Source organism: Notolepis coatsorum (assembly GCF_963971535.1).
Source record: "Notolepis coatsorum genome assembly, chromosome: 19".
In the NCBI taxonomy this organism is placed as follows: Eukaryota; Metazoa; Chordata; class Actinopteri; order Aulopiformes; family Paralepididae; genus Notolepis; species Notolepis coatsorum.
In genome coordinates this window covers 47,073,319-47,125,591 of record NC_140183.1, presented here as the reverse complement: position 1 = coordinate 47,125,591, position 52,273 = coordinate 47,073,319, and the positions used below count along the sequence as shown (strand labels likewise).

The 52,273-nt window shown below is 41.8% G+C and overlaps 1 protein-coding gene across 2 annotated transcripts; it reads right to left on the bottom strand.

Annotated features, from left to right (window-relative positions):
* Window positions 1-14,802: 14,802 nt before the first annotated feature.
* lsr (lipolysis stimulated lipoprotein receptor) lies at window positions 14,803-51,016 on the bottom strand. 2 transcript variants are annotated; one of them, XM_084335717.1, is made up of 11 exons: window positions 50,799-51,016; window positions 46,716-47,045; window positions 41,740-41,859; window positions 39,338-39,394; window positions 21,938-22,084; window positions 19,106-19,321; window positions 18,857-18,916; window positions 18,187-18,315; window positions 16,865-17,174; window positions 15,957-16,404; window positions 14,803-15,756 (listed from the first exon to the last, which is right to left on the bottom strand). In XM_084335717.1, exons 1-11 carry the CDS (start codon window positions 50,836-50,838, stop codon window positions 15,721-15,723), a joined length of 1,893 nt encoding a protein of 630 aa, XP_084191843.1. In that variant the 5' UTR covers window positions 50,839-51,016; the 3' UTR covers window positions 14,803-15,720. The 2 variants fall into 2 exon arrangements, with proteins under 2 accessions (XP_084191843.1, XP_084191844.1); XM_084335718.1 differs by lacking the exon at window positions 39,338-39,394.
* Between the last annotated feature and the right edge of the window lie 1,257 nt (window positions 51,017-52,273).

Sequence of the window (52,273 nt, the reverse complement as noted above, 5' to 3'; positions counted from 1 at the left end):
ACCTCTAGTGGCTCGGGTGTGCATTTCTTTTAATACAATATATAGATAGAATTAAAGCCCTATTTGTTGCCCCTCGATTGCCCTTTCAGGTGACAAAATCCGTTCAGTGGTTCTCGAGTTACATGCCGATATGTGAGGCGTGCCCCAAAGTACGCAAAAGTACACATTACCACCCCCGACTCCCGGGCCTCTAGCTCCGTCAATCATTTGGCGATCTCGAAAATCTTTGCACAGGGTTGTAGCCAATGAGTGTGGCTTTCCAATGATACCCCATGATATGATCTGATATCTAATACGGTCTCTATTGATCGATTTATGATAAAGAAAAGCACGGTCCCCCTATAGGGGGACCTTAAGGCTTATTAACACTTTCACTGCCACACACGAGATATCTCGGGTTTCCGATAGTTATGTTGAAAGCCACTCACAAGATTTCTCTGCATTTTTATTTTTTTTTTGCGATCTGAAATCATATTGCATCACGCGAGCCTACCCGAGTATACCCGAGCGCCGCCGGCAATCATATGTGGAAAAAAGCGCCCCCTATCGTCTCCCAGATGACATAAGGGATTTTGGAATGGACTCAATGAAAATGGATGGGGGAAAAAATCCGGTACTCCACATTTTCCAGTCCACTGATCCAGCCGGGGTTACCACAGTTCATTCTGGAGCCTCTCAGCCCCGCGGAATCATGTGTACTACTGTATCACGTTGGATCCATACACTTATCGATTTTTTCTAATGGTGATCAGGAATTGGAATATACCAATTGGATACCATCTGATGTCAGGTAAGGAATCTATGTTATCAGTGTTAGGATAATCAGACTAATTTTGATGAAGATATAGGCTGTTTTGTGAAATGGGCTCTTTCGGTTTCACTGTAAAAGTCCAAGAGGAAATGAACACGGCGATTATCCGTGCGCGGCGCGAATGTGCTTGCGTGCACGTATAATATTGATCATCTAGCGTTTATTTGAAAACGATTCATAAATAGGCCGACGAATATCAACGTTCTGGAATATTCCAGTAAAAGACGATTATCACAGAATGGTCTATGAACAGTTTTTTACCTCAAAACGGGTGCTTTTCAAAATGCTCTGAAACGGAAATGAAGCGATAAAAAACCAATCTGCCTTGACAGCACTGACTGGAAAAGTATTCTTTGATAAGCGACGGGCAGATTAGACACATAGCCATAATTTAAAACATAGATTAGGCGATATTAACATTAACATTGAAGTGGACCGTGGCATCAAGGGGGTAAAAAGGAAAACCCGGCGTGGCACTCAAAGTCTTAAGGGGATTACAAATAATAAATAAATAAATAAATAAATAAATAAATAAATAAATAAATAAATAAATAAATAAATAAATAAATAAATAAATAAATAAATAAATAAATAAATAAATAAATAAATAAATAAATAAATAAATAAGAGGGGTGGGTGGGGGATTCTAACCCAATGGCTCCATCATGATTCATGTCCGATTACAAGGCACAGGACTAGATGTAGGATTTATTAGGCTTCAAAACTGGAGAGTTGATTACAGTAAGAAACAAAGGGGTCCCATCTTTTATTAAACTATTTAGTTGTGCCTCTCATATTACATTGAACTTGTTTATTTATTTATTGAAAGGACATTCAATCTTGAATCCAAACTGTGGGTTTAAGTGGAGTTTTGGAATTCCAGAGTAAAAGCCGCCTGCAGGCAACTGAGGAGAAACCAGCTTTGTCTTTATCCATGTTGTCTATGTGCATGTTGTCAGAAAGGCCAAATATAATTGCAATTCTGTGCCTTGCACGGAATGTTTAGAATGACCATTTTTCCTCTGTGTTGAAAGAAACAATGGTTGCTATGTGCAAAACTATGTGTTGATAATATATGAGAAATGTATCAACAACATTTTTTAAATGTTATGTCTTATAACATTTAATATATAATGGGATCTATATAGGATCTCGTAAACAGGTCACAGTGGAACTAAAATGTCATGTTTTTTGAGTGTTTTACCTGCTCTACCACTACACAGAAATTAGGTGTTTTCTTTTGAAAGTGGTTACCAATCGTTACAGGCAGCCATGCTGGAAGAAAGAGAATGACACAAACATCAACCAAATGACAGAGGCTGGTTGGCGAACATATACTTGGGCCCTGAGCAATAAACTACTTTTAAAACTATGAATACACTGCAGGACACTAACATCAGGCAACGCATTCTGCCACATCTTCCACCATAAAAATGAATACAGTATATTTTAAACCAATTTCCAACACCTGGAATGCCCTCCAACTATACAAGGTTCTTCCTTCTCTTGCTGCATTTAAAATGATCTCTGACCATTGTGTATCGACTTGTAACTGTCTTAACATATTTTTATTGTTCATTCTAATTTGTTGTGCATATCAGGGGTGTAAAGTACTTGAGTAATTGTACTTTGTTACAATACTTAAGTACTGTTTTTGGGGATTTGTACTTTACTCAAGTATTATTAAGTTTGTATACTTGTGCTTTTACTCAATTACATTTCAGAGAAAAAGAACATACTTTTTACTCCTTACATTTAAAATACAGACCTACAAAGTACAAAGTACTCGCAGGTCCAACTATTTTAATTCGTATATTTGTTTATCTGGCCGAACTAACGTTAATGTTATTAATCCTGCGTCCGAACTTTATTTAAAAACAGCCAATCAAATCCCCATCAATGGAAAATGAACCCGCCCATACCCATGCTGATTGGTCCTTGTGCAAGACTAGAAGTTCAAGAAGTTCAAGCACCTTGAGAGCTCACTGACTTTTATTATTTATTATTAGAAAGCGGGGATTAAACACCTGCTATCAGACGAATAGACAGTCAGAAAAAAGGTTTTTACTTTTACTTTTTAATACTTAAGTACATTTAGAAGTAGAAACTTTTGGACTTTTACTTAAGTGTGTTTTTAGCCAGATACTCTTGACCTGACTATGATTTTGAGACGGTACCCATACTTTCACTTAAGTATAATTTCTGGGTACTTTTTACACCCCTGGTGCCTATATGTATGAATCTACTGATAGCTTGTCATCACTGTAAATGAGTAGCCTCAGTGTCTCACAAGTTGAATTAAAGGTTTGAAATGAAAAAATTAAAGGAGTAAAGGACACAGTGGTATAGCGATCTGCCCCTGTTCTGAAGCGCCAAGACTCCTCCACCACCCCACCCTCCACCACCCGCCACCCTCCCCACACAGCAGCCATTGTCTCCTAAGGCCTGCTGGGAGAGGAGCACAGCACAGCTCGAGGAGCCTGACACCGCACAACACTGGGAAGTCCATGTGCACAGATAATTGTCTTTTAATCACAACAATCCCCTTTTCTCTGCCCTCGCTCATTTCTCTCAGTCCCTTTCTCTCCCGCTTGTCGGACCTTTCTCTCTCGCTCTCGCCTCTTGCGTGTATTAGCTAATGCGTCCCACTGCTGGCTTGGTGGTGGTGGTCTCTCTCTCTCTCTCTCTCTCTCTCTCTCTCTCTCTCTCTCTCTCTCTCTCTCTCTCTCTATTGTTTGGTAATGATAGGCACCCAGAGAAATTAAACAGGTATCTGCTTCTCTATCCAAGCTATCATGACAACTCGTCATTGCTACTGTAGACATACTTATACACCTTACGTTGTAAGGGGGAGAGTGTGGGTGGGGTGAGGGGTTGTAGTGGGGAGAGTGCTGGACAGAGATGACCAGGGCTGACGGAACAACACACTGAGAATGGATCCATTGTCCGGCAGTTACTTTACTGGACAGTCCTGAAGGAAGGATGGCTCCTGTTTCTGAATTGACCATATTCACACGGTGGCCATTTTGCTCTTGGGGAACAGGGTGGAAAGGACCCAAACCTGAGCATGACATAAGAGCAAAATGGCCGCCGTGTGAATGCGGTCAATGCACACAAGACACAGAGCCACAGGTGTGCTCTATGTTAAAAGCTCATGGAAAACAATGGAATGCTGCTTTCTTATTGGCAAGGTCCCATGATGTAGTAGCCACATGGCATTTGAGCAACCAAAAGTTTGTATTTATTTATAAATACAATTCTATTGGGTGTCACATTTCATTGTTAATTATCTTATTTTACACCACAAATGGAAAATGGTCGCATCCAGCTCTCCATCTAGTATTGGGATGAAAAATGTAAACACTGAATCTTGGACTTTATTGGTCCTGTTTAGGACATTATACCCTGTCGTCTCTGTGCCACATGGGATTTGAGCTCCAGTGGCCTTGCTATCTGTCTCCCTGTCTGTCTCCCTGTCTGTCACCCTGTCTGTCTCCCTGTCCTACTTGGCCCACTCTCCCATAATGCACCCCTGTTGTGTTTAAAGGAAGGGCTCCCTTTTATTAAAATAATTCAGATTAATTTCAATATGTCCAAAAAGACATATTGGAGATCGGAGATATAGGAAGTATTATTATCACTTTGCTTTTTTCTCCCTCTCTCTCTCTCTCTCTCTCTCCCACTTGTTGGACCTCTCTCTCTCTCTCTCTCTCTCTCTCTGACCCAGCTTAAAATCTTTTTGAGAAAAAAATAAGTAAAAAACATAAATCTGTGGTGCCCTTTAACTATAAAGGAAGGAATCTCTGTCTGTCCTTCGCATATCTCGACAACCGTTCATCTGAGGACCCAGGGGAGTGCAGTGTCGAACTTGATGCCATTTTGCCAAACGGTGGCGCTATATAAGAATACATTTTACTCAGGATTCTGTGGCTCCAGACGACTCCACCCATGTAAGCCACTTCCTTTTGCATCTTGATAGATTTTCCACCATTTCGAATGTTGTTGTTTTTTCGCTACTCCTTCTCTTACACATTTTGAGCAACCATCTGGTGCAGAGCATCTCTGGACCCAAACGAAAAAAGGTAGGTTTTTGGATGTTTGATATTCCATACAGTCCTGAAGGCTTTATGCTGTGGACATGTGTAGATATGATATCTGACTGGCAAATTTGGTGCCATTTGGCCAATAGTGCAATCATAAGTTTGAATAGCCATAATGCTCCTGTCTGTTCTTTGCATATCTTGAGAACCGTTCATCCAATCTACTTCACACTTGGTGGGTGTATTGCTGGCGGCCCAAGTAAGTCCAGTGTCTAATGTGATTGGATGCACGGTCATGATGAAGTCAGCAGGAAGGGTACAACTCTTTCAGCTGAGTAACAATGATCAAACAGTGCTGAAACTTCGGTGCTGCAGTATTGAGTGCATAGACATAAGACATATTAGTATAGTAGGAGGAGTGCATGGTAGTTTAGGACAGTGAGAAGGTTAGTTTTCTTTTTCATTTCAGATATTGATTGGAGAAGTGTGTTTTTAGTTGACAGCGAAAGAACACGCTGGGCACATTTTGAATGCAACGCTGCAAGCAGCACTTCAATTGCCCAGTTCCTTCTGGGGGCCAAGCAATCGCCCAGTTCTGAACGGGCACACACTCCAAACAGGCACTGCACTAGGCAGGTATAAAGTGGAGCTGCTACACTAATGATGCACTAGAGACTGATTTTGCAGACCTGCAGAATGTTTGACTCTTTATATCCAAATTTATATCCATCTATTAATCTACACAGTGTTCTTAGGTCTGAAACTGAAAACGTACCCATGTACTCCTCTGGGTCAGGGCTCTAAGCTAACGTTTGTATATGTATATGTACTTTTTTTTAACAAAAAATGTATTACATAGATATTTATACTACACTACATATACTGTATCTTTGTAATTGTTATGATGAATACATGTTAGATTGTGACTGTATTCTCAATGTGTTTCTATAATGAATATCTGTTAGATTATGACTGTATTCTCAAGGTGTTTCTATAATAAATATGTTAGATTGTGACTGTATTCTCAATGTGTTTCTATGATGAATATCTGTTCAATTGTGACTGTATTCTCAAGGTATTTCTGTAATGAATATCTGTTAGATTGTGACTGTATTCTCAATGTGTTTCTATGATGAATATCTGTTAGATTGTGACTGTATTCTCAATGTGTTTATCTGGTTTCTATGATGAATATCTGTTAGATTGTGACTGTATTCTCAAGGTGTTTCTGTTAGATTGTGACTGTATTCTCTTTTTGTATCTACTTTTTCTCCTCCTTTTCTGTGATTTTCTCCCATCCCAATTTACCTCTCGTGCCAATTCTCCCTCCCCTGTCCTGATCGTTGCTCGCATGTGCCCCCCACTGGTCGGTCATAGGGAGGATAGAAGCCCATCACATGTCCCCTCCGATACATGTGGAGGCAGCCAGTCACATCTTTTCACCTGCCAGCGCGGACTCTCATTGGCGAGGTGTAACGTGTGGGAGGCTCACACTGCCCCCGCCATTTCCTGCTGTGCAGGCGCCCTGACCGACCTGTAGGAGTCGCTGTTTACAACGATCAGACTACCACCCATCGACTTACCTCCCGCTGGCTCTGCCAATTGAGTCATTATGACGGCCGGCCCAAGCCGGAGGCAATGCTGACAGCCGGATTCGATACCGGTGTATCTTGCGTTGGTGACGAGCGCAATGTCCGCTGCGCCACCCAGTCGCCTAGATTGTGACTGTATTCTCAAGGTGTTTCTCTGCTTCCATAGGTTATGATGAATACATGTTAGATTGTGACTGTATTCTCAAGGTGTTTCTGTCAGATTGTGACTGTATTCTCATGGTGTTTCTGTTAGATTGTGACTGTATTCTCAAGGAGTTTCTCTGCTTCCATAGGTTATGATGAATACATGTTCTCCCCTCTGCCCCCAAGTGACACTGGCACAATGACACTGACTGCACTGCACTAGTCTTTACTGGAACTCTGCACTTTACACTTTATATATATATATATGTATTTAAATGATTAATCCTCCACTGCACTGTTTTTTGTCCTGTGTCTGTGTTGGTGTTGTTGTTGTGAAAAAAGAAATTATAAATGCATACACTGTAATGCTGCAACAATTATCAATGTGTTTTTTACACAAATGGCTTAATAAATGAATCTGAATCTGAATCTGTTAGATTGTGACTGTATTGTCAAGGTATTTCTGTCAGATTTTGACTGTATTCTCAAGGTGTTTCTGTCAGATTTTGACTGTATTCTCAAGGTGTTTCTGTCAGATTGTGACTGTATTCTCAAGGTGTTTCTCTGCTTCCATAGGTTATGGTATTGGCCTACTTTGGTTGTTGCATCCTAAATTAATTGGAAAATGTCTACCTTTAAAAATGCTTGCTATCAGAAATGCTGAGGCCAGGGGCGGCTGAGTGGCGCAGTGGGCAAGGCGCTCGAGCCCAGCTTGGCCGGCCGTCATACTAACACAATTGGCAGTGTTAGAGGGTGGGGATTGGACGTTGTGGACAGCGACTCCTACAGGTCGGTTGGGTGACGCCGGTGCGGCGGAAACAGGAAGTATCGGGGGCAGCGTGAGCCTCCCACACGCTACTCCTCGCCACTGAGAGTTCGAGCTGCTGCGGTGAAAAGATGCGACAGGCTGCCTCCTCGTGTACCGGAGGGGACACGTGATGAAAGGCTTCTATCCTTCACTACAGCCGACCAGTGGGAGTCATAGTCTAGCAACGTTCAAGACAGGGGAGGGGAGAATTGGAAATACGAAATTGGGATGGGAGAAAAATAGAAAAATGGGGAGAAAAAGTGGATACAAAAAAAATAAATGCTGAGGCCACAATGACACATGAAAAAGGTCTCAATCAAGAATTCCAGTGTCTCAATAACTTAACTGTACTAAAATACAAAGGACAGTTTTCTCTGATCAGATCTTTGTGATCACGGTTAAATTAACAGAATCATGTTCCCTGCATACTCTTTTGCCATATATTGGTCCTTGCATTGAACATGAACATACAACAGACCACACAATGCAATGGCAACTGATTGGAGATGACTGGACTCCAATGGTACTACCAATGTGAATTTGCTCTGAAATATGTTGTGAAACATTGACGGAAGACATGACAATGGAGCACAGTGGGAGAGAGGATTAAAAGAGGGGCAAAACACTGAAATGAGGGATTTTTTTTTTTGCCTGTCTACATTTGAAGAACTGTTCTGACAGCACAATATTGATGTAATTTATCTACGACAATAGGTTCACTATGGCATTTCCATGTTGTAAACCGGAGAGCTGATTACCGGAGGCTCTAAGCAGTGAAACTCTGTAGTATCGCCCTCTTGCGTTCAAAAGGTGTAACTTCATACTGAATATTTATTTCAATGGACAATGGTGGAAATTTATTCATGATGTGACAGAATTCACCATAGAATTATAGAATAGTGAGCCATATTTTATTGATTAGGGGTACGATTCTCTTATTATCTTAACACATTTGTTGAGTTGTGGGTGAGGGAGAAATGTGTGACCTGGAATAAGGGGGATGTGTGACCTGTGTTTATCAAGGTGTATGGTGAGAATGGCAATAAAATAATTGGGTCTGAGAGAGAATAATTTTTTATGTTTTTTTAACCAGGTCATTAATATTAAGAACACATTCTTATTTACAATGGCGACCTAGCAAAAGGCACAGCCTTTTGAGGGATAGGGGGCAGGGGGTAAAACAGCTGTGGTCAGAGACTAAAGAGGTAGACAGAGACATTTGATTTAGATCAGGCACACCCTACACTAGGAGAAGGGAATGTCAATCAATCACATCTTGGTATTGTGATTTATCTAGGTCTCACCTCGACCATCTCTATGAGGGCAATGAATCTCATATAAGATGAACATGTTGAATACTGGGAGGTCACAGAACAAATGTTCTTAAACTTTAATTTTGGACGTAAGACAGGCCACACTAGGGGATCAACAGCTGGAGGGGGTTGGGAGACATTGGGGTATCTGGCCACGACCCTCTATGGTCAGTTTTAGGGACGTGCAGTAGGAGGGTCAAGACGAACTCATACAAAAACCTAAAAGCTGAGACAGAATTTAGAAGATTGGAGGACGACCAGACCAGAGGGTATGGGCCAGGACATATCGGGTGAAACTAACCTCTCTTGTGTTGCTTGTTCTGTTTGTCAAGTAGCTTAGGCCGCTTAACACTTTGGATGCCAGCGACGGGTTTTGTCGTTAGTTCATGCCGCCAGTTGAGTGCCGGCAATGCTATATAGCGTTTGTTTGTCGTATTTTTTTTTATTGGCGATTTGAATTCATATTTCATCAATCGAGCCTTACGCTAGTGTTGCAGAGTCTCTCTGAGCTCAATTGGGAAGATACCGCCCCCTATCGTCTCTCCCTGTGTAACTGCACCCCATTAGTTTAGACTGATAAAGGGGGGGGGGGGCAGTTTCCTCATTTTACTTTTCCGTCAAGCCAACTGAAGAGACCAAGTGATCGCCGGCCGTCAGAACAGCGTGGATTATGTATTTCCAGCACCCAATGCTGAATCAATAAACGCGATCGATATTTGGAATGGCGATCAGGAATTGGAATAATCTTTTTGGATAACATCTGATCTGAGGTAAGGAATCTATTTTACCAGTCTTGGGGTAATCAGAGCTTTTTTCACAGATATATCAACGTGTCCCATATGTGTGTGTGTGTGTGTGTGTGTGTGTGTGTGTGTGTGTGTGTGTGTGTGTGTGTGTATGTGTGTGTGTGTGTGTGTGTGTGTGTGTGTGTGTGTGTGTGTGTATGTGTGTGTGTGTGTGTGTGCTCGTTGATCAGGAAATGAGAGAATATACTTTTCAGATCGCTTCTATAGCGTGCATAAGTACACATATACTATCGATAATCTAGCGTTTATTTGAAAACTATTCATAAATAGGCCGAAAAATGACAACGTTTTTGTGTATGCCAGAATATTCCAGTAAATGCCGTTTATCACGGAATCTAAATATTATTTTCCTGAAAAACGAGGGCTTTTCAAAATGCTATAAAACGGAAATAAACCGATTAAAAAACAATCCGTTTCGACAATGTTGACTGCAAACAAGTCATTGATAAGCGACGGGCAGATTAGACACATAGCCATAATTTTTAAGACAGAGATTATGCGTTCACAACGCTATCATTGAAGTGGGTGCTGGCATTTAACCACGTTTTACTATGTTCACCAGTGGCAATCAGTGAATTAGGTATCAATTCAATCAGTCTCTCCAATACAATAATTCCTGTGCTATTCCCGGCATATTTATGTCCTTATCATGCTGTGATGTTATGCATACACATGTAAATGATGTTCATTCATTTGCATTGTCCTTAATAAACAAATCTTATAAATCTTGTCATCACTAATTATTTACCACTGTGTCAATCATGAATCATTCATTTGTTGGCGTTATATGACAACGTCATAGCATTATTATAGTAAAATATGAAATGATTCAAATAGATATGATCATTGAAAGAAGTAGTAATAAATTGTATACACAACAATTCAATAAAAATACTTGTCATCGACCGATTTGAAAAATATTAAAAAAAATCTGATCCTTGGCCTGCTCTCAGGCCATGGTTACACTGGGCTATGAACAGCAACGTTCTATTTTCGAATGATTACGTTTGCATGTCCAAGTTAAAAATAAACGCAGTTTTGGCAGGAAAACGCGTTTTCCTAGTAGCAACGCTCAAACGGTGTTTTCGTTTTGGAAACTCGTCGACAATGGTGCCATGTAATTTGTGCGAGCCGGATACGGAGCCGTTCTGTCCAATGTCCATGCGCAGTAGAGACCCGCACGGTTATTTCCAGTGTTTACAGCAGAGCTGTACCAAGTAGCTGCGGCTACCAACGTGTTGTCAAGTTATAAGGAGCCCAGTCCAAAACTACAATAGTCTGCATACCCTTAACAATTGTGTGTATTGAGCCGTATTGTATTGTACCCATTCTGCAATCTGTTCAATAAAGTTTTCATCCATTTCTACAAGCGTTAACGTTACTACGTTAATAGCCTCGATGCTAACTATATACATGGAGAATGCCATTCAGTTTAGCATGTAGCTAACAACATCGGAGATCTTTTTGTGAGACTAAACTATCCGCTCTTGGTGGTAAATTGTGTTGATGTTGGTTTTGTTTCATCAACAAATGAGAGGCAGAACACTTTTATTGCACTTTGTTTTCTTGCTGAAAAATAAATGCTACGTTGCTACGTTGCTAAATGGCTAACGCAAGGTATTTAAAGATGTTGACTTTGTTGTTTTTAAGCAGGAAGTGTAGTGAGCGTTCAACCTTTTCTGATTGGTTGAAAATGGCCTTCATGTTTGAACTACATCGCCACCTACTGCTTTGGCATTGTACTACATGTATATAATAGACGAAACAAAACGACGTCTAACTTAACTCTTAGTTGCCTGCCAATACGCAGCGTTCTGAAAAGCAAAATGAAACTAAATGAAATGGCCCTAGTGTAACCGCAGCCTCAGCCGTGTGTTTCATTCAAACCGGCCCTGTTGTTTGCGAAAATTGCTGCGGACACACACACACACACACACACACACACACAATTACATGCTCTCCTCCAGACTTAGACCTAAGGAGCTAATAGGCTGACCCTTCACCCTGCGTACATACATTAGTCATGTTCTGCCAATATTATAACCACACTATCCTGTTCATTCTCAGTCTGGTATTACAGTATGAGTGGGCGTGAAAGTAATCCAACAGAGGTGACAACCTACAGCTATGACCTAAATATAGAACCCCATATATTCATAAATTTGCCAAAAAGGTGGTCCAAGAATGACAAATGGGTCATTTCCTGGAAACCTCTCATTTTGTTATTTTTGAAAGGTTGACTCTCAACCTGACACACTATTCCTGCCATTAGTAGACATAGCAAGAGCAGAGAGCAGCCAAGACCTTCACAAAGTAACACGTCAGTTTATTTTCCACTGCATGACTATAATCAATCTCAGGTTTGTTTACATAATCAAGAGTCCTTATGCTTAACTAAACAAAACAAATAAATACATGATAGACCAGTACACCCCAGTCAAATCCAGAATATAAATGATAACTGAAGTGGAACAAAGTCAGCTATCATAATAATAATTAGAATAAAAATAATAATAACGACAAGTATAAGTGATAATAATAATAATAATAATAATAATAATAATAATAATAATAATAATAATAATAATAATAATAATAATAATAATAATAATAATAATAACAATCAAATAATCATTATCATTAGTGAATCATGCATGGTTCATTCTCCTAATTTCCAAGCATATTTACAATGAATAGGCAGTGAGTGAGATGAGCAGAAGCCCTGAAGCAGAGCTCTTACCTTGTCAGCTGATCTGCACCCAGTGAGGAGCTTAGCTGCAATGCCCACCAGAGGAGCCAGAAAGTCCTCCTTTCCACTGGCATATGTCTTCTCTCCCGCCCTACCTCCCTCCCTCCTTCTCTCCCTACATCTCTGCGAGGCAATCTAGGAAACTGATGACATGCACAAAGCAATATCGGTTGGGTTTAGTTCGATCCGTTGTGAAATAGTTAGCACCGGGGAAGAGACCAGGGACCCGTCTGAGATTTATGTTGTAAATTGTGATGTGATTTCCATAACGGTCTTCTATTTATACTGTAGGTAGGGAGAGTGAAAACAATGATCAGAAAAGGTCATTCGAATACATTCTCTCAGCTCTTAAGGAAAACAAATGCAGGAATAAGAAAAGTTGTAGTATCAGATTGTTTTTATAGTTGTTTTGTTGTATTTTCAAACTTTATACTTTTTGAACCAATAACTTTAATAACCAATTTACATGTAAATCCTTTTATATTGATATTTAATTAGTACCTCATAGTAAACTATATACATTTGTTTGGGAGTCCAAGTAACTCTTCCAAAGCAGGCCACTTTAGAGTTTAGAATCGACTTTGACCTCAAACTACAATTTCTTCTAATTACATAAATATTAAAAAAATAATATATTGAACAACTGAATAAGATATGCCAGACCCAATAAAAACTGCTTTGATAACTTTATGTTTATGCCAGTGGTTCTCAAAGTGGGGTCCTTGAGGGGGTTCCAGGGGGTCCCCAGCAAAATGGGCAATAGTTCTACAACTCAGCTAAATGTATAAGAATGACTATTCTGATCATAGGTTTCACTCTCCATGGTAATCTCTCCACCTACAATATAGACAGTGATAGAATTCTGTACTAAATCATATCAACAACCATCTTCTCAGACAGAGGTCCCCGACACAACCATCTCATCAAACAGGTCCAGAGCAATTTGGGGGTCCTTGACATGAAAACATTCGAGAACCACTAGTGGTTTATGCTACTAAAAGTAATAAAGTATTACATTTGATATAGTTTAGAATGTTTAAGTGAATAAATACATGGAATTTGTGGACAACCCTAAAGTGGTAAAGAACAATGAAGTTAATGCTGAAAAAAAGCTGACTTCAGATAATATCTTTAGACTGTTGAACCGTTTTAGTGCACCCTCTCTGAGCACAGCCAACTCTATGTGTTGAGGGGTGTGGCCCTCTGCTCATTGAGATGTCAAGTTAGTATCATAATTAAGGCTGTCAAAGTTAACGCGATATTAACGCACAATTCCTTTAACGCTACTATTTATTTTAACTCACGATTAAAAAAGATTTTTTTTTTTTTTTTTAACTAGACTTCACTCTGGTGTATTATTGATACTCTCATTGATACTATGTTTGTTTCTGACTGTGTGTGTGTGTGTGTGTGTGTGAGATCAGGAAGGGGCAAGAGAGAAAGGAGTGTGTGTGTGTGTGTGTGTGTGAGAGAGAGAGAGGGGGGGCGGGGTGTGAGTCCTTTATTCATTGTTTTAAATTATTTTCTTAAGTTATTTTGTGCATCACTGTTTTGAATTTGATGCAAATTTGCAATGCATGAGGGTCATCCTTTTGTGTTAAATGGCTGCATAAAGCAAGCATTTGTTGACTCATGTTGATAAGAGTATTAAAACTTAAAATATCAGTTTAAGGTAGATTTAGTCTTGCACAGTCTCTGGAGCGCAACAGTAAGAAGCATTTTGTATAAAAGTATTCTGTACTTCTGTATGACAACTATTAAAGAAACTTGAAACTTGAAACTTGATTTAGAACAGATAAAAACTATGCGATTAATCGCGAGTTAACTATGGACAATCTTGCGATTAATCATAATGCATAAAGCTTTAAAATGTAAACAAATTCATGGGGCCTGTGTGACCGGTTGCTATGGGAATAACAGTTGCTGTGGATGTTTTTGAACACATTTGCAGCAAACTAGTTTAATTACTTGTTTGTGGACTAGCTAGCCGATATCCTTTACAAATACTGACAACTGACAGACCGACTGATGGGCCAATCAGGGTAGCTGAATAGATGATGCAATCTTCTCAAGGAAGTCTGAAATTAAATCTGAAATGGTTTGATGACAACCAGGAGGATCAATAAAGGGGATTTAGTCATATCTCCACAATACTCAGATTTCCACAATACTGCTCAAATATTTGGTAATTTGACATCGACATGCCTTCTGTTAGAACAATGCAATGTGATTTAAAAACATCTTTACTCATTATTTAATACTAGTTACTTTACAATATGAAATACTGAAATGTGAGAACTGACCCACCTATGACTGGAATTCTTGTGAGAATTACTAGAAGAGCATGGCCCCAAAACAGATTGATACTTACTCAAATACTATAGAAGACATATAGCCTACACATAATGCTAATGACGGGTGTCTATGACATTGGTTGATGATACATGGGACAACCAGCTGATACCAGCCCAGATACATTCATCATAGTGGCATCTAGTGGTACAACCCTGCAAATCAAAGACGTGACCAGACACATGTGGACCTTTTTATACAAGCTTTATTTAAAAATAGACAGCATACTGTAGTAAACATTAGCATGGTAGAGAGAATATCACATATGGTACTAAACAGCTTCAAATTGAAAATTGGTTGAATAGAGCAGAAAAATACTCTTTAAAACTGAATAAATGAATTTGCACTGTAAGATCATTCCCACATATTTCAATACAATGTGCACAATGTAACAAATTAGATAAAGCAAATCTAAAATAAAGTTCATCCAAATATACAGAATTACTGTATCTTATTAAAACAATTAATTCTTCACAGCAGGTAAAAAAAAGAATCCCATATCCATTATTGCTTGAATGCCATCAGCATTCTAAAGTCCAGTAATTCATCTGAATTAGAAGCGTACAATGACAACGGCAAACTCAAACTAAACAAAATATTAAAGAATTAAGATAGTCAAAAACAATCTGTTCATATTTAGTTATCATAAAGAAAATGAAATAAAATGTTCAGTGTCATTACTCAAGTAAACCTGACTTGTAAAGCTAGAAGTAAAATCCTGTACATCATAAGGCACTTGTGGCTGCCACAATGTTATGTAAATGATTAGGCACATAAACACTACATTTCTGCTACTCAACACCAATTTCATATTTGTACAGACACATCCAGCATCAATTTGTGATAGTTATTTTATGTCATATAAAAACAATTCTGCAAGTTAGCAACATGAATAGTATTTACAATCTTAAAAATCCCTTGGTCCCTTTATAAATAATGGGACTATCTCAAACCCCCACCCTCTTTTCTTGATCCTCCAATCACAACTGTTGCTTCTCTCGGACAAACAAAGTGTTAGCAACAGTCGTGATTGGAGGATCAATAAAAGAGGGCAGGTTTGAGATAGATCAATTGCATTATTAGTGGACAGGTTGCTCACATCACGTCACACCACCAGGCTCTCCCGACTCACAGCTCCGTTCTGTAAGACAAGAGAAGAAACATGAAACATACTGATCAACAGAAACAACCTATATTATTAACCTATATCAAACCCTCTTTTCTTTATCCTCCAATCACAACTGTCGCTTCTCTCGGACAAACAAAGTGTTAGCAACAGTCGTGATTGGAGGATCAATAAAAGAGGGCGGGGCTTGAGATAGATCCACTGAGCTGTCTCACCTTTCGCAGATTGCTTTTCTTGGCGGAGGACATGCTCTCGTCATCGCTGTAGGGAGGTGGAACTGGGGAAAAATCGTTTCGTCGGTCGGGGTAGGCAGAGGGTGGGGACATGGGGAGGGGCGGGGGTCCACGCGGTCCCCCCCTGCCGCGGTCTGAATGCTCGCTCTCATTATCCAGATACTCGCGGCTCCTGGACCTCTGCTGCTCCCCCAACTTCTTCCTCTCCATGGCCTCCCGCAGGAAGCTATCATCGTAGGCATCCCGCCCGCTTTTGGTGCCGGCGGCGTGCCTGCGCTCCAGGTCCATCAGGTCGTCGCGGCTCCGACTGCGTTTCCCCTGGAGGCCGCCTCCTTGCCGACGGTCCTCTGGGGAGTAGTCACGGCGTCTGCGCTCGTCACCGCTGCGGTCGTAGCCGCTGCGGGCGCTGCTGCTCCACTCGTCGTCTGAGCTGAGGGGACAGAGAGCAGCCAGACAGGTCAGCAAACAGCTTCAGGCCCCGGATTATCAACCAAGCATTCCAACTTCAAGTAACGGAACAGAACCTGTGTTGTTTGAGGGAAATTTCATTCAATAGTAGCAAGAGTGGTTGATAGTAAAGAGCAAGTTAAACAAACAACAGCAGAGGGCACCCAAGTCAAGGAAATGTTCAGTGTTGTGAGGACACTTTAGATTTTTACATCAATAGATGTATTCTTTTACCCGTTACCATGTTTGAGTGAATATGTCATTTGGGGGAAAGTCTACTTCAAACCACACAAGTCTTGACATACAATTAAAGCAGTCCCTCTTGGTTGGTGAATGTCAAACAGGTAAGGTAGTTAACTTTCAGAGTTTCGCTATGGAGCAGTATGGACTCAATGCATTGCTCAGGAGTATAGCTGAAGCTAGTGTTAACATGAACAACCCACCCTCTCCTCTCTCTGTGCCCATCATTGCGGCGGGGCGGCGGGTAGTCGTCTCGAGGGTAGCGGCGGCCGATGTTGTCCAGGTTGTCCATGGAGCGGGCGCGGCCACGGGCTCCCATGTAGCCCCCAGAGCCCCCTTCGCCGCGGCGCGGGTAGTCATCCCGACGTTGGCCCTGCTGGGACACGCTGCTGATGGTGCTCATGGCTTCATCCTGGTCGTAGACTGTGGCCAGCGGAGGGGGCTGGGAACGACCCCCGCGACCTCTGGGGTCATGGTTGTCGTGCAGGGAGCTCACCTCACTCATTCCATCCACTGATGGGGAAAACAGATGGATGGAAGAAGGAGAATCATCAACACACATCAGGGCAAGTAATGGGGCAATTTCATCAAAATACATAAATAATAGTGATATACGGTAGATGTCGCAGGGTTTAAGGAGGAAGCTGCAGTCGGTGTTGTCATGATTAGCTGTGGTCAAAATAGGTCCAACTCAGTTCCCAAAGTGGTGGTCCCGGGACCCCCAGGGGTCCTTGAGGACGGTTCCAGGGGGTCCCCAGCTAAACAGGACATCATTTAATAACACTATCTAATTCATGAGGAGTTAGCATGATAACAGAATATATAAGTGTCCAGATCTTTCATTTCCCTCTCTCCACTGTTACCTCCCTTCCTTGAAGGGGAACTACGCCCAATTTCACAACTCATATGTGCTATTCCTCTGACAGTAGAAAGAAATTAGTGAAAATCAAACTCTCTCCCAAATCCAAAAAATAGAGTGCTAAAACTAAAACTTGTGATGTCATCAAGTATAAACTCTGAAGCTGCTCCATAGACAATGAATCGGGAAATGTTTTATAAATGACACTGAGAACACCCAGGAATGTTCCGAGTTCATAGGTAAGTTTTCTGTTTCAGAAGTGAGAGCACTACTATAGAATAAAGTTAATTTGTATATAAAATAGAAAACAAACATTCTGTGGTTCCATAAAATCAGTCTCCCATTCATTGTCAATGGAGCAGCTACAGACTTTATAGTTGATGACAAGTTTGATTCTTACTTCTCTGGTTTCTGGCTTTGGGAGAAAGTAGCTCATGTTCACAGATATTGATTGAACCGTCTTAGGCCATGGAAATAACATATTATAATTCTTTATTTGAGTGAGCTTTACGTATAGACACTTGTGGAATTATGCACTAAATCATATTTAATAAACATTTCTCAGATGGGATCCCCGAAACAAGATGGGGATCCATTGCCTAATCGCTCTCTATTGGGAGGTCCTTGGCATGAAAAGGTTCCGATTCTAACCAAGAGATCACTCACAGCGGTTGTACTTTCCGGCCGAGTCTCCAGGCCTGCTTGGGTCCAGGTTGGCCAGCTCTCTCTCCATGTAGTAGATGGCCCGCGTGGCGTTCCCATCCGGGTCCACCTGGATACGGTAACCACTGCGAGCTGATGCGACAGAGGAGAGGAGAACAGAGGAGAGGAGAGGAGAACAGAGGAGAGGAGAGCAGAGGAGAGGATAATAAGACTCAGGTTGGAGCTCTGTGACTGCAGGAATCAGGTGATGGTAGTCACTCAAATTGTGAAAACAAAATCTCTCGCCATGTCAGAATGGTTAAGCCAAGATTAGCATTGTAGTAAATTGGTGACTTTCTTGGGTTTATGTGATGTTTAAGATACATTTTATATACACTAGAAGCCTATGCTAATATATATATATATATATATATATATATATATATATATATATATATATATAAAAATATTATGAAAGAATTTTTGAGGCATCAATTTTGTATCAAGGCAAGAATGACTTGGGACCCACATGTGAAAACCACTGGTATTGACCTTGAAGTGGATGCAAAGCCTCGACAGGTCAAAAAAGTACTTTTGAGTTTACTTCCACAACGAGACCACAGAATGTTTTCACACAGTCATTTGCCACACATCAAACATACCCAGATGCATATCAATCATCTCAGCTACTCACTGTGTTCCCCTCCACCGGCGTCCTGGTCATGCAACAGAGGTACCTGAGAGCCCTGTCCCACTGCAGAGAAAACAGCTAGTCAAACACTGAGGAAACACTACAACACGTTATGAGGATTCTCGGAATAGGACTGGAGAATCAAGCACGCAGATCCTCTTCGTTTTCTTTACTATGGGTACAAGAATGACTGACACAGCAGCGTCTTCTTCGGAGACTACAGTAAAAAGTGCTCCCTCATGTTTTGCTCACCTGAGCTGGACCCGTCATACTCCCGGCCGTAACTGTTGGGGTGAGAGGGGGGCCCCGCACCGTTGGGCATGGGGAGCATCGGCATGGGAGGCTGGTTCATTCCCCCGACGTACGCCGGCTGGGGGTACCCTGGCTGGGCATACATACTGGGCGCGTAGAGGGTCGGAGCGTAGTGGCTGGGCAGACCTTTCTTCACAGCTTTGCCCGCTTCGTATACTGGTGAACAGGAAGAGATGCAGCGTTACCCATCGATGCCAATACTGTAGGGATGTTAGAGAGGGCTCAATTGATCTGTCCCAAGCTCCGCCCTTTTCTTGACTCTCCAATCACAACTGCTATTTTCCTCTGTCAAACAGAGATTCTCCTATCACAAGCATTGCTTTTCTTTGTCAAGCTAAGAGTGGGTGGAGCTTGGGATAGGTCAATCGGTTGAGCCTGTGGGTCACTTGTATCACTCTTTATCTAAGGGCGCGTTCACACAAGCCTTGTTTAGTCGGGTTGAATCAAATCCTGGAGTGTTTACCCCCGTGGTGCTTTTGGTGTGAATGTGAACACAGTAATAGAACACAGTCCGTACTAAACAACAGCACCGTGGTCCACCTGTTTGAGGTGATCTCAGACCGCTTCCCTGGAGCGATTTGTTTGAGGTGTGAAAGCAAACCAGACCAAAAGCAGGAAAAGACCCAAAGAATTTGGCATAAGGGGCCTGATTCAGAGTTGAGGAGTTAAGCACAGTGAGTAAGGGCCCGCGTCCACCTAGCGCATATTTCTCCGTGAAACATGCTGGGAGTGCGCCGGCAGAGCTGGCTTGACGCGCATCTTGTAGATGACAGAAAGAAATCTACAGCCATGCCGCGGTTTTGCACATATTATAGCATATTTGAATAACTTTATTGTATATTAATTATATATATAGTTATTGCCTGACACCACAGTTCGCCCTTTGCTTTTTATTAGCTTTTTAGTAGTGTATTCGTGTAGTTATTATTATTAGTTTTGTCGCGAATCTCAATGGTCTGTGGGAGACAGCCAGACAGGCAGGCAGCTCCGGTGTCAGGTTACAAACAGAGTGGTAGATGAATGGCTGTGATTGGTTGTCTGAAAATGAGCTCCAGCGCATCGCTCTGAAAGTTCAGAAAGTTTCAACTTTCGGCCGCACAAAAAAGCTGAGAAAAGAAGCCGACGGCAGCGCACTTCCTAGAGGCGGCCGCATGCGCTCCCTCCCCATTGGAATACATTGAAAACAGATGCGTGCGGTCAGAAATATGCGCCAAGTGGAAGCGGGCCCTAAGTCCTCACACTTAAAGGGGAACTCCACTATTTTGGGAAATTAGCTTATTTAACATCTTCCCTGGAGTTAGACAAGAAGATACATACCTTTTTTGTCTCTGTGCGTGCATTTTAGCTTTGGGAATAGACGCTCCGTTAGCATAGCTTAGCTTCATCACTGGAAGTGAGGCAGGACAGTAGCCTTACAGTGCCTTACAGTGTATTGCAAGGTCTGACATTGACCGAATTTGATATGCATGACCTTGGTGGGCTCTAGGTCAACTCCTGAAAAGGGGGTCAATGTCAGACCTTGCAATCAAAAGTTAGGGGGCGCACTGAAATTATGGCAAGGGTTATTAGCCCCCTAACTTTTGATTGCAAAGTCTGACATTGACCCCCTTTGCAGGAGTTGACCTAGAGCCCACCAAGGTCATGCATATCAAGTTTGGTCAATGTCAGACCTTGCAATACACTGTAAGGCACTGTAAGGCTACTGTCCTGCCTCACTTCCAGTGATGAAGCTAAGCTATGCTAACGGAGCGTCTATTCCCAAAGCTAAAATGCACGCACAGAGACAAAAAAGGTATGTATCTTCTTGTCTAACTCCAGGGAAGATGTTAAATAAGCTAATTTCCCAAAATAGTGGAGTTATCCTTTAATACAAAAGATAAGTGGGAGAAGATATACGTATTCAGACCTTTCGCTACACGGCTGCTTATCTCAGAAATTGGGCAGCGCACCAGAAATACATACAGTATATTACTCATCTTCTAGCACCCGCCTACTGGTTGCCAGGTTTGTTTCTTGGGGACGTTTTGTTATAACTTATAAATGATATCTTACAAGCATTTTCCCTACCCGTTACTGAATATGTATTTTAAGTTTTACATTTCTGTCATTTTGTGCTCTGTCTATTTCCTGGTTGAGCTGCCTGGTGAGTTTCCAATGATGATGCTCTCCCCACAGCCTCATTGCTTTTACCAAACGGTTCGTGTTTCCGCGTTCCCGTTTTGCGCTCCGATTGGCCACTGACATTTCTGGTCATGTGACATGTGCGCCCAATCGTGTGACGGCAAGTTCTTTGGACGGTTAAGCTTAGGCGCTCTTTCAAAGTTGGTTAAGGTTAGAGTTAGTCTTAGAGCATGGCGATAGAACGCCTGCCCTGATTCCAAACTCTAACCTTAACCAACTGCGAAAGAGTCGCCTAAGCTTAACCAGTGATAAACTAGGCGTTAGGCCGTTTGCAGGCTGTTCGACGCGGAAATGGGCTAAGACACTGCTAGTCATGCAATTGGGCGCACATGTCACATGACCAGAAACGTGCGTGGCCAATCAGAGCGCAAAACGGGAACGCGGAAACACAAACCGTTTGGTAAAAGCATAGACGCCTCCCCACAAGGCTTTGAAGTGCGTTCTTGATGATGAATGCGCAGACATGAGTACAGTGTGAGCTTTTTTCCTAACATGTGGTAGTGCCCCCTAAATAATATACCTTCTAACAAAATGGCTGTCGTTACCCTTTAGGAAAATGACCGTCAGTGAAAGTGTAGGTGTGGTACTTACGTGCTCGCGGGCAGCAGCAGCGTTCGGGGCAGCAGGGGCAACTGATGTAGCAGCAGCAGGTGTGGGGGCAACACTGACACCAGCAGATCCCAATCAACATCAGCAGCAGCAGGAAGCCAATCACCACCAACACCACCAGGAGCCAGTCTGGAATCAGAGATCATTATGTCTTTACATCCACTTCACAAGTTTCTAAAATTAAGACAAAATTACGGGTGTAAGGATACACGCATGATTCGATAAAAAAATCTATTTTGAGGTCTCAATTCATCTTTATTCATCATTTTATTTCATAGTCGTAAACAATGAAAAATATAGCCGCAAGCGGTGATTACCGGGTTTCAAGCTAATATTGATCATTGGACTTGAAAATGTCAAAAATGTGTTTTACATAAAATCCAAGATGGTGGAAAATCCAATATGGCGGACTTTATGGGTTCTTGAGGCAAATTTGTAGAGGATGGATGTCTGCATCAAATTCATCACAGCATAGGAGTTCTGACCTTTCCAAAATCCAAAGTTTGACCTTTAATTATAGCCCCCCCCCCCCCCCCCCCCCCTTTGACCAATTGGGGTCATATTTGAGTCATACCATTCAGTACTAAGATTGTTACACCCCTAAATACTGGCATCGGATATTGGGCCCAGTAGGCTCAAATAGGGCATGAGTATTTGGCTGGAAAATAGTACAATAAAACCTGAAGATATATGTGCAACAAAGCAAAGCCACTTGATTTTCTGCATTTCTGCTGATGGGGGTGTTGGGGGTAGGAGTCCCCTGATGAAAAATGGGGTCAATAGGAATGTGTCTCAATGTGTCTTTTTAAATTTGTATTAATTCATCAAGTTCTGGAGTGTGTACAGAGCAAATTGAAACCACCTGGCACTTCAACACGACACTGCTTCAACACAACCTTCACTGCTCTAGCTTGGACTTGGTGCCGCAGTGAGCAGCAGCCTCTTGTAGCAGCTCCACAACTTTGTCTATTTCTCTTTCTTTCCTTACATTCGTTTGATTTAGCAACGTAAAATAACTCGTAGCCAGCTAGACGTCTTTTAGTCTAGTTCAGGGGTCGGCAACCTGCGGCTCTTTAGCCAATCAGCTGCGCCCCCCCCCCCCCAAAAAAAGAAAATATTTAAAAAAAAATTTCTCTTATTTTGGAGATCGATGTCATACTGTGACACTGAAATGAAAAAATATTTCATCAACTAAAATATTTTGTCAACTAAAATATTTCATCAACTAAAATATACAGTATGTCACACCCCGCACCTCTCCCTGCCGTCTGCAAGTGGCTAATCTTGAGTTTCTGACCCCCCAGTAAGCTAACCATGGATAAATCCAAAAAAGGAAAGTCTGAGGAAAATAGGCTTTAATTCAGCGTGGACAGATTAATTTGCTTTCACGACTAACGATGCAGGCTTACCTGTATGCCTGATATGTGGTGCGAAATTTGCGAACAACGAAAATTGTACTTTTTATTTTATAGATTTTCCACAAATAAGGGAAGGACTCAAATAGAGCTGCATAGTTCAGGGTTTTATTTCAAAGTAGGTCTACAGATGCCAGTGTTTTTTCTCCTTTTGTGTTTTATTTCAAAGTAGGTCTACACATGGTAGTCTTTTTTCAAAGTAGACTACTTTTTATTTTATAAATGTTCCACAAATAAGGGAAGGACTCAAATATACCTGAATAGTTCAGGGTTTTATTTCAAAGTCGGTCTACAGACACCAGTGTTTTGTCTCCTCTTCTGCGTTTTATTTAAAAATAGGTCTACACAGCCAGTCTTTTTTCTCCTCTTCATAAGAGTTTAAGGGTTTCCTTTGTTATAACAGGTAAAAACAGCAATAAAAAGTCAAACATTTTCTTTTTGTTGCTTTATAATTCCATTAATGCAACAAACTGTGTGCTATAAGTATAAAGTATAATAAATCGCAAATTACTTTGGGTATGCAATTGTCAGGCGTTTTATGCTAAATGTGGGGTATGCTTGGGGATATATAAAACGTTATACACTGTGTTATCTTCATTTTAAGGGTAAATAGGTTGTGCGGCTCCCTGAGCATTTTATTTTGTGGGAGGGGGGAAAAGTGGCTCTTTTGATAGTAAAGGTTGCTGACCCCTGGTCTAGTTAAGGTGCTCCCATAGTCGAGCAGACTGTACACAGAGCAGACTCCGCGGAGGTCCGCGCGGCTCTTTGAGCTTTCATAGTCGAGCAGATCTCAGCGGACGTCCGCGGTCTATTTCCTACATTTCTCGCACCAGTTTTACTAAATTTCCCACAAAAAAAGTTTTACGCACTTGAATAACAGGTAGCGGGATGCAATGTACCGTATAGGCTTGAGGTGGACAGCGCGTGGTGCTGAAATGAAACACGCATTGCATGAAATAAAAGCACCAGTTTTATTTAAAAATATTGGAAACGGAGATAACATTCTATGTTATCTCCGTTTCCAATATTTCGAAATAAAACTGGCAATTTTACACACTTCATTTAGAAAAGCCATTCAAACATCTCTCTTGGCACGGAGCGAGTGGTCAGAGTAAAATGCAGATCGGCGTCACATTAAATGCAGTTCGATGTCAACCAAATGTTTTGTGTGACACCAAGTCAGCGGCGCGGATGTCCGCGCGTCAGAAAATAGGCGCTTCGCACCTGTGGGTCTGCTGTCCGCTGAGATCAAAGCTCAAAGAGCCGCGCGGACCTCCGCGGAGTCTGCTCTGTGTACAGTCTGCTCGACTATGGGAGCGCCTTTAGACAATGCAGGTAGTCAAAAACAACAATGCCGGCAGGACAGGGCTCCAGACTAACCTTTTCCACTAGGAACACTGGTGCTCCTTACTGAACATTTTAGGGAGCACCAGCACAAAAGTTAGGCGCACCACGTGTGGAGAGTGTTGGGCCAGCAAGACAGAAAGAAAGTTATTTTCTTCCAAGTGCGCTTTTCTAGTGGTCCGAGTGGATATTATTTTAGATAAGACGCTGCCTTATCTGGCCTATGCAGACATTTTTCTTTTTACCTGGGAATCGATACCGGTAGTCAACGGTACATTATCTCGGTACTTTACTCTCTCTGTAAAACTAAACTAAGTCTAAACTTCTCAATTTCAACATTGTTATCAAACACACAACCTAAAACCCCTGCCTACCTCCCTCTCCCAAACCGTTCCTACAACCAGTTTCTTTATGCTGCATGATCATGTATACAGCACACACACAAAGGGAGTATCGCTTATAGCAGAGAGAGAGAGGGAGACGGGCTCAGCCCCAACCCCCTTTCCTCACTATTGAAACTCCGCTCCACACTGTACCTGTGAGCGTTTCCGGGGTTGAAAAAATGTGCAGTGAAAACTCCACAAGCAATGGGTCCAATGTGTCTAACATACTTTGCATCCTTGCCATTCCTTTATGCCCACGTTGTGGTAAAAACCTTAAGTAACGTTAGCCACTAACTAAGATAAGCTAAACTAACCCCGGAAACGCTCACAGGTACAGTGTGGAGCGGAGTTTCAATAGTGAGGAAAGGGGGTTGGGGCTGAGCCCGTCTCCTCTCTCTCTGCTATAAGCGATACTCCCTTTGTGTGTGTGTGCTGTATACATGATCATGCAGCATAAAGAAACTGGTTGTAGGAACGGTTTGGGAGAGGGAGGTAGGCAGGGGTTTTAGGTTGTGTGTTTGATAACAATGTTGAAATTGAGAAGTTTAGACTTAGTTTAGTTTTACAGAGAGAGTAAAGTACCGAGATAAGGTACCGTTGACTACCGGTATCGATTCCCAGGTAAAAAAAAAAAATCTGCATAGGCCAGATAAGGCAGCGTCTTATCTATAAAAAAGCGCACTTGGAAGAAAATAACTTTCCCTTTCTTTCTGTCCCAACACTCTCCACACGTGGTGCGCCTAACTTTTGTGCTGGTGCTCCCTAAAATGTTCAGTAAGGAGCACCAGTGTTCCTAGTGGAAAAGGTTAGTCTGGAGCCCTGTCCTGCCGGCATTGTTGTTTTTGACTACCTGCAAAAAAAATTTAAAATTAAAAAAAATTGGATTACAGAAAATTATCACTAAAGTGCTATCTGTTGCAGCTGCACTGTTCTCCATGAAAATACCATATTTGGATAAGTTTGACCATTTCTCAAAATCTGAAAATCATTATTTAATAAAACACAGAAAAGGATCACCAAGTTACTCTCGATAAAAAAAAAACTTTACAGACAACATTGAGACAAAGCTTCCCGACACATCTCCATCCAAACTCTTGGAAGAACTCATTGAAATCTCATCTGATACCACCTGGAGAGCTAGTTTCAGAGTGTGGTGCTGAGTACCAAGTATCTCATGATGCAGCAGTTAAGGTGTTGATACCATTCAGCACCACATATGTGTGAAGCTGGCTTTTCATCCATGACAGCTCTGAAAACAAAATATAGGGCCAAGTTGAGCCTTGAGGATGACATGCTTGTTGCCTTGTCAAAGACTGACAGCAATAAAGACTGTTTGCTTATTTCCTATGTTCGCTTTGTAAATTCCCAGTCACTGAGTGAAGATCTGCTGTTTTGCAAATATGTCAAAAACAGAGCGACAGCTGATGAGCTCTTCAAAATTATTGACAGTTACCTGACAGAACATGGACTGAAATGGGAGAACTGTGTGGGCTTTTGCTCTGACGGTGCGCAGGCCATGGCAGGGAAAAGGAGGGGGCTACAGGCGCTCATCAAGGGTGTCTCGCCAAACGCGCAATGGACACACTATAAATTCACAGAGAGGCGCCAGCGTCAAGACAGCTTAGCCCTGAGCTGAATGAGGTTGACAGAAGTTATAAACGTGGTAAATTTCATCAAAACCTGACCCCTGAAAGCGCGCCTGTTCTCTGCGCTGTGTGAGGAGATGGGAGCTGACCATTCTGCAGTGCTGTTTCACAGCGAGGCAAGGTGGCTCTCGCGAGGGAAGGTGTTGTCAATTTGAAAGGTCACGATATTGGTGTTATTTCAATAAATTTAAACATGGCCCATTTCATGACTATTTTGTTGGGGCGAGGGGGCCCAAGATATTTTGGTCCGCCAAAGGGGGGCCTGACAGAAAAGGTTTGAGAAGCACTGGTCTAACTAGACCAGGGGTCAGCAACCTTTACTATCAAAAGAGCCACTTTTCCCCCCTCCCACAAAATAAAATGCTCAGGGAGCCGCACAACCTATTTACCCTTAAAATGAAGATAACAGTGTATAACGTTTTATATATCCCCAAGCATACCCCACATTTAGCATTTAGACCTACAAGTTCCTGGGAGTACACTTGAACAGTAGACTGGACTGGTCGAACAACACCAAGGCCCTTTACTGAGGAGACTCAGGTATTTCAATGTGTGCAGCCGACTACTGCAGACGTTTTACCAGTCTGTTTTTTTTATTAATCTTCTCCTTCAGAAATGCTTTTGCAAATTCCTGTGAGATGGAAAATGGTAGCAACATGAACTTTGACCCATTGAATGGAAGTTGTGTGCAAATGGTCTCCAACAAATATGAACCAAATTGACCTAAAGAGGGCGCTATAATTAAAGGTCAAACTTTGGATTTTGGAAAGGTCAGAACTCTTATGCTACGAGTCAGATTTACACAAAACTTGATACAGACATCAATCTATCCTAACTCTACAAATTTGCCTCAAGAACCCATAAAGTCCTGCATATTTGATTTTTCCGCCATCTTGGATGGCGGTCCAGATAAGTACCCAACACATATCCTGAAAATATCATTCAAATCGACCACTAGGGGGCACTACAAATGTACAAAATGTGTGTGGAATAACACAAATCGGATTATATGTCAACAATTTCTTATCCAAACATTACAAAACTTGCAGGACATGTTTCATAACACTGCTGAACCGAGTGTGAACTTATTTTGCAATCATAATGATCAATATTGGTTTGAAACCCGCAGATCGCCGCTATATATATATATTATTTTTCTCTCTCTGAATTCTATCTTAGAATTCAATGATTGTAACATCAGCATTAGAATGTTCAGTTCTCAAAGAGATACGTATATGTCCATGACATGAACAGGAACTAGTGTGCCGTTTGTGGCATGGTTACCTCAGTCTAAGCTCCATATAATCTATTTATAGCTTTTGCGTAATCAGAATCAGAATGAGAAAGGCCTTTATTGCCAAGTAGTTTACACATACAAGGAATTTGATTTGGTCGTTTGGTGTGACATTAACACTTTAAGTATACTCGTTATTGCCCGCCAATCGTTGTGCGCCAACAACGAGGGAACTCGTTTTTGGGATCAATCTTTAATTTTTTCGCCATGGCATTCATAATTCATCCAGCCTCCCTCCGGGACGCAGCTGGACCCTGATCTGATATTGCAACACCTCAATACCGCCCCCTGGTGGATTTCGGGCGAGTTACACTCCACGCCAAACCGGAAGTGGCGCTCGGTGCATCGGGGAAATTCCTCCAGCAGAGATATATTGTAACGTGGGTCTAGATACACACTAGAGTGCATTGGATCGCTTTCGAAACGCAAGAATCAATATGATTTCGGCGTTTATTGCGTCATACAAACGGGAAATGGATCTAGCAGATCGACGTCAAATAATTGGAATATTTTTCCTCCAGTCTCATCGGCGAACGGTAAGAGGAATCTAACGTTAATTTCAGCCCGATTGTTTATTTATTTCACTGCAATCCATCCAACGTATCAACCCATACTAAAAAAAGAGGTTACTGACAATCAAGGAATTATAAACGACCCCCCCCCTTTCCTTCACGCATGATGAAGCATAATGTATACCGATCATATACATTTGAATTTTTTAATATAGCGTGTATAGGAAAGAAACGCCAATTGATAATCTATCATGCGTCAGGGCCTATAACTTGCGTTTTAGGAATTACTGCAGAAAACATTAAAAACATACTTATATTCACGACGGTATTAACACGACAATGTATGAATGAAAAAATATAACGTTCCCACATCCGGAACGATAGATACCCGATGTTGAATGGGCCATAGTAATGTCGATATTGCTATAATATTTAAAAAGTTATAGCCCTGCAAAGAAGGTAAACATCTCCATAGGGTTACAGCACTGGCAGACTGGGCCCAAGGATGGGTACAATGCACGGCGGACAATGTGTTAAAGTTAGTTAAAAACATAATGTTGTATCGTTTTTTTTTTTTTTGTTAAATCCAAAGGAAAAAATAGAAAATCAGAGAAATCAAGGAAAAGATCAAACGGATTTCATAGGGCCCTAGTTAAGGTGAGTTAATAAATTCACTCTGAAAATCTGCTCTGCTCTGATAAACTGACTCTTCGGTCAGAGCGTCAGTGTGGGTCGGCGTGGCTCAGGGGTAGAGCGGGGCGTCCAATGATCGAAGGGTTGGTGGTTCGAATCCCGCTCAAGCCCATGTCCATCCCATTGGGCCTAACAAAAATAATAGTTGGTTTCAGGTTGGTTGTCAGTTTGGCCATGGGTAGGTAGGGAATTTATTTTATTTTATTTTTTTATTTTATTCTTTCCCACGGCGACTATCGATAGGGAATTTCTTTATTTAATTAAAATGTTCACAACAACATGGATGCATGTACTCTGCCAGCATGTTTAATATCCATAATACTAAATGTTTGACTACGATTTCTATGAAACTTTATTCTTAAAAAAAAAAAAAAAAAAAAAAAATCTGATTTTTTTTTTTTTTTTTTTTTTTTTTTTTTTTAATATATAATTTTTTTTAAAAACTCATAAAATATATTGGGTCGCACCTAAATCGGCAGGGTCGGTCGGCAACCTGAAACCAACCATTATTTTTGTTAGGCCTTGCCGTTGTGTCCTTGGGCAAGACACTTAACCTACTTGCCTCGTATGAATGTGTATGCATGTGAATGAATGTTGGTGGTGGTCGGAGGGGCCGTAGGCGTTGATTATTCGCCACGCTTCCGTGAGTCTGCCTCAGGGCAGCTCTGGCTGCAATTGTAGCTTACCACCACCGGTATGACTGTGCATGAACGAATAATGGACTCTGTGAAGCGCTCTGAGTCAGAGCAACAGTCAGTCAGAGAAGAGCGCTATATAAATCCAATCCATTATTATTATTAGTGTGCATTCTGAGCCCTCAGAATTTCTGAACAACTTGAAATTGTTGTTTACACAGGTTGTAAATAGTTATAAGTGTTGTCACTACTGCATGTATAATTGTAAATAAGTAAATGTATGCGTTTAATGTTAATATTTATTTACCTAATTTATATGAAATAGTTTAATTTCAGCTCAGTGTAGAGAAATGCAACGATACTAACAACCACCTTACTGCGGCTGCGCGCGTCTATTCCCCCTGAAAAAAATCCTAGGGGAAACACTGGCCTCCATATGTCAACAAGATTTAGATTGTGCATGGCACTTTTTAACACCTCGCTGGCTTTGCTGATATTTGTATTACCAAACGTCAGGATTTCTATTCAAAACTGTCTGAATTTTTTTTGGATCATCAACATTTGGACGACACAGGTTTATCAATGTTACAGGAACACAATTAAGTGTCCCTGATACAATAACAAATCTACGATTCGGATCTGCGACTGTGCACATGATCAAACGACACACCCCTCTTGATAATAATAGCTACCCCTCTGGCCCTGGCACCGAAGTTTGACTGGAATATTTTGTGATCCCCATCCCGTGCGTAACTTGTTCCTGGCTGTATTCTTAATATGGGTCTCTTGAAGATATATAACGTCAGCTTTCAGGCTATTTAAAGGCTATTTTAACCGGGTGGTTTTAACCTCTTACATTCCGGCTTACAATCCTTGTACTATCCCCATTATTATTTACTGACATGACATATACCCATATTCATGTAACAAAACAAAAATTGCATCAAGTGATGTATACAGATTCCACCATTAAACATTTTTATAATATGAACTGCCACAAACTAACATGAAAAAGCTGAAAACACACTGCGCTGTCCTCCGGGGCCCTCTCTGCCTCCCTCCCTCCCTCCCCTCTGACAACAAACACCTCCCAGTCAAAAACCTTAAGAGCTAGTAAACATACCATGACAGTCTGTGTATGCAATAGTATCTACCTGTCCAATAAAAACAAATGAGAAGTAGATAGAATGGGCATAGTAAGCAGCTGCAACTTAGTGATCACATAATGAAGCCATCGTCTGCACTTCGGGTTTAGGCGAGTCAATCTATGAAAAAAAAGCACTTAACCCAAAAAAAATTGATACAAAAGGTTTTTTCGATGGATTCCGATAGTATAGGGCGTGCTAAATAACATACTAAAAGTCGACCAAAATCGACCCCCCCGAAAGCCGCCATTTCCAAGATGGTGTCCCAGATGGCGGTGGAGATATTAAAATGGCTATATCTCAAATTGAGAATATGGTGCAAAGGATTTCTCAACTGATTCTGGTACCTCTGGGCATGTTCACTAACATACTAAAAATCTAGGAAAATACACCTTCCAGAAAGGCGCCCAGGAGCTTAAAATGACTATAAAAATACAAATAGCTTACTAAAAAAGGTGTTTGCACTCTCAGCTCTCAAGCTAGCATAGTTGAAGCCTTCTTTTTGACCATTATAGTTGTTATAGTTAGAGGTGTTTGCACTCTCCAGCTCCCAAACTACCATAGTTGAAGCCTTCTTTTTCTGAATCAGTTTCTTTCTTTCTTTTCTGACCTAGTCCTGTGTTTGGGCATGCCTGGGCGTGTCTGGCCTGGCAGTGTTATTTAAGCCCCAGTTTCATCCTAGTCTTTGCCAGAGGTTTTTGCACTCTCCAGCTCTCAAGCTAGCATAGTTGAATCCTTCTTTTTGACCATTATCTGATTTCTAAAGTGATGAGTGAATTCAGTGCCCAGATCTGTCCCATTTGTAAATTGGAAGATGGAAGTGATTTTGTTGAGATTCGTCAGAAAGGTGCTGATGGGATCAATAAAGCTAGTGTTAAAAGAGGTGACACTGTTCATGTGACTGCTGGCATGAAAGTACATTCAGAATGCCGCAAAATGTACATACATAGCCGAGATATTGATTTACATTTACAGAGGAAACAGAGCGGTGAATCAAGTACCACTAATAAAAGGACTAGTACTAGGCAGTCTGAAGCTCTATTCAATAGCCAAACTGATTGCCTTTTCTGCGGCACAAATGTTCATGAAGGACGTGCCGACTACAGTTACGTGAAAACAGACAACTTTGCAAAGTCTATATTGCAAAGCTGTGATAAACGAAATGATGAGTAGTCATTCAAAGTCAAAGGTAGAATTGAATACTATAATAGTGATCTACATGCTGCAGACTGTGTGTATCATAATGCTTGTAGCACACATTTCCGGTGTGACCGTGATGTTCCCATGGAATTTCAGCCTGATTGTAATCCAAAGCGGAGAAAGTCTGGAAGGCCAAAGAATGAGGACCAAGAACAAGCCCTCTCAAAAATGTGTGCTTACTTTGAAACGAATGATGATGGACAGCTGACCGTTTCTGCACTTAGGTGTAAAATGCAAGAGTATTTGTCTAAGGCCGATTCCATCCCATATAGTAATCAATACCTAAAAACATTGCTGATGCAACGATATGCAAATAGCATATTTATTGCAGAAGGAGATGGCTTGGATTGTATTGTTACAATAAGAGAGAAAACATCAGACACTCAGATCCTACTATAACAACACAAAACAAAACAGTGATGAAGAGTCTGAGAAGAGACACTTACTTGAAACAGCTGCAAAACTCATAAAAAGTGACATAATGACTAATGTTCCACCTGTTAATGAGTACCCGACTACAGAGACACTAAAACTACAGAATGCCCTTGATTATGTTCCACAATCACTCCACATTGTGTTAAAAGCTTTGTTTGTCGGTAAAGAGACAGAGCAGAAAATTGCTAGTATTGGCCACGCAATCATACAGGCAGTCCGACCACGAGCTGTCCTTGCCCCTTTGCAAATTGGCCTAGCAGTGCAAATGCACCACTTAAACCGGTCTCGGTTCATTGTAGATATGCTGAATAAGATGGGATTCTGCTCTTCCTATTCTGAACTGCAGAGGTTTGAAATTAATGCTGCAAATTGTACTGCACCAAACATGCTTGGTAAGGATATTGATGTGTTGAACACGACCATCTTATTTGCTGCAGACAATGTAGATCATAATATTCTAACAATTGATGGGAAAGGGTCATTTCATGGGATGGGCATGATAGCTGCCTTGACACCAGGACAGAAGACAGACCAAAGGATTCCAAGGTTCAGAATTAATGAACTGAATCTTGTGCAGAGGTCAAAAGTTGTGATAATAGATTATCACTTTGCCAAACACTTTTGCAGAGACACCACATTTAAAGAACTTCCAAGACTCGCAGAATGTAACAAGATGGTGGATCTGCTTTGGGAGTTATCGTTCAATTTCAAACAGCCTGCACCTGGTTGGCAGGGGATGATGCACATTATTCATAAGGGAGATGAACATCCAGGGCAGTCTTCAGTGAGATACTTACCAATGATAGACATGTACTCCGGAGACAAAACATGCATTCTGTCAACACTGGAGTTCATTTGTGGTCTGGCATCCAAACACCACCTTGCCCCAGTAGTTACATTTGACCAACCCCTATATTGGAAAGCAGCAGAGATAATCCTAGATTCACCACAGTGCAGTCACCTCAAGTCCTTTGTCCTGCTCCTAGGAGGATTTCACACATTTATGAATTTGCTAGGAGCAATTGGTACACTGATGGACGGTACAGGACTTAAGGACATTCTAGGGGTAGTCTATGGGGACTGGGGAGAACTCAGTAGCCCATATGATGACAGGCAAATCAGTTCAGAGAGCATTCCGTGGTCATCTTCTGGTTGACAAATGTCTTAACCGCATGATAATATCAGAAATGGTAGATGATAGTCATGAATTTGCAGCAATGGTTGAACAGTCTGAAGCAATGTATACCTCAATAGTTAAGGGTGAAATGCCATTGGAAACAGTGTTCACATCAGAGACCCTCATTACAATAAATGAAGAGCTGGGAAAAAGGAAGATGGAACTGTGTGCTAGATCCAAAACTAGTCAGTTGTGGCTAAATTACCAACACATGTTAGAAGTTGCTAGGTCACTGATAACAGCAGATCGCACAGGTTCCTGGCTTTTGCACCTACGCGCTGTTTCTGAATGCATGCCGATATTCGCTGCGGCTGGGCATTACAATTACTTGAAATCGGCACACTTTTATGTCCAAGAGATGAGTCAGCTTCACATCAACCACCCAGATGTCTTCAGACAATTTGAAAAGGGTTTTCATGTTATCCGTCGCAGCAGCCAATCATGGGCAGGCCTCAGCTCAGATCTTGTAATCGAAACAACATTGATGAGGTCATTGAAGACTACAGGAGGGATGACACATGGAAGTGGAATGACCGACAATCAGAGATCCCTTTGGACAATGTCAAAGGGCATAACATCAGAGTATAACACCGCAATGCAGGAGTTCTCAAACCAGACATACACAACATCAGAACAGCACAAGGATTCAACAGAGGCAAGGATGAAAAGGGATGCTGCTGACCTGGAGAAGATCACTTCAAAACTTGCTATATGTTCACCTTTCTCTCCAGACTCTTCTTTAAGGAATGTTGTTACAGGTGTTGTCGCTGAGGATGGAGTGAACGTGCATGATTATGACTCTGTTGGACGCAACATCATGCACAAAATGATCGGACAGCCAGTATTCACATTTTCATTTAGTAGAAAGGATAAAGCCATAACCCTTGGACAAAAATCGTCTATCAAGGTTGCTCCTGATCGAATCATTGATTCTGCACTTCTTTTTCAACGTTTCCTTATTGTCTCCCAAACTGGAGAGCTGTCATTGGAGGAGGTTATGCGTTGCGAACTCAGTCCTTTCCCTCCTGCCCTCTTTGAAGCCGGAAACGTCTTCCGCAAAGCTGATAAACCACAACTAGCGCACGCGATCTGTGATCATGCAAGTGATGCAATCCTAGATTCTGTACCAGAAACGGAGCATTATGTTCTTGATGGTGGTTCACTCCTTCACCGAATACAATGGAAGCACGGACAAAGCTATGGTAAAATTGCACAGTCATATGCAGACTTCACCATCCAACATTATGGCTCAGCTACAACCATTGTGTTTGATGGCTATGAGGATGGGCCATCCATTAAAGACAACACACATCAAAGAAGAGGAAACAATATTCATCCCATTGTCAACTTCACTGCTGAGACAGAGTTCTCAGGTAAGAAGGAGGAGTTCCTGTCAAGAGATCTGAATAAACAGAAACTGATCCACATGATAAGTGATGAACTGAAAGAACGGGATTGCACTGTGGTCAATTCACTTGGAGATGCTGATGTAGACATAGTAAGGGCCGCAGTGGGATCATCTCTTCTTCACACCACAACGCTGATTGGAGAAGATACTGATCTCCTCGTCTTACTTCTTTACTATGCACAGAGAGATAGCAAGGGCCTTTATTTCAGATCAGACAAGTCGAAAGCTGATGGCAGTTTTAAAGTGTACGCCATAAACCATTTGAAAGAAGTACTCGGACAGGATGTGTGTTCTCAGTTGCTGTTCATCCATGCTGTGACTGGCTGTGACACAACTTCCCGGATCTTCGGAGTTGGCAAAAAGACAGCATTCCAAAAACTTGTAAAAGGGGACCCTGTCCTTCAGGCTTGTGCCAATGCATTCACTGTACCAAACCAGATGTGATCGATGACCTTGGGTGCCAAGCAATGGCTGTCTTTTTTGGTGGAAAGTGCACAGATTCGCTTGCAAAAATGAGATATAACATTTTCAGCAAGAAGGTTGTCTCAGCTTCATCAACGGTAACGCCTGAACGTCTACCACCAACTGAATCTGCTACCAAATTCCACTGTCGTAGAGCATACTACCAGGTCATGGTCTGGATGGGAACAGATGATGGTATAGATGCTCTAGACTGGGGCTGGAACCTGCAGGACAATAGATTTGTCCCACTCATGTCAACAATGAATGCTGCTCCAGACAGTCACTTGAAGGTCATTCATTGTAACTGTACCACTGCCTGCAAGACACTTCGCTGCTCATGCAGAAAATATGGACTACCTTGTACTACTGTCTGTGGACCATGTCAACTTCATGAATGTGACAATCCACATAACAAGTTTCTCCCAGAGGATCCTGAAGATGATTATGAGTAGGCCTAAAGACCACAATAAGTGGGTCATTTATTTTGTGTTCAACACCAAAGCCAGCTTTCTAGGTTGAATATAATAACCAATTTTAATTTTAGCCAAAATAAGCTACAGGCAGCCATTTTGATGATGCAAATGATGCATTCCTAGCAGATATATTTAGCTAGATATTTTGCTCGTTATTAATGTATAGAGGTGCCAGAATCAGTTTATAAATCCTTTAGAAATGTTTTCCCATTTGAGATACAGGCATTCTAAGCTCCCAGTCGTCATTTTGGACACCATTTTGAAAATTAAGCCTCTTCGGAAGGTGTATTTCCCTAAAACTTTAGTATGTTCCTAAGTATGTCTAGGGGTACTTTGGGTACCAGAATCAAATGACAAAATCATTTATATAATTTTTATATTGACATGTATATAGCCATTTTAAGCTTGGCCAGCCGCAATTTTGGATGCCATCTTGAAAATGAAGCCTTTCTGGAAGGTGTATTTTCCTAGATTTTTTGTATGTTAGTGAGCATGCCCAGAGGTACCAGAATCAGTTGAGAAATCCTTTGCACCATTTTCTTAATTTGAGATATAGCCATTTTAATCGCCCCGGCGCCATCTGGGACGCCATCTTGGAAATGACTGCTTTCGGAGGGGTCGATTTTGGTCGACTTTTAGTATGTTATTTAGCACGCCCAATACTACCAGAATCCATTGAAAAACCTTTTGTATCAATTTTTTGGGGTTAAACCATATATTGACTCGCCGCTTGTCTGTGCCAACCGATACCACGAACATCGCTGGATGTCGGAATCCGCATCTCACCTCCACACGCCGACGTGTTCGCTCATATTGTAATGTAAGGGGAACTTCTGTGTTGCAAGCCTCAGAATGTGCTCCTTCACTGAATCATGATGGATCCGTGCTATCATTTGATAGGAGGCGCCATCTGTTGCTGTCGCTGCCTTCACACTGACCCTATGTGCTCGGTCGACCTTAACTCATTGGGGGCCAACAGCGCCCTCTGCTGTTGGCCTTCAGCGCCAGTGCTTTATCCAATGTAGGATAGGACTTACTTGCGAGTGCTTAAAATATATCAAATATAATAGCAATAGATCTAAATAACACGTTGATCGTCAGTGAGTTGCTTCCAGTCAACATGCACGAAACAGATAATTTTTTCATACATACATTTCCGTTTTATACCGTGATGAATATGAATATATTTCTAGAGCATTCTGTCTCATCTCAATAAACTCCAGCAAATCGAGCTTCAATGTATTTCATTAGAAATCGTGCCATTTGTCGCTTGATTTATGAATAGTTTTCAAATAAACGCTAGATTATCGATATTATATGTGTCATCATGCGCGAACAGAAGCAGGGTCTGAAAAATCGCTTCTCCATACTTTGATCAGCGCGAACCTCACACACACGCTCTGATGGCGGAGAAAGAAACATTGGATTAACCCAAGATTCGTAACATAAAGTCCTTACCTCACATCTGATGTAGTGCAAAAAGATTTATCCAATTCCTGATCGCCATTCCAAATATTGATCGCGTTTATTGATCCAACGTTATATGTCCAAAACACATAATCCATGCTGCTCCGAGTTTCCCCAGTCCATCTGTTATAACGATACTGCATGCCCGAGAAGTAAAACCTGGACCGGATTTCTTAGATCGATGCACAGCCCCAGCCAGAGGGATTCCAATTATGTGCAATACCATCCGGGAGATGTTAGGCGGCGGTATTTGCCCTTTGCAAGCTCAGACCCATTCCCAATGATAACGTCAGGCTGGATGGATGAAAAGTGTATGGATATAGCTAATAAAAGAAATATCGATTAAAACCCGAGATATCTCGGGTCTTGGTGCCCAGAGCATGGCGAGTTAACCCGAGAAATCTCAGGGTTGGCCTCCAGGCTTGTTGTTGAAGTTTTCGTCTCCCAGCAATGTTGTTATAAGCTTTGAAATAAAATCTGTAGGGTTGCCCTTTTCCGTGCCCTCTTTTACACCTATAATCCGAATGTTTTGTCGAGCGCCCTGGCCTCCGGCCCCCACGCGGCACATTGGTCTTCCAGAATCTTAATTTGGCGTTCATGATCATTCAGGCCATTCTCGTTTGAGGCTACCTTTCCTCAATATCATCCAATGTCTGTTTCAAACCAGAAAGTGATGCATCCAACTTTTCAAACCTTGAGTCGACATTTTGATTCAGCCAATTAATAGCAACCATGATGCCTCTCTGCTAGCGTCATCTGTTTTCAGCATCTTTGGCTTTAGTCGGTTTCCCCATATCACAGTTGTGCATCTACGACTTATATTGTGATTTTTTTTTTTACTTCTACCGGTGAATTGTATTCTTAAATTGTACACTTTTGTAGGAGTTAGTGGAGCCTCACTTAAACACGACTATCCCATCTCATGCCCCCTAGCGGTCCTCGTCAAAAAATAAATAAAATCTCTTTTTTTTAAATATTAATTTTTTGGCGTTTTATCGCTTTATTGCTACTGGGCAGTCCAGTAGAGAGAGACAGAGGAGGAATGGGAGACCGAGTGGGGGGAAGACATTCGGCAAATAACGACGGGTTTGGGAGTCGAACCCGGGTCGGCCGTGTCGCGGCTGAGCGCGCTATGTGGTTCGCCACTGGGGCGCCCAGTCAAACGTTTTTATACTAAATCTAGCATGAATTTCTCTAAGGTGTTCTGCAAGGTATTGGTGTCTTAATGTGTTCATGAATTCTTGAGTTGTCAAAAATGGTTAAATGTTGCACCAAATTTGTCTAACAATATCAACCCAAACATTGGTGCAACAACCTATGATACATAATTGATTATGGCAATGGATATCATTAGGCATATAAATAATGCCCCATGCCTCTATACAGGCAAAATTCAAACCATAATATTTATTGCATATTAATTGAATGATTCCTTAGGGTCCCAGTTTTTCAATGAGGAATTTCAATGTTAACACATACTTTTCAGCTGATAGAATTCTTTTTAAATAATAGTAATTATAGTAGGCCTCTACAGTGAGAATGATCACCGTTTATTTTGGTAATAGTGTAGTAATATTGATGGTTTTTGCTTCAATCCATCAACTGGAGTTTATAGTCACCAAAACACTGACTCTCACACAATATGACTCAGTGGCTCAAGTAAAACTACACTCTAATAAGGGGCTTGTACTACCTTCCATAACCAGTAAGTCAATGCCAGGCAGGAGGTCAGTAGTATTTGACCTTTTCTCTGTGAAAGAAAGATAAAGCCACAATTACTTTCAAGGGCCCCTTTGTACCTCGATTCTCTATAGCTTAGCCTACCTGTGGTTCTTTATTAGCACCATTGCTCACGCGCCTACACACAAATTCACAAGCCATTCTCTTCTAAGATGATTTATGTTTAATTAAGTTAGCATGTGAATAAAACTGTGAAAGTAAAGTAGAAAGGTAAGGCATTCGTAGAAACTGGCGGCAGAATTTATTGCACAGCAAAGATAGCAGCCTTTTATGTGCACGTGTATGTGACCGTGTGTGTGTGTGTGAATGTGTCTGCTGCCAACATCCTGTTGTAACGCAGCATGGTCACAAAGTGGAACACATTTTTATTTTTTGTATACTCTTTTTCTCCGCCTGATTTTCTATTTTTCTCCCCATACCAATTTAGTCGTTATGCCAATTCCCCCCCTCCCCTAACTGATTGTTGTGCGCATGTTCACCCTACTGGTCGGTACAAGGGAACCCTGAAGTCCACCACATGCTTCCTCCGACACATGTGGAGACAGCCAGTGGCTCTCTTCTCACCTGGCAGCGAGGACGCTCATTGGTGAAGCGTAACGCGTGGGAGGTCACGCTGCCTTCACCATTTCCTGCCTTTCGCTGAGCAGGCGCCCAGACCTGACCTGTAGGTGCCGCTGTCCACAACGCCAGATTACCACCCCCGACTTCCCTCCCGCTAACTCAGCCAAACAAGTTAGTATGACGATCGGTCCAAGCCGCAGGGCAATGCTGACTCCGGGAGTCAAGACCGCAGCCTCTTGCATTGCTGACGAGCGCAATCTCCGCTACGCCATCCGACCGCCAAGTGGAACACATTATTATTTTTATTTTTTTTTGGTCTTTTTCCCCCTCCATTTTCCTCCGATTTTCTCCCATCCCAATGTTAGTCGTATGCCAATTCCCAGTCCCTTCCTGGTCGCTGCGCTTTACCCCCCACAGTCAGATCATTTGGGAGAGTGGAGGCTACCACGTGCTTCCTCCGACACACGTCCAGCCAATCACCGCTTCTTTTCACCTGGCAGCGCGGATTCTCATTGAGAGGGCGTAGCGTGTGGGAGGACCACACTATCCCCCTCACGTCCAATCCGCGCTTAGCAGGCGCCCCGACCGAACTGTAGGAGTCGCTGTTTACAACGACCCGGACCCACCCCGCCAGCTTCTCCCACCCTCTGATACAGCCAATTGTATCAGTGCAGACGGCCAGCCAAGCTGGTGACAACCCCGGAGCTGTGAGCTGGATTCGAACAGGCGAACCAAGCTCACAGCTCCGGGGCTGGTGACGAACGCAATCTCCGCTCGACCACCTAACCGCCTCCAAGTGGAACACATTCTAATAAGATAACTGAATACACTGCAAAGGCTGAGTGAGACGTTTATACTGTAACCGTCGTCTTTGCTTCCTTCTGCAGTGCAATATTATTTACACAGCTTGGATGAATTTTCAGCCGTGTTTTGAAATGTCAAGTAAAAAGGACCTCCAGGAGGGAGGGGAAGATGAGGGGTTTCTCTACTTTCCTTTTGTCACCTTTTGCCTAAACTGGTTTTCATTGAGAGAAATACATGGGTTAAGCCTTGATTGATAATGTGTGGGAATGAATGCGCATGTGTATGCTGGAAGCGGGAACTGATCAACAATAAAAGGTCAGCTGGTGTTGCAGACGGGGAGAAGAGACTGTGGCGCAAGGAAGTGGGACGTCACTTTCCCAGCAGACAAAAGGTTACTCATGGAACACCAATGAACTTATGTTCGATTAGAAAACCAGTATTGTGTTTGTCACCAGACAAACCAAAAATATATATATAAAAAATAAAAATAAATGTAAAGACCATAATAGCGCATTGACCACCGCGCCACTCCGAGAGGGCCCAGACAATGCTTATGGTTATTTCTCTCTTTATTGAAAACCAGCCCTTTTGTTCCGTATCCTCGTCTTTTCCCCTAGAATACACTCAAATGTTAGGGCTAGAACGTGAATTATCAAATGTCATACCCCTAGAATAGCTCTAGTTCGTAACACCTACAGAAGTTCCTCAACACACAGAGAAAACATGCAGACAAATGAAGTGTGCATGTAGTGTGTGCCTGAGGGGGGGGGGGAAAGAAAAGTATTCAATATAAACAGCCTATGCCATTTTTTATATTCCTTTTAACCCACCTGGCTGGATCCTCACCAACTTTTCTGCGATCATTGCCACCCACACACACCTTGACTGAAACTAGCTGCTATTACGAGAAACACCATCTGTGCTGGCCTGTGTGTGAGAGAGTGAGTGAGTGAGTGTGTGTGTGTGTGTGTGTGTGTGTGGTTTCCCCACCCAGTACTATGAGCTCAGTGTAGTCCTCGCTGGTCCCAGTCAGGTCTGAAGATGACACCACAGAGCAGTAGTAGACTCCGCTATCGCCCCATGCCGTCTGGGCGATGTATAGGTCTGCACCTGTGACAAATAACAGAAGAATGTTGGTAACTGCAGCAGTCTCAGCCATAACATAGAACATAGATACCAATTTCTACTGTGCATTCAGTAGAAAGCTATCCAGTCCACATTAGCCTAGCTTAGCACAACAAAGCATTTGTCCATTATTTTAAAGTGCAATCCTGTTTTATGGTCAATTAGTTTGATGCTTCTGCACACAAGTTGTGTAAGAATGAAAATTCCAAGGCACACCTAATGATGTTGCTTGTAAAATGTATTATTAAGTGTAGAGTGATGGCAAAATATGGCCATACAAGAGGAGATAGAAAGCAACATATGAACATTAGTTTTGAAAAGTAAAAAATAGGCTAATGTCATATTTAATGTGCAAAAAGAATGCTTTTGACTGTGACAATAGAACCACTGTATGTTCAGTATCAAGAATCAAGGCAGGCATGAGAATCCATTCAGTGTGTGTGTGTGTGTGTGTGTGTGTGTGTGTGTGTGTGTGTGTGTGTGTGTGTGTGTGTGTGTGTGTGTGTGTGTGTGTGTGTGTGTGTGTGTGTGTGTGTGTGTGTGTGTGTGTGTGTGTGTGTGTGTGTGTGTGTGTGTGTGTGTGTGTGTGTGTGTGTGTGTGTGTGTGTGTGTGTGTGTGTGTGTGTGTGTGTGTGTGTGTGTGTGTGTGTGTGGCTATCAAGAGTGAGTCAAAGGTGAGAAAGCGCAACTCTGGTGTTATTGCGGCAAGCGATACATAATGAGAGAGAGAGAGACGAGCACTGTTGTCATCTTTCTTTGTGAAATGAAACAACGCTTTGGGCCATCGCCTGGCGATGCGATCGTCTGTCGCTCAACGACAATCGCTTAGCACCCCACACCAGACCCGACCGTTCAGGTATAATAAGCTATATGTGTCGCTCTGTTTAGCTGGGGGTGTGGTTTCCCCCCGGGAGATATGGGAGGACGGCCCGGACGTTAGGTTGTCGTGAAGCGAACGTATTAGCAGGTAGCTGTGTTGTGCTGCATTACGGTCAAAGTACAAAATAAACGTATTCCGCTGCTATAGACGTCGCTCTTTTATTTTGAAACCCCCCAGAAAGGAAGTCATTGCTCTCGTTATTTACTTTATTGTCCGCCCGGTTCTGTGTTTGTTGGTTAGCTCCGTTAGCTAGCAGCCTATCAAGACCAGCCATTGGAATACTGTTTTCTAAATTGGGGAGGCTTTTAATCATCAAGATAAGAGGATTTTAAGTCATGGTATCCATAAACTTCAATCGGTTCGGATCCTTTGAATGAATGAGAATGTCAACAAACACGGCGATGAAATCACTGACTGCGCCCCGAGAGACGAGTGGTTAGGCAAAAAATTGTTCCGAGTATATTTGCTTAGAAAACGTAATTGTCGAATTCAATTATTTTTTATTTCTCCACGTGGTAAATACACAGGTCACAACATGTTTACAGGAACGTTTTGGAGTTGTATTTGGAGTGTATTTGGTGACTGTAGGGAACGTCAGGCTACAACTCTGACCCACTTCCAGGGATGAAGCTAAGCTACGCTAATGGAGCGGCTGTTCCCTAAGCCTAATGCATGCACAGAGACAAAAAAGGTATGTATCTTCTTGTCTAACTCCAGGGAAGATGTTAAATAAGCTAATTTCCCAAAATGTTGGAGTTTTCCTTTAAGTTCTCCAACTAACGTTATTTATTTAAATTGTTCCCGTTAATAATAATTAACATAAGTAGCATGGTAATAATACGTAGGTTATTGATCAATGAATGTATTGATAAATTAATTTATATTACAAATGATACACCAGTAGAAGTCATGTTATTTCCTCATTGTCCTTGCTGTGTCACCTGCCGTCGCCTCAAAAACATAGGATTGAGGCGATATTTAGCCAGGCAACAGAAGTTGCTGCACAATCGTCGCTCGAAAATCTCCTGCCGTGTGGGTTGTCTCATTCATAACAATGGAAGAGATACAATTCTGTCTGTCGCCTCGCTTAAAAAATCGGTCGCTTGGCAAGAATCGCCCGCGTGTGCGTTGTTGGGCTTAACCTTCATATTGGCAACCTTACAATTTCCTTATTTCTACAAACACATTTCAAATCAAATGCACAATAACAGATGTGTTTAATAAACATAGATTGTGTTATTATGCATCGTTCTACTCTTCTCCTAAAAACCCGCCCATTTTGCTCTCTGCTCTGTGATATCTAGTCAGATGTGTAGTCAGATGTGCAGCAAGTCATGTGAAACATATCCTAATCACATATTGTCTGACGCAAAGGCAGAGTAAATGTGAAACTGGACCTCCTACAACTTGATATGACATAACAAAGTTTATAACAAAGTTTGCATGACCTTAGTATGTGTACTTTTTGCTTTTGTACAAGCAAAAGAATGATTTGCTGCCAAAAATAAGCCTTTTATGGATTTCATGGAACTGGTCATGTCTAACCAGAACAGCTCATATGGGTAATTGCACTGTGTTTTCGCTGTTGGGGGGGGGGGTTCTCTTGTCCAGCCCAAATCTGCCCATCTCTGTGATTTTCACTGGTAAAGAAGCAAAAGATTTTTTATGAAAAACTAAAACTTACATAGTGCAGTTTTATGTTGTGGTGATTTCTGCCTAAACCCCAGAGATGAGGAAGAAGCTTTGTAGTGTTGGTTATTTTCCTCATACATTTGAGATCAGGGAGCGAAATTAACTTTTTGACTCACCGGCCAGTGGCGGGTAGATGGGAAGAATCTACCCGCCAAGCATATTTCTTACCTGCCAAATTTGTTTTGATTAAAAAAAAATATATATATATATTTTATATAAAAAAATAAGTTAAATAAAATATATATTATATAATCATACTTGTTGTATTATCTGCGAGACATCGCCACCACGCAATAAGTCAAAATGCTCGCTATCTGCAAACAGCTCCACTGTCTGTGTGTATACTTGAGTAGCCTCCAGCTCCAGCAAGGATTCTCCGGCCCTGCAGCTAGACCCTATATTCAGCTAGACCCTACATTCAGCATGCAAGGATTCTCCGGCGATGCAGCTGGACCCTATTGGTATAACGTTACGGTTCTTTTGTCAAATCACATTCAACATGCCCTCAGCTAGAATACGCATTCAATCAATGTTATAAGACATTGATATCAGGAGCTATCTGTAGCTACTGCTAGCCCGGTAGATAACGTTAAGACAATTTAGTTTACTGGGACAGATAGATCTAACGTGAGCTAGCTAACGTGAGCTAGCTAACGAGGGAACGGAGGTATTATGCACTCGAGTCGACTATTGCTGGAGCATTTGTTGATATCAGCAGCTATCAGTAGCTAGCCAGCTAGATACAGTTAGACAATGCCTCGTCATGTATTAAACTAAAAGTGAATAGTTGACTGGGTCATTGTTTAAACAGTAACTAGGGATGCCCCGATCACGTTTTTTGCCACCGATACCGATCACCGATCGTCGTGAGCCATATCGGCTGATACCGATCCGATACCGATTGTTTTTGATTAAAAAGACATTAAAAATTATTTTATATAAAAAGTTTTTTTTTTTTTTTTTTATAAAATATATATATTATATAATTAGACTTGTACTTGTATTATCTGCGAGACATCCCCACCATGCAACAAGTCAAAATGCTCACTATCTGCAAACAGCTCCACTGTCTGTGTGTACTCTAGTAGCCCAGCTCCAAAAAGGATTCTCCGGCGCTGCAGCGGGACCCCATTGGTAACGTTAAGTGCTTTGGTCATTTCACATTCAGCAAGCCCTCAGCTCGAATACGCATTAAATCAATGTTATAAGACATTGATATCAAGAGCTATCTGTAGCTACTGCTAGCCGGCTAGATGACGTTAAGACAGAACTTTAGTTCAATGGGACATTTCGTTTGGAACAGTAAACGAACGTCAGCTAACGCAAGCTAACTGAGGTATGAACATGAACTACTAGACTTTCTGGATCATTTGTTGATATCAGGAGCTATCGGTAGCTAGCCGGCTAAATACCGTTAGACAATGCCTACTAAACGTGAATAGTTGACTGGGTAATTTTGTTTAAACAGTAACGATAGCTAGGTAGCTAACGTTAGCGCAGGTCGAATGCAGTGCACTACAGACTCGAGCAGAGGAGCCGCACCTCTTTGTTTACAAACTCTACACGGGGGCGGGCGGGGCTAGGGAGGAGGAGCAGCGGCAGTTTGCAGGTCGTGTGTGTCTGAGACAGACAGCGAGTGAGAGCTTCGCTTGATCGGTTTCCGCTATCGGCGAATATGACTAATTATCGGAATTCACAGATTGCATATTTATACTGAGTATCGGCCGATAACGATCGGTGGCCGATCGATCGGGGCATCCCTAACAGTAACGGTAGCTCATGGAGGTCCGCTCTTCTAGACTAGAGCAGACTGCCTCTGTGTTGACACGAGCACTGCGAGCAGAAGCCCTTAGCCAATAGTATCCCGCTGCAGGGCTGGGCGGATATGACTCGTTGCCACGGTTTCTTTCAAAATAAGAGTATCATACGAACCTAATGTTGCTAACTGCCGGAGCCATCGATATTATGACTGGAGATGCGCTTGGGGCGGAAATGAGACCCGCACATATTTTCAAAATAAGAGTATCGTTATGAACTTGATTGATTACGCGCCACACGGCGGGCAGCCCTCTAAGTGTCAAGCGCCAAAGGTAAAAACTGAGCGCCCCTGGCGGGCGGCGGGCTTTAGTTTCGGTCCCTGTTTGAGATGCTCTGGAAAATTAATAAACACCTCATCCCATCTAAGACCTATCAGGGATACTATTATTCGGTAGTATCCGAATCATTAATGTGCATGTAAAACGCACTCTGCATAAGCCCAGAAACTCACGGTTTATGACATTGATCTTGCGACCCTGATATTCCGGGCCCAGTGTGACGGAGTCAGCCTGCTTGGAGGCCACGGTGCGCACGGTCCTCAGGTTCTCGGCACACTCTATGTTGGGGTCGTAGTTGGGGTTGTTCTGGGAGATGATGTTCTCCGCACTGCTGGGGTTCAGGGCAGCCTGGATAGGGTCTCTGCAGTACGACTTGTACTTCCATAAGACCAACGGGGCCTGAATGGAGCTCGTCTGGTACTTGCAGGTGAGGGTGACCGGCTGGAAGAGGATGACAATGTACCTCTTGGTTGGGCACTGGACTGAGATGGCATTGGCAGACCCTGGAGTGGGTAGACAGTGGTCAGGAGATCAGGGGGAAAGACAGAAACTGAGTTAGGACAGGCAAGGATGTACCAACAATACCAATATCAGGTAGGGCTGGGAAATTAATCCAATTCTATTTTCAAATTACGATTATTCAACAATTATGAAAACGGGTCATGTGTTTGAACCAGGTCATGTTTTTAAGCGAGGTCAAGCCTTTGAGCCAGGTCATGTTTTTCAGTTGAATTATATATAAAGTTTAAGGAAATCCACTGTTAAAAATACTTTATTATTTATTTTTTTCAATAAATGTATGATGTTTCCAAAGTCAATGAGTAATCTTGTTAAATAATCGTGATCACAATAATGACAGAAATCATTTCCCCCATAATCGAGCAGCCCTAATATCGGGCAGACAAGGCTCAAGTAGGATATTGGTATCAGAGTTCTCTGCAATACAGAAGTCAGATACCAGGACTCACACTTAACATGACAGCAATCAAAGCTGCCTTTCCCTTCTATTGAAGGACATTAGATTATTATTATTTATTACATGGCGTTTTCACATTCGCCGAAATGCTTGCTTGTGATTGGTCAACAGCCCCCCGACTGCGGTCATTATTTTTCGATAATGACCGCAGATTTTTCAATAATGACCGCAGAGCGCAGCTGTTCGCAATCAAGCCCACTGACACACACTGTTTCAGTGCTGCCGGCGATGACAGGGGGCGGAGCAACGAGCGGAGCCTGAACACAGCAGAGCCAGAACAGAGGCTGCTGCTCGCGATAATAATAATCACTTTATTTGGGCTGACAGAGCCACAGAACTGCGATTTGTCAAATGAATTAGGTATATTGTTAGTAAGTTAGCCATGTAATAAGCGGGATAATGTATAGCTTTACTCGGTCATTGTCGCAAAATAATTGACCGACACGGAGTTTAAAATACCGAGGCGCCGCGCCGAGGTGTTTTAAACGGAGTGAATGACCTCCTAGCCATACATTATCCCTTACGTATTTATTTACTAAGAAATTAATAGCCTACTCTCCATCCAGCAATATGTTTTATTTGACAATTTAAAAAGCTGTCACGGTAGGCTACGTGAGCAAAACATAACCAAAAGGGAATCATAGTATATGGTGGTCAGGATCTTAGCCCGTACCGGGCTAGTCTGAAAGAGGCCTAAGTGACTCATCCCACCCACTCCAGTGATACCAACAGTTATGAAATTTGAGGTAGACCGAGTTTCCGGTCACACCCTGTGGGCTTATTACTCAGAAGAAATGTCCCTCAACAAACTGATGCTTCAATCAAGTCTAATAATAACAACAGAAAAACTCCCATCCATCAGTTACTTTGAATTGTTGTCTATGCTGAGGAAGAAATACGAATTTAGTGTTATGAATATGTAATGATACTGCATCACAAATATAAATAAATCAACTCTAAGGGGCACTTTGTAATACCAATTTATTTTGCACATAATCTCACATATCCTAAAATCATGAACAGAGTTTTTCACACGCACGTTGATTTAGTTTGACAGATACGGAAGACACCGAGTGTTGTGTTAAAGTTTTCAATCAATCAATCAATACTCCTAACCCAGTTGTACAGTAAATGACCAAGTATGGCTTTGTCAGTATTCCAATGTATAGTGTACAGTGTCCCCCACCCACCCCCTACAGTTAATCTGTTAATAAAGTTTTCAATCAATCAATACTCCAGTGATGTCATTGGAGGACACTAAATCCTTGTGGTGTGTTAATTGCAGCTCAATGAAGTGATTGAGATGAGGAAATGGCAATGCTTATTTGAAATTTTGAATCCCTATTGCTTTTTTGATTGAGCTGCAATAGGGATTCAACATTTCAAATAAGCATTGCCATTTCCTCATCTCCATCACTTCATTGAGCTGCAATTAACACACCACAAGGATTTAGTGTCCTCCAATGACATCACTGGAGTATTGATTGATTGAAAACTTTATTAACAGATTGCAGAATGGGTACAGTACAGTACAGAATCAGTATACAATTGTTAAGGGGATGCAGACCAGAGAAAGACTTTCGTCTTGTTTACATCAGGGTCCCCCATTTTCAATTCATCATAACATATATGACACACACGACATACAGATACAGTTTTGATTGATTGATTGAAAACTTTATTAACAGATTGCAGAATGGGTACAGTACAGTACAGCTCAATACATACAATTGTTAAGGGGATGCAGACCAGAGAAAGACTTTCGTCTTGTTTACATCAGGGTCCCCCATTTTCAATTCATCATAACATATATGACACACACGTCGCACGACATACAGATAGACAGTACTGCTACATCTATACATTTATGACATACCAGATTTGCAAATACAGTACTGTTTGTGATACAAAAAGTGTCCAGAAAAGAGTGTATATACATTTGAGTAGAAACTGTACATTGGAGGAGGTTGGGTATGTTGGGTGGGGGGGGGGGAGTCGGAGACTGTACATTGGATGTGGGGGGGGGGGGGTTGGGTAGGGGGTGGGTGGGGGACACTGTACACTATACATTGGAATACTGACAAAGCCATACTTGGTCATTTACTGTACAACTGGGTTAGGACATTTGTAGGGGCCAGTTTCGAATTGCAGTCTCCCGTAGGTGTTCTTTGAGAGTGTTTTTGAAAGTGGGTAGTGATTCACATTCCATACAGCTTTGGGTAGAGCGTTCCACATTGATGTGGCATAATTGCGAAACGTGTTTAGTCCCTTGTTTGAGCCGAATCTGGGTTTAACATGATTTGTGGAGCTCCCTCTGGTGTTGTGATCGTGGTATTCACTGACCTTTGGGAAGTATTTTGACATGTACATGGGTACCTGTCAACCTACAGTACTACTACATCTATAAATGTATGGCATACCAGTACATAGTCTATTGAATGAATGAATGAATGAAAACTTTATTAACAGATTGCAGAATGGGTACAGTGCAGTACAGCTCCATACATACAATTGTTAAGGGGATGCAGACCAGAGAAAGACTTTCGTCTTGTTTACACCAGGGTCCCCCATTTCCAATTCATCGTAACATATATGACATACATGACATACAGATAGACAGTACTGCTACATCTATACATTTATGACATACCAGATTTGCAATTACAGTACTGTATTTGTGATACAAAAAGAGTCCAGAAAGAAAAGAGTATATACATTAGGCGTAGAAACTGTACATTGGATTGGGTAGGTGGGGGTGGGACTGTACATTGGAGGTGGTTGGGGGGGGGGGGGGTAGGAGTGGGGGGGGGGGGGGGGGGGTTGGGTAGGAGGGGTGGGTGGGGACTGTACATTGGAGGTGGTTCAAACAGATTAACTAAGTTAGCTGTCAAACAAATTAATGTGTGCAAAACTGTTTCGAATTTGGGGATTTGTGTGAGATTATGTGCGAAATAAATCAGCACTGTTTTTCGGGGAAGTGCCCCTTCAATGCTGTTTTGATAGGTTACACAAATCATGTCGCCTAGCAGTCACGTAAGGGGCTAGTCGCCTAGCTACGTGTTATATATCCGTAGTACGCTATACGGATAATTGTCAGTGGTATTTAATTTAACTTAAGTATCCAAACATCTGTAAACTGAATAAATAACTATTGCCTATAGAAGGTATTTACAGCTTCGAGTAGGCTTCCGTGAAAACACTAGCCATCAACAGAAGAGGGCCCACCCTTTTGGGAGAGAGAAACACAGGTTACGCCGAGCAGAGGCCTACTGTATCTTACCTGCTGCCATTAGGACGGCCGCGACGATATGCCAAAACATTTCAATCCACTTTTCCTGGAGTTTTAGTCGACTCGCGTATTATTCACCTCTCAAAAAGTAATTCAATGGATTATGTATGAGTCAAAGTGAGACATTATTGTGAGTGCTATTCTGTCTCCTTGTTGTGTTTAATCAACCAGGTAACTCCATTTTGTCTTCAGCAGGGGAAGTACCTGTATACCAGAGCCGTATGTATACCTACCTACGTCAAATCTCGTCTAGAGTCAACAGGTGAGCTTTAGTCACATATTGCGAGATAGGGGGTGGGTAATACTTGCAATGTGTTGTTGACAAGTTGACATTCACTTCCATTACAAATAAATACTTTGTTTGGAAAATTGTTTAGGTTTTCAAATGCTGAAGAATTCTTTTTGTGAGAACTTTCGTTTCAATAACACTACTGAATATGACAGGGATACACCCATTCCACCCTCTAAATTGGTATGGCCCAAAGACTGACGCCGCCAGTGTGGTTAATTTTCAACCAGTCTTGGAGGCCAACCATATTGTTGAACGAATATGTAGGCTTACTACCAGCAGTACCACTGGAGGTCAGCATGTATTAATTTATCCACAGCTCATGGAATTGCTGTTCTGTGAATATTAAATAAGGCAATAGGCTACAGTACAGACACATAGTCATACAACCTTTTTCTTTCTTTTTGTTTTACAAATCACTGTATTTTTTACAAACGCATACATCAAGATTTTGGACAAACAGCTTCTGCAAACACATACAGACAACGACATGTATGTTCTTCATTAATATAATCAGAAAGAAATGTGGGAAGAATCTTGGATTTAGTTTTCTACAACCACAATATTAGGTAAAACACCTAAAAGGTGTTATGTGCCTACACTCTACCTACATTCCACCTGGAGCTCTCTGTAGGTTATTTTTAAACAATATATTTATTGAGATTTTCCTTTTTTTTACCCACAAAAAAACACTTCCAACAATGGTGCTGACTTGAATCAAAATACTTTGGGATGAAAATGAAACTCTTATTACACACACAATTCCCCTGTTAAAAAGATATACTGTATATACTATAAATATAATATACTAAAATCCTTTTTAGTACACAACACCAGCCCCAGTGCCATCAAAATGACAACGTCTGAAATATGCATGAATAAAAGACTCTTCTGGAGGGTTAACAGAAATAGTTAGTAAACATGACATATTAATCAGGTTATCCTGAGATGATGTTCTTTTATTAATCCCCTTGGGAAAATTGAAAATATGAATAAAAAGATAAAGGTGAGGGTCTGATCAGCAGGACAGGTGAGACATGTATACTCTATTGATAATAACACAATGCGTGTATGTACAGCCCCTCCTGGTATCATACAAGGATTCTATCCTAAATCAGCCCCACGTGCAAATATATATAGCTATCTTAACCTGCGCCCCCAAAATTGGCCATTTTAG

Bases quoted from the DNA above. Each gene is read 5' to 3' on its own strand.
- lsr (XM_084335717.1), bottom strand. From the start codon at position 50,838: ATGTTTTGGCATATCGTCGCGGCCGTCCTAATGGCAGCAG. The intron at 19,322-21,937 runs GTAAGTACCACA...CCTGTTCACCAG, and splicing joins CTGCTGCTGCCCGCGAGCAC to TATACGAAGCGGGCAAAGCT. The intron at 15,757-15,956 runs GTGAGACAGCTC...CTTGTCTTACAG, and splicing joins AGAAAAGCAATCTGCGAAAG to AACGGAGCTGTGAGTCGGGA.